The sequence below is a fragment of the Neomonachus schauinslandi genome, chromosome 2 (genome assembly GCF_002201575.2).
Source record: "Neomonachus schauinslandi chromosome 2, ASM220157v2, whole genome shotgun sequence".
Taxonomy (NCBI): domain Eukaryota; kingdom Metazoa; phylum Chordata; class Mammalia; order Carnivora; family Phocidae; genus Neomonachus; species Neomonachus schauinslandi.
This window is the reverse complement of record NC_058404.1, coordinates 54,151,031-54,223,119: the sequence shown is the minus strand read 5'-3', so window position 1 is coordinate 54,223,119 and position 72,089 is coordinate 54,151,031. Positions and strand designations below refer to the sequence as shown.

Sequence of the window (72,089 nt, the reverse complement as noted above, 5' to 3'; positions counted from 1 at the left end):
CCCTTCACACCCCACAGTCATATCACCCATGAATAGGTCTCAGGGAGTTGACAAATCTAAACTGCTATGCAGCATCTGGAAAACATGCAGTTTTCTAAGTAGAAAAGCAGAGATCATATCAGATTTTCAGAAAGGCTGTGATCAAAAATCACTGACAACAAATTCACAAAATAAAAATATATAATTTCAAAGGCCCTAATTGACTTAAATACCTATGATACTTAAATACTGTAGGGTTAAATGTGATATGTAATGAGGAAAGCCCTTTCCCAGTGCAACTTCTAGGTACTAATGGTTATAGAATTTCAAAACAAATAGCCCAAAGCCAATTTTCAGAGGGATGTGAATAAATATGAGAGGACAGTCCATGACATTATTACATCTCCAAGTGTCTGGAATTCTAGCACTTTTCAGTCTCTTCATTTGCTCTTATTTCAGGTTATGTGTCTACATTTCCTTTGTGAGAATGCCTGAGGAATTGTTGAGTCATCTGTTTTGCAGACATGTGGGTGCTCTAAGTTCTCACAATATGTTAATGTTTTAAATTAAAAAAAAAAAGTTCCTAAGAAGACAAATTTGGTTGAGATCCCAATATGTAAAGTTCATGTTTTTGGTGGCAAACTCAGTAATGTGCATCATGTTGAAATCACAAAATTATTCCAGAAGCTGTATATGGCTTTGGGGGAAAAATACTTTGGCAACAAATGAGGGAGTTTCCTCAAAATTTCTGAATGCTTATATTATTCTCAGTGGGAGATTGCTAACAGGGCACTTGGAACTTATCCTGTCTTTGGAAAACTAGGGAATTCTTACCATTATGCACATGGGAAAATATAGCGTTTTGTTATTTGGAGAATAAAGGGAAATAAATGGTAGTCCATCTGGTGGTCAGGGACAGCTTGAATGATTCCCAAGTTAATTTTTTTCTTTTCAGCCCTAGCATGTCTTACATGTACATTCCGGGGCAAATGTCTTCAAACCTCTCTTTCTAGGCAACAGCAACAATACCCATGATTGTACGAGTGCCAAGACTGAAGCCATTGCTCTAAGTCATGATATTCTTGGCTGTCAATGGCAACTCTGTCTCCTTTATTGTTATTCTTACTTTCTGCCCTGTCACTATGTTCAACTCATTCTTCGAGCAGATGTTTTCTGGATTTCTCTTTTTCTTTTCATTCCCACCATCTAGTCTTAATTCCATTTCATCTCTACTACAGTTACCTCTCTAAATGCCCTAACATTTCTTTCCACAATCCTTTCTCCTGGGACTTAAACTGAGTGGTAAGAATTCTCCTTCTCATCCATTCTTGATCTGAATATACATATTATCATTATAATATATAATATTTTATATGTATATTTATTTATTTATTTATTTCAGGATCCTTTGGTACTTATAAGTAAATACAAACAATCTATAAGAAAATCTTGTATTTATTTTTCTCACCCTATACATAATCCTCTTTTGCACAGTAAATTTGTCCATCATATATATTCCACAAAGTGCTTGACATTAAAAAGAGGAAGACGATAGAAAAGAGCCTTTGACATGAAGGGAATCACAACTTTGTAGATTAAGCAAATGTGTGGATAATCATACTTTTCTTCTTAGCACTTGCCAAAATGATATTTGATTTATTATTTAATTTTATCTCCCTCACCAGGGAATAGACTATGGCTGCCAGTTCAATGTTACTCCCAACACCTAATTCAATTCTTGGCACACAGTAGGGGCAGAGGACATATTTGTTGAATTATTACTGAATTATAGCTAAGACAATAATATTCTAATGGTGACACATCCAAGCTTCAGTGGAGGCAACCAGGATCTATTTACCTCTGCTTAGAAAGATCAGAGGTTTCACAAAAAAGACCATGTCTGAGCTGAGACTTTTAAGAATCAGTAGGAGTTGAGGAAAACAGGGTTAAGTTGGATAATGCTGTAGCAAAGGATGAATGTAAGAGGTATTAGGAGATAGAGCTGGAAAGAACTTTTTTCTGTAAGCCAGCATTTCCAAAAGTGTCTTCTGAGGACACTTGTCCTGCCTGTTGTTCAGAGAAAATCATTTTCCACAGGCAGTAGTGGGCTGGTAAATGTTTAAAAACTGGATTTCCTGAAAAAGTTAAAAAGTCCTGATTTGTAACACATATTGGGAAGAGATGAGGAGCAGCGTACCATTTTGCAGTATTTCTACTATACAGATACAACAGATGGAAATAACTTCAAGAACATAGATGAGAGTAGCATGTAGTAACTGTAGGGGAGGAGAAATAATTTTGCCCTCTACCTTCTGAGTAATAAAACAGAAATAATAGAATTTACTATTTTCTATCACTTTCCTTTATTCTGTATTCTTTTTTTTTTTTTTTAAGATTTTATTTGTTTGACAGAGAAAAGACACAGTGAGAGAGGGAATACAAGCAGGGGGAGTGGGAGAGGGAGAAGCAGGCTTCCTGTGGAGCAGAGAGCCGGATGCAGGGCTGGATCCCAGGACCCTGGGATCATGACCTGAGCCAAAGGCAGACGCTTAATGACTGAGCCACCCAGGCGCCCCATTCTGTATTACTTATATTTATTTATAAGAGAGAGAGAGAGTGTGTGTATGTGCACAAGTGGGGGTAGGGGCAGAAAGAGAGGTAGAGGTACACCCCCCAGTGAGCAGGGAGCCCAACATGGGGCTCTATCCCAGGACCCTGGGATTATGACCTAGGCCAAAGGCAGACACTTAACTGACTGAGCCACCCAGGTGCCCCTTCTTTATTCCTTATAAAAGTAACATATCCCCAGGGAAATGCCTACTCCAAATCATATTCTACCTTTTCAGATTTCTGCTTGAGCCATACCTTTTTCCAAGGAGTTTTTATGTTTATTTTCAGATAATTGTCAACTGGCTGTAGTTATGCCTATTACCCATTTTCTATTTCAGTCTTCCCTATTTCTTACCCTTCTAATTTCTAATTTATCTGTTTTTTCCCCTATCACACCATTTCCATTGAACTGTAGTTGTAAACACAATGTAGTTTAACATAGGTTTGTGTTCATGGTTTTCTCACCTCTGCTATAGATCACAATCTCATGAATAGACTCTGTGCCTTCCATATTTTCACAGTTCTAATAATGCCTGTACAGAATTCCATAAAGAGTGTTTGCCCATGAAAATACTCTATTTCTAGCCTAAGAAACTGATAATCATAGAGAAGAGGTACTAAAGGTACACTAAAGGTACCTTTGGAATGCTCAGGTGTCATTTCCAGCTTACACAAGCTTGTTAACCAGAACTAGAAGCCAATATAATGGAAGATTTCGACAATTGCTTGGAAATAATTCTGAATCTATATAAAGGTTAGCTAGAGCAAAGGTCTGGCTGTTACCTAATTTATCATCTGAACCTAGGACTCTCGGGAAGTGTGCCAAAAGAACAAATAAAAGAACTTTACCCTCTTATTTATTCTTTAATCTCCTCTTCCCCTCCCCCACCTTTTTTCCTCCTTCTCTTTTTTCTCTTCCTCCTCTCTTCCTCTCCTTCCCACCTCTACTCCCCTATCCCCCTCCTCCTTGTCTTCACCAATTTCAACGTTGAGCTAAATAATTTTGTAATTCTAATCATACTCCAGGAATTACAGAAATAGAACCATCAATTTTAGAAATGCAAAATGGAAAGGTTTACAAAATAAAACTGAATTATCATATTGTTTGCCATGGCCACTGATTTTCTTACCACTGGACTTCTTGATTTATTTCCTTAGAAATTTGAGAAACATGGGTGGTAGCTCTATAGCTCTTATTCTTACTTAAACTCTTAGAAGTGCTGGCAATCTATAATGCTACAGTGTTTAATAATAGAGAAATAGTTCAGCCTGTTCATGTTCATATGCTTCCATGTTGAATTATGTCTATTATATGTAGAATATCTTTAAGAAATTTTCCTCCCAATATTGTAGTATAAAATTAGAATATTTATTTTACTATTAAGTAAATTTATATATTAGCTCTAGAAGGAATTGGAGAAACCATGTTGTTTAACTGCACCTACAATATCACGAAGAAGAAGACCTTCAATGCACATAACTGGCTTGCTGAAGGTAAGAGGTAGAAAGCAGTTACATACTCTCCTGAGAGCTATGATATTTTTTGGTGACATAATTTAGTGCTTTTACAGAATATTCATTCTGTAGTCCCCAAGAGATTCCTGTGATTTCTTCGCTTGACTTTTGGAGCCCTATTTCTTCACTTCACCCTCTTTCCTTTAAAAAAAAAAAAATTTCCCCCAGGGGCACTTGAGTGGCTCATTTGTTAAGTGTCTGCCTTCGGCTCAGGTCATGATCCCAGGGTCCTGGGATCGAGCCCCACATCGGGCTCCCTGCTCCGCGGGAAGCCTGCTTCTCCCTCTCCCACTCCCCCTGCTTGTGTTTCCTCTCTCGCTGTGTCTCTGTCAAATAAATAATAAAATCTTTAAAATAAATAAATAAATACAAATTTCTCCCAAGGGAGATGAAAACCCTCTCTGGCCCTGCATGGCTTACTGCAAGATGAGAGGTTGAGGTGACCTCAGGAGTAGGTGGGGAAGGACAGAAAGATGGCATGTTCCACAGAGAGAAAAAATTCCTGAGGAAATCACTTTAGTGTGGGACATCTTCTCAGTCCTGCCCTCCCTTTTCTGTCTTCTTTTCCTTCATGCCTTGTGGTCTTAAGGCCATTTGGCAGACCTCCCTCATGAGGAAGGGTTAAGGAATGTATTACTACTCCTGGACAATTTGCCATTTTAGAGGGTAGGACCTTGACATCCCATTCCACCAGTGTCATGCCAAGAATGGAAGACTGGCCAAAAGTAGGCACTGAAATTGCCCATTGCTCTTTCAAAATTTCATTGCACACTTGATGGTTAAGAAAGAATGCTAACTGAGTCCCATTCAAAATTCTTTTTTTTTTTGGCCTCCATGAGGCCAGGCAAAGGACTATCAGGGAGCTGATACGTTTCTACAACTCATAGGGTTTCAAGTTCCAAATAGCTAGAGTAGAAAGACTTCATTAAGAAGGTCAATAGAGAGAAGGCACAAATTGCTAATATCAAGAATAAAAGAGAAGTTATCACTCTAAATCTTAACATTTTATTTATTTATTTATTTATTTATTCATTCATTCATTCATTTATTTGAGAGAGAGAGAGGTGAGCACACAGGGGTAGGAGCAGAGGGAGAGGGAGAGAGAGAATCTTAAGCAGGCTATAGGCCCAGTGTGGAGCCCAGTGTGGGGCTTGATCTCACAACCCTGAGATCATTATCTGAGCCAAAATCAAGATTCAGACACTCAACCAACTGGCCAGCCAGGCACCCCTACATTCCACGAACAGATACCAATACATCTGGTAACTTTAATAAAATGAACAAATTCTTTGAATAACACAAACTGCCATCAACCAAGAAAGGAGGTAAAATGGGAAAAGAACAAAGGTCTTTATTTGTGATCTCAGAATTATAATTCAGGGAGCACAAATCCTAGCAGAAACCAGAAAAATGTTCTGCCTACAGGGTGAAAGCAAGGGATTTTTATGAGAAAGAGGAAAGGGGGCAATTATATGACTTGGATAAAAAAGTAAAAAAAAATTGTCAGTTGGTACCAAGAGGCTGAACTGCTTTTGGTCACACATTAATTGACTATTCTATTGATGTTAACAAATAAAACTATTCCTGGTATGCATTAGTTAACTATTCTGTCTTCAGGAAGTCCATAACCAACAGTCTTATGATGAGGATGCCTGATGTCCTGTTGACTTTTACTGACAATTGCTTATAAAACAGTTGTCACTTCTGGCCCAGCCAAGGATTTTTTGCACAGTTCAAAAAAAAGCCATTTGCTTTAGAAAGGAAAGTGGAGCTTTTCTCAAAATAGAGTCTCTCAGGTCCACAAGTTTTATACAATTCCACATGACTAAAACTGACACAAGATGAAATAGAAAATCTGAATAGCTGTGAAGCTACCCTATCTTGAGATGGCACTTTAGGCTTTCTATTCTTCCTAGTTCAGGATGTTTTGACTAAGGTAGCAGGGTGGCTCTCCTTAACAAAGCTCAATGTGAAGACCATAGCAATTTATTCAGAAGTATATAAAACAGAGTGTCTAGACATGAAGACACCAAGGTAGAGAATGTGGAGAGATACTAATGCAAACAAAATCCCCTCAGAAATGCTTCAGTGAAGAGTCAAAATGATAAAGTAAAGCTTGCAGGGGAGACTGAGGAATAACATTCAGAGAGACTAAAACTGGGATAGTGTAGTATCTTGGAATCAAGCCATTGGGAAGAATTCACTTGAAATTCAGAAGATGTTTCATCAAATAAAGCTGGAGAAGAGTCAGGTGAAAATGAGAGTCTCAGGACAGGTAAAAGGGTTAGTTTTGAAAATAAGAGCAGCGTAATTCTTTGTGACAACAGTGAAGTGCATAGGAGGAAATAAGGTAAATTCTTCAGATAAGAAAAGAAGGAAGTCAATAAAATTTACTGTTAATGGCTTAAATCTTTTCAGTGAAATAGCCTCTGGGTTTGAGTGTAGGGTGTAGCATTCCACTTGAAGAACGTGGAAATTATTTAAACTAGCTTCTAGGGTAAATAGAAAAGGTTGCTAATTAGTTCAAACCTAGTTGGATTTACTTAGCATGCCCTTTGCGTATAATCAGCAATAAGGGTTATGAGAATAATGGAAACCATAGCATTAACCCAGGATAAGGCACTTCCCTTGCCTGTATCACAAAATGTTAGGGGAACAAAGGATTCTAAGTTGATCTATGGACATCACTGAAATGACTTACCATAAAGTCTAGGCTGGGACAATAAAAATGGCACTGAAACACAAAAGGACATAAGAGCTTAGAGAGTAAGTTCTCTGAGATGTAGTACCTTTTCTCTGTGAGGTAAGATAGTCTGGTTTATCTTCTTGTGCTCTCATTTAATGTATGTTTTGACCATGTAATCTTGTTGTTTTTAACTAAAAATTAACATTCTTTACTTTAGAATATTCTGTTGCCACACAAAAATATTTAATCATGCTTAATATCTTCAAGAAAGGTAGCCAGTTAAAATAAATAGAATCCCTTACTCTCAGAGAGATACTCCTTATTGTAAATGTAAATTGTAAAGGTACTTTATCTTAAAGGCTGAGCCTAAGTTTTTCTTTAATGTTCTCAATGGACAGTTTGTGTAGAAAAGACCAATATTTCTCCATCAATGCATGTAGGACTTAACTGTGATAGATACTAGAGAAACATGTAATATGATAAAAAGGCCTACCCATTGTTCAATCACTATTCAGCTTTCTCTTTACCAAGATTAATTATGTGGCTATAGCCACATTATGTTCTTAATACTCCCCTAACAATCTATTAAGTTAAATCATATGAAACTGCCATTTTTATAGGTCATAAATGGTTATGCATTCAGTTTCATCTGCTTCAATCTAGTATTTCAAATTTTATTTCTCTGACTTTGAAAATACTAGAAATTGATACAGTGTCTGGATATTAGTGAGTGAAGAATTACAGTTTGCATGTGCCATAAACTATTTTCAATATTAAATTTTAAAAAATATTTTATTTATTCATTTGAGACAGAGAGATACAGAGAGAGAACATGAGCAGGGGGAGAGGCAGAGGAGGAGGGAGAAGCAGACTCCCCACTGAGTTGGGAGCCGGACATGGGACTTGATCCCAGGACCCAGAGACCATGACTCGAGCTGAAGGCAGATGCTCAACCACCTGAGCCACCCAGGTGCCCCAATATTAAACTTTTAATAATAGTACAATACTAGCATTACTGACTTTATTTATTTATTTATTTATTTATTTATTTATTTATTTATTGACAGAGAGAGAGAGAGAGAGAGAGCCAGAGAGCACAAGCAGGAGGGGATGGCAGAAGGAGAAGGAGAAGGAGAAGCGGACTCCCACTGAGTAGGGAGCCTGATTCAGGGCTCCATCCGAGGACCCTGGGATCATGATCTGAGCCAAAGGCAGATGCTTAACTGACTGAGCCAACCAGGAGCCCCTGTGCATCAACTTTTAGATCAGCTTTTCAAATCCTTTGAAAAATAATTAGTATTTTCTTCCTTTTTTATCATATAACATGTTTCTCTAATATCTTTCACAGTAAGTCCGAGGTGCATTACAGAAGAAATATTCTTTTCTATACAAACTATCTCCTTTATTTTGACTTTGTACTTATAACTCATGCTTTCAGGCATCATTTATGCTGATGAAGTCAAAGACCATTTGGATTTCTTTTTGCTTATTTCCTATCTAATGTTGGCTTATGAATATGCAGGTATATTTCCCTATTTCTGTTGTTAATTTTTCTACTTGTTTTTTTTAGACCAAATTTTTTTCATGTCGAATAAAAATGCCAGGTTGAGCTCAGCTAAATTTTACTGATAACCTTCTGAGTGCTTAGTAACTTATACTACCCCTTTCTACAATAAAGATGTCAGTTGAAAACATCAATTATAAAATTAATAAGGTTTCCTAGTTTAACAACATTTTATATTGCTTGTTTTTTTAGATTGATAAAACAGAAAAGATGTTAATTTTCCACTTTTTTTTTTTTGTAGAAAAGGGGTGAGTCTCTAATTTTTAATTTAGAATGTCCAGTCATTAGATACCTTTAAGAATTTGGTTTGTACAACTGATATTTGTCACTTTGATTTGTCATGTATATAATTCAATCATCTGGATATTGTGCAAACATCTCCAAAACTTGGCAAGAAAGCACAACTTTCCATATCCAATATGTTAGCCAAGTCCCTGAATTAGTATTGTTTAGAAATATCTGTCTTCCCAAGACAACTCTGACTAAAATGAAACGTTTTCTGGTGAACAATTTTCCAAGCTTTAAGGTATCTGTGCACCCTGTTCGGTTCATCACAAACAGTAACTCCAAGGATTTGGCGTTAGGAAAATGATTGTAAAACATTTAAATCATGCACTAAAACTTTGGTTTTTTTTCGAAGCAGCCACAGAGATGGCAATATCTCTGCAAGTGAACGCTGAGTTTATCCCACCTGCCAAATATATAAATGTTTACCTCTTTGAAAATGGAAGAATGTGTAGGTTAAATAAATTTAAAAATATTCTTTGTCTTGTAAGATCACTCACACAGCCCTGGGGAGGGTCTTCTCTTCCAGGTGAAAGATGTTCTTAGGTTGTCTCTCACTATTTCCCTTGCTAAGTGACGAATCTCTCTCCGGTGTTTCCTGGATTTTCGTCCTTCTATGCCTCTACCTGGATGTTTATATCATGTCTCAGTCTTAGGGATGTGGGATGTATGTGTGTGTTGTGGGGTGGGGGTGGTAAAAATGTCAGCAGCAATCTTGTTTTGCGGATTGTATGCAATTATCAAGTGTGTTCGGCTAAATATCTCTGAAACGTATGACAAGTTACAGTTTCCTAAGAAACAAATTGATTTTATCCCACTAGTCTTCTTAGGGAGCAATTAAATCTCTATTGCTTGAGTTTTATTTTATCATTCCATGGAAAATCGGGCTTCTGTTTTCTGGTTGAAAAACAAATACTCCACTCCACTTAATTAAATCAGGTAATAATGGGAGAAGTGGAGATGTCCACACCCAGCAAGGAATGGGGTGGCCAGAAGTTGAGCAGATAGAGAGCTAAAATGACTTTTCCAGCTTTCTGACTCAGGCTCTATGGTCTACTTTTATTACTTTGCCTGAAATGCAAATTCTCAGAATGCCAGACACACCCATATTCCAATGAAAGTACAAAAACAAAATTAAAAGCCAACCACAGTTGAGTTTTCATTGTCTGTCACTTTGATTGGTCTTGTTCCTTCAGCCTTCCTTTCCATCCCAACCAACCTGAATAATCAAAAATTGTCTCTGTTTAATAGGAAAAACGCCTGTACTAAGAGGGTAATTCACACAAAGAACTTTCTTCTGTAAATAGATACTCAATTGACCATAAATAAGCCCCCTCCTCTTGCTGATGGCTCTGAACACTACCAGATATTATTGATGTGTTGTTTCTTGGTGGTACAACTGAACTTTACTGGGGAAAGTAATACAGAGAAGGACTTTCATATCCAGCCCCTATTGCTGTTGGGCCTGTTTTCTCTTCTCACACAAGATTAAGGGGTAGGCTTACTTGAGAGTCTATGTTCTGGCAAGCCTTTTTGCTGAACTTGGCAGGAGCATTAAAATATCTTTATTAGAAACCATGAATCAAGTTCCATCACAGAATTCATAGCCTTCCAGATCTGGCTGCCTTCTTTTGTCAAACCTCACTGAAAGGTGTGGCTTAAAATAAAGTTTATTTTAGGGTGCAAAGATCCAGTGATAATGGTAAATTTTCTTCTATAGCATATACAGGAAGTCTTCATTTAAAGTAAAACACATCAACCTGTGATTTAAAAATGTGCCACAGAGTTTCCAAATATAATCCAGAGAATTTTGCCAATAAAGAGCTCAGCTATAAAGAAACAATGATGGGTTTTTGAAAAGCACCAGTATTTTCTTTGAGCCTGATGAAAATCCATTGGCTTTGGTTCTCTAAAGATGCATATTGAAATCATTTATAATAGGAAATTCTGTTAGTGCTTTCTTAGAGCAAACGTATGAAAGAGCTCTCTTAAAATTGCTTCCAAGTTCTGGAAGTCCAGTTTGAAGGAGTCTAAACTGTCAGAAATCTACAAGACTGAACCTGCCAGTCAGGCATGGGTGCCATTATCAAGAAAAGCTATGCACAATGAGAAGAGTTTTAACATACTGGTGAGAGAAATGTGTATAGACTCTCATAAACGTGAGTCTTATTTTTCCAGCATGAACTGCGGGCTGGAGGTCCCTCACCAGTGACAGGTGACATTCAATAGACAAATCTGCAGAATGGGCCACAGAGAATCCCAAGCACGTCTTCAATCCTAAAAATGGTGGTGGGGGGAAGGGCAGAGAAGAAGCCAGTCTCTTTATCAAGGTGGGAAAAGTTAGAATATCAGTCTACAGAGATTAATAAATGTTAGATGGCATCTTCAAGAATTGTTTTGGTGTGCCTGAAACTAATAATACACTAAATGCTAACTAACTTAAATTTAAATTAAAAAAAAAGAATTGCTTTGTTGTGTACTATCATTCTGTACAAGTGACGGGGGATAGGCTAGAATAAAAATTCTTTTTTTCTTTAAAGATCTATTTATTTGAGAGAGAGAGAGAGAGAGAGACAGCACAAGTGGGAGGGGCAGAGGGAGAAGGGGAGAGAGTTTCAAGCAGACTCCCCGCTAAGCACAGAGCCCAATGCAGGGCTTGATCCCACGACCCCGAGATTGTGACCTGAGCTGAAACCAAGAGTTGGATGCTTAACTGACAGAGCCACCCAGGTGCCCCTAGAATAAAAATTCTGAGTCAACTGTGTGAATAATAGAATTGTCCAGATAGATAGGGCTTAATGGCAGTTTAGGACGACTAAGTAGCCAAATCATTGTTTATGTATGCTACGGGTGTGGATGTGAATGCTTTCTCGACCTAGTGCTTTGGATAAAGTAAAACCATTCTGTTTTATTATTTTTGAAAATGTTGGTGAGTTGGAGGCATTAGCTTTGTATCAAAAATGCTGTGTTTTTAATATCGTATGTGATGATTTCATAGAAAACAATTCTGTGTTAGAATAGAGAAGGAAAGGCACTTCCTACTGTAGCTCCTATTACTAATTCTTTGATACTTAGATAAGTGAGCTGTAGATTTAGTGGACTAAACGATTAATGTATATTATGTCCCTTTAAGTCTTAGATTACCCAAGAATGCATTCTTTTTTTCAGCTGTGTAATAACAGCTCACTAAAGCTGATTAGATCCTACTGTCTTCCAGTGTCTAGCCTACTGCTCTTAAGAGTTCAGAGGCACTATACCAGGGTGGAACTCGGTTATTTTGAGAGGTTAAATTAGGAAATGGAACACCTTAGCTCTGTGAGTGCACTTTACCTGCCCCCTGGCACATCTCACAGCCCTGTATGCTGTAAATACTCCTTGTTTATGAAGCCTTACAATACAAACTTGACTGAATGGCTGAGGAAAGAACACACCATTGTTTTCCCCCTCAGTTGCCATCTGTGAAGAACATTTTGGCTTGGAAGCTTATGCTTCACTTCCTATGTATATGGAGGCTCTGTCAAAAATTAAATGGAGTTTGAGCAAATTTTCAAAGATCTGGGAGGTGTTTGATGAAACTCTGGATGGTTTTGTTTGTTGGTTGGTTTGTTTTTTTAGATAATTGCTATGCCCTTCCTCCCTGGTACAGACTGCCCTTCACTGAAATCCTCATAAATTAAACTTCTTTCCATGAGGTGGAGAGATGAAGAAAGAACACCTCTGTTTTAGTTTCCTCCATAGAATAATGCATATTTGCTTTATATCATGAGAAGCTGACAGGTTTAGAATCTGCTTCCAGATGTCCAGATGGTTTAATAAAGAAAAGAATAATAATACATGACATATTTTCTTTTTCTGATCCAGGAAGAAACAGCTTTATGTCAAGTTAACTTGGAAGTTGTAAGATGAAGGAAGCTGTTATGTAAATAAAGAAGACTGATAAAACAGAAGAAAACAGGGCAAGTAAAGACACCCTGCCCAGGAAAAAAACCAAGAAGGCATATAATAAAAATTACTTTTTTTAAACAAAGACTGAAATGTTTATCTGATTTATCAGTCTGAATTATACGTAGCTCTAGCTCCTGAGGTAATCTCAAGTCCAATATATTTGCAAACAACCATGTCCTAGAGTCTTTGCTGTACAATACAATAAAACCATGTTTCAAGTTAAAGCTAAAATAAAAAAAGAAACTATGCATAAGCAAGTTAAGACTATGAAGGCTTACCTGAGGCAGACATTCATCAACATCCAGACACATGACTATTTGGAATAAACTTGATTTATATGTATAAATATAAAACTCCACAACCCTTAAAAATTAAAACTTTTCTTTCCTATATGAAGTTCAGTATTTTTAAAGCCTCTTGACTTTATCTTTTCACAGAAGTATGGATATGTAGTTCATAGACTTGTTTTCTTGTTTTACAGTATTTACTTTAAACAAGGTAGATTGAAAGAGTTCTTAATTAAAGATTTTGCAATTCCATCTTGGCTGTGTCAACAACTTAAAAATAACAAGCTAGTATTTTGAGAGAAAAAAATGGAATGGAAAAATAGTAGAGATATGGATTGTGGAATGAGGACTAAAAAGTTTAGTATCGTACACTGTACCTGTATGTGAAGCCATATTTAAAACTGGAATACTGAAAGGAAATCCATTTAACTCTTGGGAAAATGTCTCTTTCCTTATATGATCATCTGCATGCAGTAAGTTAAACACATTCATTATATATTATTACTTAACATTCTTAATACTTGACAATTTAATACATGAAGTTGTATTCCACATTTTTCATTGAATATATGTACATATATATTACATACACATATCATATACACATATATAATACATATATCCATACATATGAATATATACATATATACTCACGTAATTTTTCAACATCAGGAAATATTCTGAAAATTCGATTGAAAAATTCATAAATGAGTTTTGCAAAGTTTATGTATATTTAGATTAAGGAATGACCAGGCTATTCAAATATTTTCAGCTTTGAGTAAATGTGCTAAGATGATCAGAGTAATTCTGCCAAATTTTCCTAATCATTTTTTGGGAAGGATGGGATGGAGGTGGGACTAAAGCCCTATACAGGTTGGCCTAGGGACCTGACAGGTGCTCATGGCTGGTTGATGTTTCTGAACCTAACATCAGATCTGTTGGGCTAATCGCTAATAGAGTACAGATAAAAACAAAATGCTACAAACTGAAAAATAAGAACAGATTATTTACTAAACACATACATTTTTCTTTGTGCAATATGAATATAGTTACACGTAATATATTGTGTATAGAATATACATTATATGTAATATATTTTACACATGTATACGTTCTCTTTAAAACTCAGCAATCCTGTGCGATAGTTGCTATTTTATTGTCCCAATTTATTAATTTATTAATTTATCGCCCCAATTACTAAGTACATTACTTATTGTATATGGAAATCCATCTATTCACTGCTATCCAGATCTGGCTTCCTGACTGAGATTTTGATAAGGTTCTCTCATGTGGCAGGCTCAAAGGCCACGCAGGCAAAGGACTGGACCTAAATTTAAACTCAAAGGCAGCAGCTCAGACAGTTCCTTCCTTAGGTAATAATTGTGCTGGAAAAAGCAAGGAGCTGATTTTAAAAATCAAAATTAGCTCTATCACAAAGCAACAGAGCTCACATCCAAAGAAAAAGTAACCTAATTAGCATGACCTTCTGCTGTTATTCAGAGGCCTTTGGGTTCTGCTATTTAGGTGGGTACCTCATGAATTGGCTAATATATAACCTAGTGGGATGAACTTTAGACATATATGTGGGAGGCTTAGGTTCTAGTCTTAGCTCTACCAATGAGTCAAGTGGTTTTAAGTATGTCAAGGAACATTGGGTAATATATTAACAATAAAAACAAAAGCAATATGCTCAAATGCTTTAAAAGAAAGACATTTTAAATTCAAGATATTATTATTTTTACTACAATAAGAAAATAAAACCCACGGCTATATTCCTAAGATATTTCTTCTACAGCTTAATTTTTCTAATGTTCAGTGACTGTTTTGGTCTATTTCCCTGAAAATGTGTGGGAGAGGCAGAGGAAGAACAGAAAGAGGTAGGTCCATGGGTCATCAAAGAACTGCTCTGACGCAAAGCAGGAAAATGAAAGATCATGTGTCTACTTCATTTCTCTTATACCTTATATTCAAAACCTAAAGCTTGAGGTCATGCTACGTATGTTATTCATAAAAGTTATTTAATTTTAGAAGTTGTCTACTGGTGTCTGGGTAGCTGGAAAGATACAAATGAAAAACTACAATGGATCCTTTAATGTTGAAAATTTTGACATTAAAAATATAAATATATTCAGTATTTTTCCTGTATATAATCTTGTGGTTTCTGTTGTTTTGTTTGCTTTTTCCTCTTGGGAATATTGCAGGATACTGAAGGTAAGGAGTCATACTGAGGAATCTACTTTAAGATTTTAGGAAACATTGTATTCTAACACTGTCATTTAGATAACCACAGCTTCTCTCTTTGAGGTAGAGATTTTCAGGGGGAGATAAGAAATAAGATTCTTTCTGATACCTATCTCACATATTTTCTAGACATTGGATTCAGATTCTTTGGTTATAAGAATGAAGTATAATTATCAACTGGTCATGGAGGCCATTGTGGGAATCGTGTGTGAGTAAACTTTCTCAATTTTAGTTTTTTGGTGTCATACTCACAAATGTTTTCTTAGCGATTTATAAACAGATTTAAATCGATCCTTCTTCTGAGCCTAGGATTCTCGGCTATACTCTATGCGACTTAGTAACTCCCATGTTTCTTTCTGGATTGTATTACTAATTTCCAGGGTGGGACTGGGTGTGTGGGATGCAGAGTAATGAGAAAAATTAAGACTTTGTAGATCCTGTGGCTTGATAAACTTTGATATTCTACCAGGCTTGTCTACTTCTGCCAGAACCCCTATGGAGGAGGACACACTGTTGGCAAATGAGCTCATGTGAAACCCAGAAGCCTAAACAGTGTAATGTTAAATATTTCCTGATTAAACAAAATAAAAGGTCAGAATCTCAAAAATAGCAGGATTTGACATTAATCTACCGGTAAATCGGTACCAGTGTTCAAATGAGACTCGAATGGTGTTCTTTTTTTCCTGAAAGCAAACCATAAGCCAGACATATAGAGCAGGACTTTTTTCACTTCGAAAAAATTGTACACAGCTTTGGTTTTTCTTAATATTTTGATTTTACACACCAAAGAGTTTTCTTAATAATTTTTTTATAAAATATTAGCTCACTACCAAGTGGTCAAGTGGTAGTTTTACACTTTAGTACTCCCCCCCCCCCCTTCTCTCTCCCTCAGTTAGAAAAAACTCAAAACATATTTTTAAGGTCTTTTTTTCTGTAGGAAGAACAAAATTTTTTTTTCCAAAGTGTTTTTTTTGTTTTTACAAACTGTTTATTTTCCGTCAACCTTTTCCATTTCTATTTCCATTTTGTTTGCCTTTGTGGAAGAGCAGCTTAAGACCGCTCAGTGGTTGTTCCTACCCATTCAGTGGCCTGAGCAGTGGGAGCTGCAGACCAGTCTTCAGTGGCCGGCTGGGCGCTCCAGTGTTCAGTAGGGAACTGCTGAATAGGCACGGAGGCCACCTGCACGCCTTCAGACCAGTCTGCGACTTCAGGCTGAGTAGCAGTGACCTCAGGAGCTGGAGCCGTCCATTCACCCTGAAATTCCTCGTTGGTCACAGCCTTTTCAGCAGCAGCCTGCTCTTCCTTTTCAATCTCTTCAGGATCTCTGTAGAAGTAGAGATCAGGCATGACCTCCCATGGGTGTTGACGGGAAATGGTGCCACGCATGCGCAGAACTTCCCTGGCCAGCATCCATCACATCAGACCCACTGAGTGAGCTCCCTTGTTGTTGCAAGGGCTGCGATGTCCACATAACGCAGGGGAGAGTCTGTGTTACACAGAGCAATGGTAGGCAGGTTAACATAGGACGCCTCTGTAAGAGGCTGGTGGTCAGCCCCGGGATCAGGAACCACCAGAAGTCCCGGCTCCCGGCAGGCTGCCTGGATCTGGTTCCAGGAGTGAAGCAGCCAGCAATAGGAGTGGCTCTGGTAGCAGCAGCAAATTTCAGCACAGCTCGCTGGCCGTTATTCCTGGACGATATGACACTGACAGCTGGGTTTTCAATGTCAACAATGGCATGGGCTGCCAACAGAAGCTTCTCCCAGGTTCTCTTCAGATTTATGATGTAGATACCTAGGTGATAGCAGAAAGCTTTTTAACACCTGACCTAATTTGCAATGGATTTTCTTCTAAAAAACTGAATGTAGCAGAGAGTACTATCAAACTCCAGTCATAGAGGCAAGCTCTACTGGTGTTAGCGAAAATCCTGCTGTTTTTATAGCACACTTCCGACATTCAGAAGTTCATTGGCCACAGATGGCCTCAACCTTGAGCTTTAATAGTGTGCACCCAAAGTGGTTTTATAAAGACTTCCTTTCAAGCTGCTTCCATAAATATTTAGAAACCTCCCTCAAATCAAACAATCTTATATTTAATGTGTTAGGGGGAAAAATGGCATTAAAGAATGGAAAGAAGAAGGACTCCATTTCTTTTGGAAAAGCAGAGTGTGTGAACTAAGAGCTGAACCAGCTTCAGTTATGTGTGGATGCAGTTCTAGGAGTTAATCATTGCTTTTTTTCCAGTGAGACAAGTAGAAGTTTTTCACAAAATTGGTTCCTTTCCAGGTTGGATGGAAAGTGGAGCAAAGTCATGCAAATATCTTATAAGCACAGATTGCCAAGAAAGTCATTGATTGGCAGGATCAGGGAGAGTGAAGGGGGCTGGGGAAGGGAGTAGAAGGGCAAACTGTAAAATTTGAAGTGTAGCATCCATTCAGTTTGTTTATTGCAGGTTTCTGGCTTGAACCACTTCTAGTTCTAGGACATGTTCTTACAACTTTGCCAATTGTTGGTGTCAGGGTTCATACTCACATAAAGAAGTAGTCCAAACATTAAGATATAATTTATCAACATTCTCTGCATAGAATGGCTCTGGAAAAATTAAAGTGAGGTTAGTTTTTAGAACAATTTTTGTTATGTTACTACTCTTTCCTTACCCCCACCTGTCCTTCGTCTGTAGGCAGAACTCTCTTCTTTCATGCCTTTCTTCTGCCTAATAAAATGTGTATTCCATTTCCCAAAGGTTCTTATTTCTGCTGGAGCTAATCTGATAAACTAATGCCTGATGAGTTGTTTAATAAAAAAGGATTGCTCCTATCTTGCCCATCTAAGATTATGATTTTGAATATTAAGATCTTTCAAAGACTTCTTTTGTAAGAATGACCAATTTGGGGTATTTTCTATAATTGGTAGAGAAAATTTTTAGACCAAGGAAACTTCAAATGGCTCACTCCCCTTTTGGGGCATATTTTTCTAATAGGACTGAATCAACTACCACATATATATATTATATAATATATATATAATATATATATATGTAGTTCTGAGATGCCACATACAATTAATACATACATATATATATATACATACATATATATATATATATAATTAAAAGGGTGCTTGGTCCTGATTAACTTCCAATTTTTTCCATCTGATATTCTTGAATCCATGAAATGCCACAGTGAATGAGAATAAATAATGATGTATTTAACCTTCACTATATCCTAGTATTCATTTTCTAGATAAGTCCACCTCCCCCAGATGCTTTATATATTAGTTGAGATGTTTTTGGTTATGAGTAACAGAACTCCAACTCAAATTAGCATAAGTGATAAACCAGATTTATTGTCTCACATATCTGAAAAGTCCAGGCATGTTTTCATTAAGGCAGTCTCTCAGTTTTCTATGATTCTCTTGGCTGTGCCCTTCTCTGTATTCTGGCTCCATCCTCAGATTGGCTTCCATCGTAGCCACAAAATGGCTGCCAACAGCAGCCAGGGCAACATGTTATTTGACTCATATCCAAGGGGAGAGAGACTGTCACATTTTATAATCGTTTAACAAAAGTCTTGAGATTTACTCTGATTAAGCCAATCACTGGGCCCAGGAAGAAACCAAATGCTGGTTTATCTGGGCTTTGGTGACAGCCTCTGCTGAAACAATCTTTGTTTTATCTGGGGTAAAATAATATAGCTTGGAGCTGGGATGGAGTCAATCCATTCAGAGTTCATGGCTCTAGCACAATGAGGGAAGGACATTTCCAAAGTAAAATCTGAGTGCAGTTGGTAAAAGTGGAATAAATTCTAAGTATGTAACTAAATATCATCCCCCAAACCCCTTTAAGTGGAGTCTATTCTTTCAACCTTTGAAAAATGTACAGAAAAACAGAGAAATAGACTTCATTGCCAAACAGAAAAATTGTATGTGACTCATATCTAGCTTGGCAGTTTCTTATTACTCTAGAGTAACCAAAACTTTACTCATTTCTTAGAACTGGATAGACACACTTAGCCATGTGAGAGATTCTAAGTACTATATGATTAAATACCACTTTTAGCCCCCAGCCACATAGGGAAGTTCTGAGATGCCACATACAATTAATTTAAGAGGAAAAGGACCAAGATGATACCTAGCCAAGGTTATGAATTCCATGTGGTTTGGTGTAAGATTTACAGTGCTCACCCTGAGACTGAGGAGAAGGCATGTATGAATATCCAATTTTAAAAAATAGAATTCTGAGGAAAGAACCAATTCAGTGCTTGAAGAATTATCCAGGGTTTGGTTTCCTTTAGTTTCATCTCTAATCTTGGTTCTGTTGCTACTATGTCTTCCAATAATCAATAATTAAGAGTTTTAATCTGATGTTCTTGTATTGCTCCTGCTTCATTACAGTGGTTTTTTAAGGTGTTTTCCATTTTTTCACTTTCATATCATTACATTCAAATACTTAGAGACAATCCAAGTGGCAGAAAGCAGCAAATAACTAATTTTCTGCTTGGTATTGACATATGGGCCTATAGCAGCCATGCTCCAACCTCCAACTTTATTGCTATCAGAGTCTCTATATCCAAAAATATCTCTTTACCTTCCTCTGGTGCCTAGAATTCTTATCTATAGGATCATACCCTACTTGCATTTAGACATGGTCCCAGAAAGTTACTTTTTAGAATGCTTAAAATGGCTTACATAAAAGAACATGTTGCGAGTGTGCAAATAAAATCATTTGTGAAGTTTAGAATGTGAAATAGTTGGCCCTTTGCCTTTCTGGCTCTGGCTGTGTGTCTTTTTTTCACCTACGTACTGCAAAATTCCAGTTTTGAAAAAGGAGAAAGGATGTGAAGTTCTACCTGCTGCCTCCAAAGGGCCGGCCTGGGTGAGACATTGTGAAGATGGGGACGTGAGAGTAAAGGGTAGCTTTTGAGGAGAAGTCCAGCAAGTGAGGAATTGGGAAGAATGCTACTATGAAATCTTTCCTTTTTAGAGCTGAGCATGCAAATCTTTTTTGTTCATCAACTTAAAGCAGTATACATCTAACATCATAAGTCTTACTTCCTATGCACTAGAAATCGAGGGGATTGTCTGCCCAGCACCCCTCATTCTCATGGTGCTATAGGACCTTCTCTATAATCCCTCTCTCATAAGACTGTCCTGGTCTAGTGACCAACACTATATCCGAACTAGACCAACTGGAATCTTCATAGGAGTTTTAGGTATGGAAACCAAGAAATGGAAGTCAATATCTTTTAGTATGCCAGGTATAAAAGCAGAAGTATGGGAACAGTTAGTAGCCATGTTTTCTACTCTGTGGGTAGGAGAAGCCAGGGTGCACCCACTAGTGTGATATTTGAGTTAAACAAAGTTATGAAAAATATGCAAGTTCCAATAGATGTTATTTAAATCTAAAAGGAAATATATTAAAAAAAAAAAACAAAGTCTAATTAAGTGGTAAAAAAAAGTTAGCTAAAGTCTCAGGTGGCAGAATTCCATTTATTTAACTCAGGTGGAAATATTCAATAAAAGAATGTCTTGGACCATGTTGTCAGTGACAAGATTGATGTCAGTCTGTATGTCTACTGTTCCAGGTCTTTCATTCTAGCCCCAAATAACAGGTCAATAGCGATTTTAACACACTGCAATGGTGAGACCAATTATTCTTTGAAGAATAAAATTGTCTCCTTGAGGAGGTTTAAAATTAAATATAGAGGAATTTTCAGTAAATCAAATTAATATTTTAGTATTAGGATAGGAATGATATGTTCATATTTGGTGTTAAGTATTTATAATGTTTAATATATATATATTAATTATCTATTGATGCTATGATGATTGATCTGTGTGTCGACTTGGCTAGGCTATGGTGCCCAGTTGTTTGGTCAAATACCAGTCCAGTTGTTGCTGTAAAGGTAAGTTTTAGATGATTACTATTTACCGGTAGATTTTGAGTAAAGCAGATTACCTTCTATAAAGTGGGTGGCCCTCATCCAAGTAGTTGAAAGCCTAAAGAGAAAAGACTGAGGTTCCTCCAAGAGGAATGAGTTCTGCCACTCCTCCCCCTCACTCCACTCCCCAACCCCAAAGATTGCCTTCGGACTCAAGTTTGCAACATCGACTCTTGCTGGAATTGACAGCCTGTCAGCCTACTCAGCAGATTTTGGACTTGTCAGCTCCCACTCTCTCTCCTTCTGTATATACAACACCCACGTGCATTAGTTTGTTTTTCTGGAGAATACTGACTATACATATTTATGACAAGGACTCCAAAAATTGTTGACTTAAGGCAGCAAACATTCATCATCTCCCAGTCTCTGTAGATCAGGAATCAAGGTGCAGCTCTGCTAAATGCTTCTGCTTTAATGTCTCTTCAAGGCTGTAATCAAGGTGTTAGTTGGAGATGCGATCTCATCTGAAGGCCCAGGTCGGGGGTGGATCTGCTTCTACATTCACTCACTCTACATTCACTGTTGTTGACAGGATTCATTTCCTCCATGGCTTGCTGAACTGGGGCATTCAGTTACTGGCTGTTACTTGAAGGCCTCCCTCAGTTCCTTGCCACATGGGTCCTCCATAGGGAAGCTCACTACATGGAAGCTGGCTACATTAGAGCAAGCAACCAAGGGAGGAAGAGAGATCACCAAAGACAGAAGCCGGGTTTTTTGTAACCTAATCTTGGAAATGAGATAAGTGTCATTTCTCATGGAAATTCACTGGAAGTCAAAAAACACCAGCCCTCCAAGGGGGAGGTATTACATAACAGTGCGATCACCAGGGGCACCTGGGTGGCTCAGTTGGTTAAGCATCTGCCTTCCGCTCATGTCATGATCCCAGAGTCCTGGGATTGAGCCCTGGGTGGGGCTCCCTGTTCAGCAAAGAATCTGCTTCTCCCTCTCCCTTTGCCCACCCCCACACTCGTGCTCTCTTTCTCTCAAACAAAATCTTAAAAAAAATAAAAGTATAATTGAATGATTGATTTGAACTTGTAATTTAGTTTAAAGTCAGGAGAGAATTTTTCTAAGATTGTAAACACCGTTAAAATGCGTGAGAGAACTTCAAATTTATCACATTTATGAATTTAATTTATGAAGTTTACTAGAGCAATTTAAATAGCTGAGAAAGTACCTGAGAAAATTTCACTTGTCATGTCAGGTCAGATCAGGCAACAAATATGTTAATTATAAATGCAGTCTAAAATGTTAAAGGCAATTAAATTAACTAATGTGTAAGGAGCCTGATTGTTCAGTGAGTTCTGCAACCTGAGACAGCAATGGCCACTCTGAAAGTGATTGTTAAATTTTACTAATTTGTAAATAGAATTTACAGTTAATGTAAAGAAGCTTAAGGGAAACTAAATTCTAGAATTTTTTCACTTTAATAAATTAAATATTAATTTAAAAAAAATCCCAGTAGCTAAGATTTGTCCTCTCTATGCAAAAAAAAAAAAAAAACCTCAGAAAAAATAAAATCTTACATTGACAAAAGCCAGTCCGTGGAGAGAGAGGAAGAGGAAATTCAAATAGGTAAGAAGAAGAGGGCAGTGGTGATACTTTGGAGACCTTTCTAGCTGCTCCTGCCACTAGCTGCATCCCTGTCCTTCAGTTCTGTAAGATACCTTGGTGTGCTCAGAATCACTTTCACTTGAAACTAAGTGTCTGGGCGCCTGGGTGGCTCAGTCGTTAAGCGTCTGCCTTCGGCTCAGGTCATGATCCCAGGGTCCTGGGATCGAGTCCCACATCGGGCTCCCTGCTCGACGGGAAGCCTGCTTCTCACTCTCCCACTCCCCCTGCTTGTGTTCCTGCTCTCGCTATCTCTCTCTCTGTCAAATAAATAAATAAATAAATCTTAAAAAAAAAAAAAAAAGAAAAGAAACTAAGAGTCTGAACTCAAATATGTTTTTTCCTAGAACCTCTTCTGCAGAAATGTCCTTTGTGACATACAAACTGGACACAGTATCTTCTCCAGTAATAGTAACTTTCTGAGAGCCAGAAAAGCTCTCCAGCGGGGGAACCCTGAGACCCAGAGTTCACTCCTGAGCTGCCATTTCTTTCCAGGTCAATTTTCTGTTTATTAAAATAACGTGAATTTAGTGTTTGACCACTGCCTCATATGACTATCGAGAAAATAAATAATAAACTTCGACATGTGTTGAAAAAAATATTCAAGTTTACTGGTACTCCAGTTCCACGTCAGCGGTCTCCCCAAGGTAGTTTAAATTTCATGTATTTTGTAGTATTGGGATAATAATGGTATCTGTCTTATAAGATTGTTACAAGATTTGAATCAAAGAGCTTGACACGGTGTCTGGAACAGAGTAAGCCCTCAATAAATGTCACCGATGATGCTGCTTTTTTAAACTTTGCACATGGCGCACAGAAAATCTGTCAGTAGTCCCGGGGCTATCCCTCCTTCCCCAGGCAGTGCTACTGATTCTGATCTGCGACTGTGCTTCTGTCTGTGCTTACCTCTTCATCTCCATTATTATTACATTTATTAAGGCCTCTGTCATCTCTCCTATGGGATTTTGCAATATTTTCCCATTTAGTTATCTGGACATCCAGGACAGCTTTTGTCTATTCCATTCTGAACACATCCCAAGAATATCTTCTCAAACACAACCCTTTTCATGCTTTTCCTTATTAACGTCCCTGAAAGGTTCCCTATTGCCAACACAAAGCACAAACCTCTTAGAACGACACATGGGATGCTTTACACTAGCTTCCAATCCTAAATTTTATGCTAAACTCCTAGAGAGCTGATTATAGTTTGCTAGAATAATTATGCAGTACACCTCTCGCTAAAACATCTTCCACCCAAACTCTTAAAAATCTTTCAAGGCTGGGCTCAAAATTCTCCTTTTCTATGAAGCTTCCTCTTCCCTGACTCACTCAAGCAAAGTTTCCATTATAATTTTCCTATCAGCCCTCTACATAAAGCTATTACAGTTTTTATGTTTGTTTCCCAAACACAATTGAAGACAGGCATGTGACTGACTTACTCATCCTTGGCTCCTCGATCTCTTGGACTGTTCTTGAAGCAAGGTGGCTATTCAGTAAATGTATGTAAAATGGAAAGGTAGATCCATTGATATCCTTGGAGTGTGTAATATTAAATGTAATTTAAATTGAAAATTAAATTAAATTTAAAAAATTTGTAAATATCCTACTTAAGAGTTCTAAGAAAATTATTTTTAATTTTTATTTATTATTTTTTATTTAGTGATTCATCACTTAACGTATAACACCCAGTGCTCATCACAACAAGTACCCTCCTTAATGCCCATCACCCATCTAGCCCATCCCCCACCCACCTCCCTCCATCACCCCTCAGTTTGTTCTCTATAGTTAAGAGTCTCTTATGGTTTGCTTCTCTCTCTCTCTTTCTTTTTTCTTCCCATATGTTCATCTGTTTTGTTTCTTAAATTCCACATGAGTGAAATAAGAAAATTATTTAACTTTCCCTTCTGTTGGGGAAAGGACTGCTTTAGAGTATAATAGAGCACTAAATTAAAGTAAAGCAAGCTTGTGGGACGTCTGGGTGGCTCAGTTGGTTAAGCGTCTGCCTTTGGCTCAGGTCATGATCTCAGGGTCCTGAGATCAAGTCCCGCATTGGGCTCCTTGCTCGGCAGGGAATCTGCTTCTCCTTCTGCCTGCCGCTCCCCCTTCTTGTGCGCGCTCTCTCTCTCTGACAAATAAATAAATAAAATCTTTTTAAAAAGTAAAGTAAATCAAGTTCGTCTCTTTAGGTAGTGGGAGAGGGAAGAACAAAAAAGTGTTTCATTCCTTGTTTTGGCATGCAGGTTAAAACACAGTTAAAGTAAGATTTGTCGCAAACTGCAATATGACAGAGTTGATGGACTATATTGAAGTGAAACAAGAGGGAGTTTTAAGAAGGACTCACTATTTACTTACTTTTTCTTTCCATGTTAAGGGGGAGAACACCAAAACAGATGGATTCAGGGAAGCCTGTGGTTGAGAATTAGTATGGGTATTCTCAGCCTCTTCTCTCCACGCTAAAATGCTTAAGAAGCCAAGAAGAGGTAAATGAAAAAAGATGCTAGCATTTGTCTTAGAAACCTTTAAAAGTGAGTAGCCTTTTAGAAGAGAAAGTTTTATTGGAGATTGCCATTTCCATCCTTTCTGGCTTCCTACTCATCAAGTTGTGTAGTGTTTTTTTTGTGTGTGTTTTGTGTGTGTGTGTGTATGTGTAAAGAGATCTCCTGTTATTCTGCTGATTTATTTATTTATGTGTTTTTGAGTTTTGAATGTTTTATAGCAATGACAGAAAACAGGATTGTTTGGAGTTCAGCATTCCTCATTACTCACTCACCATAACTTGTAAGTTTAAAAAATTTACAAAAAAGATGAACAAAGATAACGGGAGGCAGAGATCAATCACTGCTCTGTTGTATTGTGTGTGAAGTGATACTGAGGACAGCGACCCAGCAACCCACTGACTTGTGATGTTTTAGAACACATGAACAAAGCATTGTCCAGGATCAAGTCCTATGATGGATGGGACAGTTTTGGATCCTGACTGATACCACCCCCACCACCCCCAACCACTAAACAGTTCAAGTCAACTAGCCAGCAACTAGCACTTAACTTGAACACCCAGTGGGGTTTGGGGAGCCATGAAAAGGTCTGCTTTTCTGTCTTAGGTGTTATGATTATAACATGAAAAGCTTATTCATTGTTCAATTGAATCTGAATCAACACTGATTACAAACATCTGTATGCAGACAATTAAATTCAGAAACCTATTCCTTATGCTTTTATACCCGGCTAAATCTGAACAACGTATTTCTCTAAAGTTTATCTAAATCTCTTTCTAGTACCTTTAGCCTAAAATTCCCTTCACCCTCATTACCCATCCCCTCAATTTTAATTCTCTTCCATTTGCAGGAATCCTATCCTAATCATCCCCCTTGTACATATTCCTATTCCCTCCCGTATGGGGCAGATTCAGAGATGAGGATAAAAGAGAAACAGAATAAGCGAAAGCCAGAGGTGGGGTGTGGGCAAGGCTGTAATTTGATAAGGATTAGCTCAGATAAGGCAGGATTGGCAAATTGTGGTCTGATTGTGAAAGGTCTGGAATGTCTGGCTGGAGCTCCGGACTTCATGCTTCTGGAAGTAGGAGGCAGGAAGTTTTGAGCTGGGGAGTGACCTGATTAGATTACACAAGCACAGTATTTAGGGTTAATTGACCAGGACAGACACGGGAGGCTTGAGAGTAATTATGAGACAAATAAAAGTATATTAGCACATGTAAGATGTTATGAGAATCTGATCTTAGGCAGCAGAAGTGGGTCAGAGGAAAAAAAAGGATAGTAAAAACAAAAAGACCCCAGGCTAGAAAGATTGAATTTTCTGTCTCAATTTTATAACAGGCAGCATGTTCACCATCATGAAACCCTAGGTGTCTGCTTGTGTAATCCATAAATACATAAAATCCCTTCACTGATAAGATATGGGAAGAAGATACAACAAAAAAAGATCAATTTTGTCATATCACTTTAACGACCATCAGATAAGGATGATAAAATTTAGTTAAGAAAACTGATGCTCAAAATATCCTCCTTGCCAAAGAAACCTCCCCACCCCCACCCCCACCCCATGGGCAGGAAGAATGGAGCAGACGGTTAATCAACTAACATTTTGTAAACCTTTTACAACAAAATCTCAATAAAATAAGCATTGGGTTTCTCCAAAATTAGGTGGCCACTGTGACTCATTTAAAAAGGTCCTTGCCAGAGCCTGGAGGTAGGCAACTAGGTGGCCATGTGATGAGGTGGCAACTCAGAAGAGCGAAGTAAGGCCACACAGTTCTGGAAAGCCTCCTACCAAAACACTTAGACATTAAATAGATATAAGAAGCCAGACATTAAGGAAAGTTAGAAAGGAAGCAGAAAAACACATGAATACCACAGTGATCCTTTATGATTAAGGAAAGTGTTACCATAAATGGTATTGACTTTGTATAAAGTTAACTGCAAAGACCATTATGTAGTACTATAGAATAGACACGAAGTTCAAAGAAATTTAAAGCTCTTTTGGCCAGCTTTCCACTTGTACAGAGATGCCATGTACAAGATCCCTAGCAGGGGCTTAGTATTAGCCTTCCCCATCTCAATGATCAACACATTTTCTGCTTTCAGGGCACATGTATTTCAGGGCACATGTATTTCTGCTTTCAGGGCAGTATCCTCCCTGAAGTATCCAAGGAGTATCCTCCCAGGCAGTATCCAAGGAGTATCCTCCTTCTGATGGTATCTTATACCACATCATTTGTACTTCGACTTATTCACAGCCCTGTTCCCTGGAGAAAACTTTGTCTATTCCTCCTTCCTTAAAACAACTCCAAGTATGTGAAGCTTTGCATATTTCTCCCATTGAACTTAAGATAAAAATCCAAACTCCAGATTGCTGAAGTCCTCTTAAAATGTGGTACTTAGACTCCAACAGAATATCCTAGAAATCATCTGATCAATACAAAGAAGAGTGGAATATTAACTTCTGGTGTTTGGGAAACATATTTTTAAAGACAGTCTAGAATGTTTTAGCCATTTAACAGACATTTCATTCATTAATTCAGTAATCTTTACTTGATGCACATCATGTTCCATGCACTGGGTTTTTTTGTTTTGCTTTGTTTTTTTGTTTTTTTTTAAATAAAATTTATTTATTTGGGAGAGAGAGAGAGGGATAGCACAAGCAGGGAGAGTGGCAGAGGGAGAGGGAGAAGCAGGCTTCCTGCTCAGCAGGGAGCCTGATGTGGGACTCAAACCCAGGACCCTGGGATCATGACCTGAGCTGAGGGCAGACGCCCAACAAACTGAGCCACCCAGGTGCCCCTGTTTTCTTTTCCTTTCCTTTTTTTTTTTTTTTAAGATTTTATTTATTTATTCAGAGAGAGAGAGAAGGCATGAGTGGGAGGGGCAAAAGGAGAGGGAGAGAGAGACTCCCAGAGTCCTCACTAAGCACAGAGCCCGATGTGGGGCTCCATCTCACAACCTCAAGATCATGACCTGAACCAAAGTCAAGAGTCAGATACTGAACCGACTGAGCCACCCAGGCACCCCCATGCACTCTTTTATATGCTGGGATTAGATGGAGAACAGAAATGGATAGAGTTCTTGTTTCTGTAGAAGTTGTCTTAGAGCAGAAAAACCATAATGAATTGAAAAAATAAATGACCAAGATAAATTCAGAGAAAATCAATGCTATGAAGGTAAAAACTAAAATAAGTGTGATGTGATGGCCTAAGGTAGGAGAGCTGAATGGTTCAATTAGAGTGGCAGCCATGGCGGGATGTACTGAGGAGGTAATATTACAGCCCAGCCAATCTTGGAAATACATGGGAAGAGGGTGCTCTAGGCTACAGAGTGAGTGCAAGGTTCTTGTGGGGAAAGTTTGATACATTCAAGGGTCAGAGAAGCCAGAAAACAGTCTATGGAGAAGTCAGAAACAAGGGAAGTGAGAACACGTAAGATCCAAGAAGGAGGATTTTAAAATTTAAAATTCTATTTACACCATCATGACATTTATGTTTCATATATTTTAAATTCTGGAAGTCATTATTTTTATTGCTTAGTAAAATATTTATTTTTATTTATCATGCTCCCCCCCACCCCCATTACCGTTACACTTCCAGCTCCTTGTATTTTTCTTCCTCCATCTGGAGATCCTTTCTGATGTTTGTTTGTTTGTTTGTTTGTTTGATTTATTTATTTATTTATTTAAAGATTTCATTTATTTATTTGCCAGAGAGAGACACAGTGAGAGAGAGAACACAAGCAGGGGGAGTGGGAGAGGGAGAAGCAGGCTTCCCACTGAGCAGGAAGCCTGAGGCAGGGCTTGATCCCAGGACCCTGGGACCATGACCTGAGCCTAAGGCAGATGCTTAACAACTGAGCCACCCTTGCTTATATTTCTTTGAGTGGGGATATATTGTGAAAAATTCTCTCAGTTTTTTTTTTTCTGGAAATATTTTTATTGCACCTTCAATTTTGAAAGATTTTTTATTTTTTATTTTTTATTTTTTTTGCTTGTTTTTGGACTTTGAAATATCATTTCATTGTTTTCAGACCTACATAGTTTCTGTTAAGAAGTCAGTTGCCAATCTTATTTTTGTCTGAAGATAATGTTTCTTTTTCACCCCACGGGCTGGTTTTAAGATTTTCTCTCGTCACTCGTTTTCAGTGGTTTGTACTATCACTTGACAAGTTGTGCTTTTCTTCTTGTCATTCATATTGTTTCTTGAATCAGCGGCTTGAATTACTTTAGGGAAATTCTTAAAAATGAGTTTCAAATATTGCTTCTGCCTCAATTTCTCTTTTCTTCTTTCCTGGGACTCTCATCACACCTCTGTTAGACGGTCTTAAGTCCACATTTCTTTTACCCCTTGGTCTGTATTTGCCATCCTCCCTTTCTCTTTTTGTTGCAGCCTAGAGATTCTCTGCTGGCCTATTTCTGATTCCCAGATCAGATTCACGAGTATCTTCAGCTATGTCTAATCTCTAATTTCATCTATTTTCTTGATTTCAGTAACTGTCTTTTCAGTATTAAAAGTCTTTATTGTTTCTAGTTCTTTGGCAAAATTCCCAATCTTGGTCATCTAATTTTTTAACATATAATTTGCAATTTTTTTATTTTTTATTTTTTTTAAATGACAATGATTTAAAAGTCCATTTCTGATAACTCCAATATTTATTTTTTCAAATAAAATATTTTCTTACTGTTCGTGTGTCTGTCACTTTTTTTTTTTTTGTCTGTTACTTTTTAATTGAATGCTAAAAATTGTGTATAAACAATTATAGAAGCTCTGGCTGATTATTTTTCTCCAGAGAAGGTTTTCATTATTTTATGGTAGACAAGTAGAATATTAGTGTATCAGCTAAATCTAATAAGGGATTAAGATGACTTGAATCTGGGTTTTAGTCCTTGTAGGTCCTGGTCTCTATTTCTGGTCTGTCCTTACTTGTAGAGTATGGCCCTTTGTTGTCCCCAAATGAGACTATTTTTTGTTACCTCCCCACCATAATTGGGGCTGACTCTTATTGTTTTCTTCCCCACATGTGATGCTGGTGAAAACAATGTTTAGTTTTCCAGTTTCTTAGTAGCCACTTTATATTAGCCTGTCTGCCTCTCAAACCAAGCTGCTTATGGGTTGTTGAATGGCTTGTGCTGAAGCTCACTCCCAGCTTTGGGCTTTCCTTTCTGTACTTCCTTTTTTTCTATAATCCTGCTCTCTCAGATCCTCACTACTTAGTTATCTTAAACTCCAATATTTTTCCTCCAGCCATGTACCATTTTCTAAAATACTCTTTTTTTAAAGATGTATTTATTTATTTTTAGAGAGTGTGAGAGAGGGAGTGGGAGGAGGAGCAGAGGGAGAGTGAGAGAGAGAATCTCAAACAGACTCCCCACTGAGCATGGAGTCTGACGTGGGGCTCAGTCTCATGACCCTGAGATCATGACCTGAGTTGAAATCACAAGTTGGACAGACACCCTTGCTTACCTAACTAAGCCACCCAGGCGCCTCCGTGTAACATTTTACTTCTGTTCTATTTTGCTTCTCTGCAACTTAGTAGCCATTAGCCATGATCTACTGTTTGTCAGCATTTCTAAGCATTTAAAAATTGTCCAGTGTCTCCAAGGAGAAGTAGTAAAAACACCACATTCATTTTGGTGAGTTTTTCTTCTCTCCAGCATCTTGGTCCCTTAAAATTCTGACTGCTGGGGAGCTTTCCTTTGTCATCAATCAGATGTGTATTATTATTACTCAGTCAAGCTTTTTTAGTTTTTTTTTTTTTTTAGATATTTTATTTATTTGAGAGAGAGAGAGTGAGAGAGAGAGAGAGAGCACAAGATAGGGGAGAGTCAGAGGAAGAAGCAGACTCCATGCTGAGCAGGGACCCTCCCCCCATGTGGGACTTGATCCTAGGACTCAGGGATCATGCCCTGAGTCAAAGGCAGACACTTAACTGACTGAGCCACCCAGGCACCCCATTAGTTTTCTTTTTCTTTATCTCCTCCTTTCTTTCTTCCTTCTCTTCTCCTCTCCCTCCTTCCCCCTTTTTTTCTTTCTCTTTCTTTGTCTCTCCCTTCCTCTCTTCCTTCCTTCCTTCCTTCCTTTCTTTCTTCCTTGAAGCCCATCAAGACCAGAGGCTACTTGGTAATTTTTGTTATTGAGCATACTGTATTTTAAATATTTTTTTCTCTGTTTTTAGATTTTCACATATTTTTCTATACCATCTTTGTTTTCAGAGCCGTCTTATACCAGTTAGCATTTGCCACATAACAAAGAGCCATTCATTAGGGGATTAAAACAACAATTTGTTTATCTCCCCATTCTGTGGGTTGGCAATTTGGGCTGGGCTCAGCTAAGTGGTTCTGCTGCATGAGTTAGGCTTGGCTAATCTTGAATGGGGCTCACTCATGCATCTGCTGCTGGCTACTGGAGTGGCTGGAAACTGGCCAATTAGCATGTGTTGTTGGTTCTCCTCCTTGTGGTCTCTCATCCATCCACAGGTTAACATCAGGCTTGTTCATGAGGAGGCAAGATTCCATGCACAAAAGTAGCAGCAAGCAAAAACCTCATCAGACTTCACATAATATTGATTCTCCTGTGCTGTTTTGACAAAGGAGATCACAAGGCCAGCCCATATTAGGGTGCAGAAACAGACTCCAGCTGTTGTTGAAACTACAAAGAATTGTGGCTTTTTTTTTTTTTTACAGTCTACATGCTTGATAAATCATTAATTCTAATAATTTAAGTTTCTTGGATTTTGTACATTGATGGTCATATCCCAGAAAATGATGATAGTTTTATTTTTTTCCTTTCCTTTCCTTTGCCTTTTCATTGCCTGACTGTACTGGATAGATCATTCAATTTCAAATGAAAGCTGAGATAGAGAACATTCCTGATTTGTTCCCAATTACAGAGGGAAAGACTTTTTAAAATATTTCCCTATTAATATGCTGTACTTTTTTGGTGGATACTTTTCATGAGACTAAGAAATCACTCTTCTATTACTAGTGTTTTATACATATTTGTTGTCATAATTAAGAATAGATGTTGAGTTTCATCAAATATTTTTTCTGCATATATTAAGATAATCATATGATTTTCTTTTCTATTTTTTAATATGATCATTTTCATGGAATATATTTTAAAGTTGGACCAAATTCAATTACAATAGTAACCCAACTTGTTTTCTATTATTTTTTGATTTGGAAGCATTTTTTTGTGTGTTAACTTTAAGGATTTTTATACTTATGTTCATTATGGGAAAAGTGTGACTGGTCTATTCTTTTTTTTTTTTTTTTAATAATGTCCTTGGCAGGTTTTGAAATCAAGGTTATAAGTTGGGCCTCTTTTTCTGTACTCCAGGAGAGTGGATATAAAGTTGAAATTGCTTCTTCCTCAAATATTTGGGAGAATTAACCAGTGAAGGCATCCAGGCAAAAAAACGTTCTTCTTGGTCTATTGTTCTCCATTGGCAGCGGTGGGTGGGGGGGTGGGAATTGATGGTACCAAATTGCCTGGAAAGTTGTGTCAATTTTACACATTCTGTCTTGTCAATCCAAGTTTCAAAACCCAAGGTTTATTTTAAGTCTTAAACACTTAAAGGCTTTTTCAATCTGGCATGTAATTTCTTTAGCTGAGCAATTCTTCAAAAAATTAGTAGATTTTGATCTATTTACTCTAGTCAATTTTGTTTGCCTGAAAAAATCTCAAATATATTTAATTGTCATAATAGTCATAATTCTCAAGCCTGATATATTTTTCTGCACCTCCTCCCCCCATTCTCTTCTTTCAACATAATGGCAGCTACATTGAGATAAGCAGGCTTGGATGGAACTCTACACTCGCAATTTGTGACAGACCTATACTTTTTTAAAGTTTTATCTTAATTCAAGTTAGTGTAATATTAGTAATATTAGTTTCAGGTGTACAATATAGTGATTCAACAGTTACACGCAATACCCGGCACTCAGCACAGCAAGTGTACTCCTTAATCTCCATCTCCTATTTCACCCATCTTCCACCCACCTCCGCACTGGTGACCATCAGTTTTTTCTCTATAGTTAAGAGTCTGTTTCTTGGTTTGCCTCTCTTTTTCTCTTTGCTCATTTTTTTGTTTCTTAAATTCCACATATGAGTGAAATCATATGTCTTTCTCTGACTGAGTAACTTTGCTTAGCATAATACTCTCTAGCTCCATCAATGTAGTTGCAAATGACAAGATTTCATTCTTTTTATGGTTGAGCAATATTCCATTGTGTATATATACCACATCTTTATCCACTCATCAGTTGATGGACACTTGGGCTGTTTCCACAATTTGGCTACTATAGAGAATGCTGCTATAAACATCGGGGACAGACCTATACTTTAATGCATCTTTAATGCATCTTTAATGCATCTTTAATGCAGAAAACATTTCTTAGTCTTACCCTTTTGTATTTGGAGTCTAAAGCCAGTTAAACTTTCCAACCCAAAAGACTCCAAATTTCTGAATTATTTCTTCTCCTTTTTTATCCGCCCCCCCCCCCCATTTTTATCACAAACTAGCCAATTCCAGCCTGAGCTCACCTCTGGTTTCTTTTTTCTTTTTTTTTTTTTTTAAAGATTTTATTTATTTATTCATGAGAGACAGAGAGAGAGAGAGAGGCAGAGGCAGAGGGAGAAGCAGGGTCCCTGCGGAGCCGGGAGCCTGATGCGGGACTCGATCCCAGGATACTGGGATCATGACCTGAGCCGAAGGCAGATGCTTAACCGACTGAGCCACCGAGGCATCCCCCACCTCTGGTTTCCATACGTTACTAAATGTAACCAGAAAATAACAAAACACACCGCTAGCATTCTGTCTTCCAACCTCTTCACCTAGAAATCAGCCTCAGTAGGCACAGAAGCAGTATCATTATCAAACGTTTTCCTTTTGCTTAACATGGTCCTCCATTTTTCTAGCCTCACCACCCCTACCCACCTACTAAGCCAATGCCACATACGTTGGATCTGGTTGTTTTTTGGCAGCATTCCACTTCAGTATCATTCCACTGCATTAACTAAGCTAATGTTCAGTGCTCTAGGAGAGAAATCCCATAATTGCAGGGGCTTAACCAAATAGAATTTATTCCTGTCAGACACAAGAATTCAACGTAGGTATAGAGTGGGCAGCATTCCAAGAGGGCAAGTTAAGGATTCAGGCTGCTTCCATCTTGCAACTCCACCATAATTTAGAGCTCCAGAGTCCATTTAGAGAGTGCACAAGGAAATTCCTCGCTTCCAGGAGAGAGACCTCACAATGCTTGCTTGTAGGATTGTTATCACTGCTATTTACCAGTGATCCTGGTCTCCCCTTTTCCAAGTGAGAGATTTTATTGTAGATTTTCTCCCTCTGGTCATCATTACACACGGTGTGTGTGCACAACTTAGGTAAATTGTCTTTTGAGTTCATAGGTCACTAGCTCATGAGAAGCCACATGTCCTAATGGAGAGGACTGTGTATCTACTGGAGATTTGGATTTGAGTTACATGTAGTAACTGCATGGGATTTTAGGATGTTTCCCTTGAGTGGGAGTATGTGTATTCAGTGTGAGGAATAAGGGGTTTATCGAGATGCCAGGTATGGCAAAAACACAAAAGATGCATTTGCTCATCAGAAATGCATGCTCCCTTTCTATTGTGTAGAGTTGTTTTTGGGAGGCTTGTGTCTACAGGTTCTACATTTGCCAGCATTGCTTGCATTTGGATAAGGTCATGGGACTAGTTCTCACCAATGGGTTATGAGTAAAAATAATTTATGTCACTTGCAGGCTGAAATGTTTAAGAAGCAGATATACCTTCTCTACTTTTCTTCCCCAGTCTACTGGCTGAAAATGAATGACCCCAAAGCCCTAGACAGTGGAGCTATAATGCAGAGATCCTGAACCACTTCTGGAAAGCTGTTCACTGAATACCAGCATTGGATTCCTGTGCAAGCCAAGAAAAAAAGTTTAATTATGATAAGCCATGAATTTCAAGGTTTACCTGAATCCTCTGCTACTCTTACTCAATGATTATAAAGTATACATAGTTCTAAAAATTCTTTTGTGATTACAGGAGCAAAACATTTGGAAGCCACAGATCTATTCTAGTTCTTCCATTCTATCTATCGTCTATCTATCTATCATCTATCTATCTATCTATCATCTATTTATCTATTTACCTATATCATCCATCTCTTTATGTATATGTAATTTATCTATACAGACAAAAACATATATGAATTTAAGGGCAGTTAAATAAAATTTATTTATTTAAATTTATACATTTAGATTTTAGATGATGGTGTCTGATTAGAATGCAATTGCTTTAGGGCAACCTAAATCTGGGAATTTACCACCTCACTCTCTTACAATTTAAACTAAACCAGTTGAGCCCAAACATCTGATAGGATTTAATACGATGATAAGCATGTTTTAGTATCATTGAATCCTTCTTTAGCTTCTATACTGTGATGGTGAGACAGTATTTCTTTTTTTTATATTTGCAACAGTATTTCTTAAGCACATAGCTAAAGTCACAGCATAAAACAAATAAGACAAATGATCTTAAGGATGAGTGATAGGAATTAGTAATAAATCCGTACATCTCTATGCAAAAGTGCATGGGCTGTTACTTATCTGCAAGATGTCTGCAGGGTCATTAGCTATTGTGCAACTAGACCCCAGACCACTGCCCATTTTATCTTATGGAGTTAGAGTGTTATCTTTACTCATGCCTCTCAAAAATAAGCTTTAGTGGGTGCTAAGTAGCAAGCTCAAATCTATGATTGCAGCAGGGTAAATATCAAATGTATGTTGTGTCTGTCACTTGTCTGGTTATTTTCAAATCCATTCCCTCCCACTATACTGCTTAGCCCTGTATCACAGGGGGCAGATCCTGCAAACTCCATTTTCCTGACTTGAGAACAGAATACTGAAGCGCAGGCCAATAGGAGATTTCCTATCATTTCCTCGCTCTCCCCTCTCTTAAGGTGGTGTGTCTGGCTATGGCTGCCTTCTCCAGGGTTCTAGCTCCCACCAGACAACTCCTGCCCTGTAGGCTTAGCTTTCCTTGGCAGCCTTCCCAGTGGCTTCTGGGTTCTGGTAATATCCTGAGTCCCACCACTTTGCAGGTGGTAGTGCCTTCCTGCTGGTTGCTTTATCATCCCATCCTTTTTCTTTGGCTCTTCAGTTCTTCCAGTACTTTTGAAACTCTGTCCCCATATTAGATTCCTTCAGACTTGAATGCTCTTTGCCAGACCAGACCTTAATCAATGCATGTCTGCACTAATATCTACATAAACACAATTTATTGAAACATGTACATATAAATGTATCAACAAAATAATGGTTCGGGAAATATTTGTTGAATGAGAGGATTTATGTGAGGAAGTGTTACTTGAAAACTGGGTGAAAAAAGATATTTTAATGGTTTAAAATTAAATGTAAAAATTTCTGTTAAAGGGGCGCCTGGGTGGCTCAGTTGGTTGAGCATCTGACTTTGGCTCAGATCCTGTTCTCAGGGGCCTGGGATCCAGCCCGCATCTGGCTTCATACTCAGCAGGGAGTCTGCTTCTCCCTCTCCCTCTGCCCCTCCCCCTGCTTGTGCTATCTTTGTGTGTCTCTAAAAAAAAAATCTGTTAAAATTTAGTGTAACTATATGTTGATGATGAAATTTTAGTAAGAAGAATTAGAAGTGGTGCTAAAACATTTGAATAGAACCATAGAATTAAAATGGTAGTATAGTCAGAAATTCAAAAATAAAGTCTAAGGGCAATGATTGTAGTCTATTTATTTATTTATTTATTTTTAAGATTTTATTTATTTGACAGAGACACACCGAGAGAGGGAACACAAGCAGGGAGAGTGGGAGGGGCAGAAGCAGGCTTCCCGCAGAGCAGGGAGCCCGATATGGGGCTCGATCCTAGGACCCTGGGATCATGACCTGAGCCGAAGGCAGACGCTTAACGACTGAGCCACCCAGGTGCCCCTGTAGTCAATTTATTAAAATAAGTAGCTTTTGAACCTTTTTGAACCTTATTGTGATTCACAATAGTAAAGATCTTAGATTGAGAATGAGTACAGTTATATATGCATGCGATAACTGCTGTATTTTCTACTCACTTTCTTCCCTTCTCTTTCATCACATCTTATCCAATGTGACACAGAGTTTTGAAACATGGTTTAGGTATGTTAGAGGAACCATAATAGTCTTCGCAAATTTATCCAAGAGATTAAGAGATTACTAATCCTCGCTCACTCTGTCTTCCACTATAGTGGCTATCTATTGCTTTTGTTAGCTCAGTATGTTCACCCATGTGCTGGTAATGGCAGCATAATTTTCCTCTTGGAATTATTCCTTTCCTTGTCTTAGTCCAGAGGGTTCAGGTCAACTTCCCGCCCACCTCTCCTGTCCCCCACCACTTTTTTCACTACCTCTGGGGGAGGCATGTCATCTGGTTCTGGTCAAGGAGAATGATCTCTGAACACAAGGACCATCTCGGTACTTAGTACATAACCTAAGCAAAGCCAATGAGCTCTGCTGTCAGCGCCTGGATGGCCCAGTCGTTTAAGCATCTGCCTTCGGCTCAGTTCTTGATCTCAGGGTCCTGGGATCAAGCCCCATGTGGGGATCCCTGTTCAGCGGGAACTCTATTTCTCCCTCTCCCTCTGCGCCTCACCCCCCCACCCCCTGGCACATGCTCTCTCTCTCTCTCTCTCAAATAAATAAATAAAATCTTTAAAAAAAAAAAGAAAAGAAAGAAACAAGTTCTTTTGCCAGACTGGAAGCTGGTGAAAATCAGCCTGTTGATCCCAAAGCCATCATATGGACAGAGCTGCCTAGGAAGGAAGCTAACAAAAGGAAAGAGATGGAAGACTTAGGCCAGAATTTGTGACCCTGAAGCCAGTCACCTTTTCCCGTGCACAAGTAATTTCACCTTTAGAAATTCAAATGTAAGAAAGAAGCTCCACTTCAAATGATAGTATGTGAAATGACTTGAATTTTATTAAAAATTTACATTATTCAGACCTCTTCAGTATCCCAAACTTATGAACAGATAGAACAAAAATAGAAATCATCACATAATCACTTACATTTTAAATGGCACAAGTGTCTAAAATTATTTGGATACAAAATTTAAGTTTGTTGGACATTTCAATGCCATTATCAAGTCTTAATCTTATTTCAGTGTCCACATATTTTTAGTTTTTTAGTTTGGCTGTTCTGGGAGCCCCCCCCCCCAATTATTAAGAAAAGAACATTTGAAAAAAAAAATTATTCACATTAGGATTTTCACTGAAAAAATGCAATTAAAAAAATTAAAGCTTCCTCTCCCCCAAATTTAATGTTTATTTTTTTCCCAACCAGTATACAGAGATATCGTATAACATTATAGATTTATTTAAAGCTATTTATAGCAGATACATTTTAATGTAAGATAAACTTTTACAATGTAGGTCACTTTTTTTCAGTTCTACTCAATATTTGATTTTAAATGTCTTCAGAGTTCACTGATTTGAAACAAATTCCACTCAAAGCACAAAGTATACTGAAGGCTGCCAGTTTACAAAAAATGATCCATAAATGAGAAGTTTTAGCTACAGCATTGAACATTACAGTAGGAAAATATGTAAGATAAGTGACATTTCCACATGCCTGTATTATTCCCCGACTAGTTACCGCTGCAATGTATGAACAAGTTGGTGCACGATTACAACTCTTCTCTATCAGACATTCACAGATGCTCATTTCTTGTTGTTTTTCAAATACGTTATGTGAAACTCTGGACAAGAATTATTCATATTAAAATTATTCCTTAAAAGTGAAGGCAATAGTTCTCTATGGCAGAATTAAAACAGAGCAAGATATAACACTCCAGTGTCTCTAGAAAGATCCTCATCAACCTCTCACATGGACGGCATTTGCTCCAAGCTGGGAGCTTTGGACTTAGCAGGCAGAGTGAATCACTTATACAATATTCTACGAAAAAATGATTGATTTGGAAATCTTGTGCTTTCACTATCAGTGGCATTAATTATTGCTTGCAAATAATGCTACCCAAAGCAGTTGCATTTACTGATCCTATCTTAAAACACTTGACAGGGAAAATAGCAAAACATCACAGGCTAACTTTACCTCTTGTTATTACGACTTTGCGCACACAGAAACATTTACAACTCAGGCTGTGACAAAACTAGTTTTTGTCCTCAATAGCTATACATAGAACACTAAATAAATTCTGGAGATTAGAAAAAGAAAAGTTTTATTAAAAACCAGGCACTATGGAAATTGGTACAAATGAAGTAACCTGAAAAATGTTGTATTTGTAATTTTTTCCTTAATGAGGTGATCTTAAATATAATATTTTAGGAACACTATCATTTTTGCTATAACTGTTAAATGTTTCATTCCTGAGATTTATGGAGAAAATTAAATTTCTTAAAGTAAGCAAAAAAGAAAGAAATGGCTTTCCTAGATGGGAGGCTGAACTATGGATCAATATCTCAGTCAGTTACTTTCTGTCATTTTCCCATACATCAGGTTTTTCATTTGGGATATAGTCACACTGTAGTTTATTCTTTTAACTACTGGCCCCAAAATATGCCACATCTTTAAAGAGCTGAAATGTTCAGCTGAAAGATGGCATATAAGTAAAAGTTATTGTTACTAAAAATTTGCCATTGTAGGTAGCTTCTCTTTTTTCAAGTGAGAACATAAAAACAAAATGAGATTTTTACATCTGGTTTGATTTAAATAACAATTCAAGTATCTCCTTTAAAATGATATTCTGAAAAACATTAATATTTATGTACCATAAATTTAAATACATTTTTCTGAAAGGCAGAATATTCCTTGAATATCCTTTGTTTTAATCATTACATAGACTATAAAGATCAAAAGTTAGCTTTGGTTCACATCCCTGTTTTTGATAGTTCCTGATCGTTTTTATCCAAATACCTAACTAATCATTTAGAGATAAAGTTAATATCAAATGCATGGAGGAAAGTTTCAGACAATAACACAATTACATTTGGTTTAAAAAGCTATATTCAAATGAAGATATGGTCTAATAGAAGTCATTTGTTCTTATTTTCAGTTATAGTTGACATATAAGATGTTCACTGAGTTTTTGCATGAAATGGAGTTGTTTCGTAGTCTTGAAAATGAATTCCCTTAGAAGTTGTGATCTTCATAATAGCGCCATTCAAAGCATCATCTTCAATGAGTGTTATTAATCCACTTGCAATCATTGATGGGCTAAAAATAAAGGAAACATTGGTTTTTTAAAACTAAATACGAGGCATAATTATCACTACACTTTGAATTGATTTTGAAAAATCTATTACCTTTACATGTTAGTAATAGGGAAATGGATATCATGAAGCTATGGCTACCTCCATATTTTAGTCAGTTAGATATCAACTAAATCATATGTCATTCTGACAGGAAGAATTTATGAATTTATATTTATTGTTCAGGAAATGATTATCTTCTCATCTTTATCTTATAGTAGATCTTAGACTTACCAGATAAAAACTGTATTAAAGTAGAAATGTGAGGAATTACAGATAAAGTTTACTGAACATCTATTATCTACTTGTTGCTGTTTTAAGAACCTTCCACGTAGCAATGTATTCATGGACTTTCCAAAAACCCTATTTTAGCATTATTTCTATTTTACAGGTGAGAAAATTGAGGTACCCAAAGGTTGACAGATAAGTTTATGGACAGGGGTAGAGGCAGGATTTGATCCCAAGTGGTCTGATTCCTTTGTCATGACGGTTATGTCTCTGGGCTGTGAGACCAACTGCTTGAACTCAAACACTGTTCACCAACCATGTGTGTTGATCAACTGTTTCTTATGAAAACGGTCGAAGCTACGGGGCCATATGAAATTTCACAAAAGGTAAATGTGAATATCGCTTGGAATTTAGTCAAATTAGGTATCATAGTTTCCACTAACTAAACACCACGTTTTTTTAAAAAAAAAAATCTGATGATGGTCAAAGGCATTATGATGCACTGCTTCTCGGAATTCATAATGTATAAACATTCTATCTGGAAACCCAGAAAAAAATATTTTTTTAGAGAGTTTGCCAAAATGTCCACAACAGCCAAACTATGGAAAGGGCCAAGATGTCCATCGACAGATGAATGGATAAAGAAGATGTGGTATATATATATACAATAGAATATTATGCAGCCATCAAAAGGAATGAAATCTTGCCATTTGCAAAAAGGTGGATGGAACTGGAGGGTATTATGCTGAGCGAAATAAGTCAGAGAAAGACATGTATCATATGACCTCACTGATATGAGGAATTCTTAATCTCAGGAAACAAACTGAGGGTTGCTGGAGTGGTGGGGGGTGGGAGGGATGGGGTGCCTGGGTGATAGACACTGGGGAGGGTATGTGCTACGGTGAGCACTGTGAATTGTGTAAGACTGCTGAATCACAGACCTCTACCTCTGAAACAAATAATACATTATATGTTAAAAAAAAAAAGAAGAAGAAAATAGCAGGAAGGGAAAAATGAAGGGGGGGAATCAGAGGGGGAGACAAACCATGAGAGACTATGGACTCTGAGAAACAAACTGAGGGTTCTAGAGGGGAGGGGGGTGGGAGGATGGGTTAGCCTGGTGATGGGTATTAAAGAAGGCACGTACTGAATGGAGTGTTATACGCAAACAACGAATCATGGAACACTACATCAAAAATTAATGATGTAATGTATGGTGATTAACATAACATAATAAAATTAAAAAAATGAGAAATAGAGAGTCTGCTAAACCAACACTTTGAAGCACCCTTAGTTTCTCAAATTTAAAGGGTTTTTTCCCTTTTTATGACTTATGTTTAGATAGTACTTTGCTCCATCATATAAAGGAAGATCAGTATAGTTTTACTTACTCCAAAATTCCATAGAACTTCATCATATCCTTAATATGATCCTTATATTCTATATATTGTCCCATGTTTTCTTCTTTCTCAATGGATTCGAGGATGGGTGTATTAACAAAGCCTGGGCAAATGGCATTCAGTCTAACACCACTGTTCATGAGATTAGCTGCCATCTGTGGATTAGAAGTAGAAGGTTGCAGGTTTCAGTTGCTTTGTAAATGTATACCATGGGACACACTGATAATTAAAACCATTTCAAAGACTCTGGTGTGAAAAATACTAGTCAGATATCCTTCTAGTGATCTAACAATGACAATGTTAAGGTTGACTGGTAGCAGAAAATGAAAGAATAGGGTGCCTGGGTGGCTCAGTCGTTAAGCATCTGCCTTCAGCTCAGGTCATGATCCCAGGGTCCTGGGATCAAGTCCCACATCAGGTTCCCTGCCCAGCAGGAAGGCTGTTTCTCCCTCTCCCACTCCCCCTGCTTGTGTTCCTGCTCTCGCTATCCCTCTCTCTGTCAAATAAATAAATAAAATCTTAAAAAAAAAAAAAAGAAAAAAGAAAATAAAAGAATACATACCTAAAGTATCAAATTAATTCTGGAAAGCCTCAGCTAATTAATTCTTTAAAAATCAATATTGCTGAGAAACTCCTGAAAATACTTGATTATCTAAGCTGCTCTTATCTACTGAACTCTGCAGGAAGCTAAACGTAAAAAGCCGAGGCTCAGAATTAATCTCTCTCAAGTTTGCTTTTAAAGATTAGGATTGTATATCAAGAGACTATTTCTTTAGAAAATACGTTAGTGGAACGTTTGGGACTCTGACTGATTATAAAGATACTCTTGATAATATGCACTATGTGGAAGGCAATTTACGTATTTTCAGACTAGCATTCTTTGGCTTAATTTCAATCTATTGATTTTATTTGAACTGTTTATAAAACAAAATGTAGTCAATTATTTTTGGATTCCATTAACTTACTGCTAAAGTTCATTTGTAACCCCCAAAATCAACAATCATGGATCTTTTGTGGTCATTTATGGACAAGCACAGAGCAAATGTTCCAACTAAGATCAAAAAGATGTTCTTGTTTCAGCTCTTATACTATAAACAAATGTCCTCTTTGTGATATATTTAGTCTATGTTTTTCCCATTTTTGTGCCTTTTGTTGGTGACTTTGCTATGTAAAACACCTCCCAAGCATAGTGGTGAAGTGCTGTTCAGTGTTCCTAAGTGAGGGAAGGCTGTGATGTACCTTACAGAGAAAATTCATATGTTAGATAAGCTTCATGCAGGCATGAGGTGTAAATGCTGTTGGTCATGTTAATACATATCAAATACAATACATATTAAATGGGCTGTCTTTACATAGAAATATACATAAGACTAGACTATGTATGGATTGGTTGCTCAAAATGCTGTAACCAGAGGCTCAAAGGAACTAAACCCCGTATTTCCCCGAGGAGCAACAGTTCAATATTCTCTACTGCAGTGTTGGCAAGTGATTTGATAGAGCTAACTACCACAAATAATGAGAATTGACTGTACAGATTTACATTCTTGTCATTGTAAATAGGAGATTTTTGGTATTTAAAAATTATTTATTTTTTAATTTAAATTCAATTAACCAACATATGGTAGATCATTAGTTTTTGGTGTAATGTTCAATGATTCATTAGTTGCATATAACACTCAGTGTTCATCAGAATTATTTTGTTTTGTAATAGCTTTATGTGTTCCTTAAAAGTTGAATTAAAGATTAAATCTCTGCAAATAAAAATTTCCAATCAACTTGAATTAAGAGCATGAGAGCTGCTTATCTTCCTTTTTGACTGAACATTTACCGTTCATGCATCTACTTTCTTTCTCCCCATCTCTTCTCTATCTTTTTCTGTCTGGTCCCTCTCTTTGTCTCACCTAGATTAATCACAGCAGAGATACCCCCAACTCTTTTATCCCCTTCTACACCTGTCCTCTCTAATACATTCTCTTAACAGCAGCCAGAATGGTCTTCTGAAAATGGAAACCTGATCTTGTCACTCCTTTGCATAAAAGACCCACTGATGCTTGCATTTCGAATCAAAGCTCATTTCTGGGGCCCATAAGCTGCTTTTTGTCTGGCTCCGGCTTCTGACTTTCCCCTTGCTCCTCAGGTTCCATTCAGAATGCCTCTTTTCGGTTAATAAAAAGGCAAGCATTCCTCTGTACACCTGTCACCCGAGGCCCCGTGGAGACGTCATCCTTGACTACTCTCTCTGGTAAATTCTGGTCCCATCCTTCTGTGCTCACCTTTTTATCATATCTCCAGTGATAAGTGATACCTAAAACACACTACATATTCTACTCAAGGAGGCCTAAAGTTAATAAATTTTTAAATTTGGAGTCAATTTTAAAAATAAAGAGTGTCTTACCCCCCTCTTTTTTTTTACCCTTAGGATATTTTTCCATAATGCATCTGTGTTTAGGACCAACTTCATTTTTATTTATTTTTATTTTTTAAGATTTTATTTATTTGACAGAGAGAGACACAGCGAGAGAGGGAACACAGGCAGGGGGATTTGGAGAGAGAGAAGCAGGCTTCCTGTGGACCAGGGAGCCCGATGCGGGGCTCGATCCCAGGACCCCGGGATCATGACCCGAGCCGAAGGCAGACGCTTAATGACTGAGCCACCTAGGTGCCCCTTCCAACTTCATTTTTAAAAGATCTCTTCTTCACTTGCTCCTTGATGTGATCTGAAAACCATCTTTTATAACAAAGATTAAAGGAAAAGTTACTTTTCTCTCTTTAACCCAGATGTACTGAATTCTGAATTTCTTCCCCTCTGCTTTATAGAACTCATGTTTCATATATGCACAGAAAGAAAACAAGAGATACTGTGGTTGTTAGGTCCTCACCGCTGCTGAGCGTGTGAATCCAATTATGCCGTGCTTTGAAGCACAATAAACAGGCTGTTGGGCCACAGGCATGAGCCCTGAAACAAACAAAAAATTTACACAATTTCACTAAAAAATAAGCAGATAAAAATCCAATAATTGCTATGCGATTGAGTAATTCATGCCTATTCCATTTGAAGCTTATTCTACAAAATACACTACAATAATTACCAGACATTTTTCCTTTCATGATCTCTACTATACTGGCCAGAATTGATGTTATGTGAGTTACAGCCCAGGAATGAAGCCGAGAGTGATATGTAAGTCCTTCTGTCTCCCTGACCCTCTGTCAAGAGAAGTAAATATTATCTGAAACATAAACAGAATCACCTTTAAACCCAGTAAGTTACCACCAATTTTCAGTTGTTAAGTCTTGATTTTAAAAAGTGTCTATTCTTCATTTTGTAAGACTTCCAAATGGCTTCCAAGTTTCTGAAGGGAGTCTTGGAGATGACTTGTCTTTGCTATAAATTAGTATGCGTTTCCCCATCGCCTATTGTACTGAATGGTGCCTCTAAAGTGTTTAAGAAAAGTCAAAGTAACTTCTTTTGATTTTGAGCTGTAGGAGATGCCTAGATCTTCCTGCCCATGACTTAGGTAAAGAAAGCCAGAAATTAAAAAAAGAAAAGAAAAGAAAACCAGAAATAAGAATGTATGATCCTATTTTATTTCATTTCATAATTATGTACTCTTACAGAATTCAAGCAATTTTAGAATTGGTTTAATTTTCCACATATACACAATAGTAACTGCTCGGATGTATGATTAAATTCATGGCTTGCAGAAACACTAGTATTGTAGCACACACAGCATCTTTTCTCCCCTACCTCCTGGCCCAACCCCCCAAAAGAAACGAAACAACAGGAAAAACCTTTTACTGAACTGTTACTATCAAGTTTATTTCTCATCATTATCAATTCTCTAATCAACAGTTACACTTTAAACCAGAGCCATGCGTATATTTCAGTTTTTAACAAATTTCCCCCATTAACTCATTTTAACATTTTTTAAATTTGTGATATCTGAGTCAAGCAACAGTGATCTCTGATTACTATAATGTTATTAATATCAAATGTCACGTTAATAATACTAAATTATTCTGCTGAGACACGTTCATCTCCACCCAGCTAACTAGTCCCAGAGCACCACCAATCAGTCGAGCGTGTTGTGCCAAAGTTCAGCAATAAATGCAGACCTTAACCACTCCCTGGGTGCCTGCCAGGTCTCAATTTATAAAGTATGTTTGCTCAAGAGCAGTTTAAATCCCTGAGGATGGTAGATCACACATAGTGCGTCCACCCGGTGATTTCAAAGTACTGTACCATGTGGCTTGTTGTTTCTTAGCTTAAGTAAAATGTGTAAGTTAATTAAGTTCATCGGTGTCAGTCAACAAGAATTTATGATGCCCCCACAGGGTACACAGGTGTGTTAGGGGTTGGGGACAAAGGGAATAAGTAGGTGCAGCCAGACATTGCTGCTGCTTGCTCTTCTAAGTTAGTCGTTGTTTTGCCTCTCCTTAAAGGTTTACGAGACAAAGGCAGTTGGTTGGAGGATGGTGTTCACGGACTGCAGGAAATGCAGAATGAACCTTAGTTAGAGATAAGCTGACGCAGCCTCAGAAACAAAAAAGCACAAGGACACCGTTCATAAATGTTGTCAAAGATGAATTCGGAATGAATTTCTGTTACTTGTGCGAAGGTACTGAACTTCTGAACCCAAGCTAGTTCAAAGTGTCACAGAAGTGAAATAAATCAAATAGTGTTAGGTTGGTTCCATCTAAGAAGCAAGCACAAAACACAGACGTTCCTCTAAAGACACAATTGTAAAGGCGACCAGAATGTGAAAAATTTGTTTGCATTTTTAAAGTGGCATTCGGTTTTATGAATCTTGTTAACATTATAATGACATTTTCACTGCTATCCTGCAAAATGTCTATTTATGCATTGCTTTCACTTTCTGATATTAGATCAAAGCCTGTATAAATCAATATCAGACATTCAGAAATCGTGTCCTTTTCTATTTTTTTACAGCTTTATTGAGGTATAACGGGCACACAATAAACCACATATATTTAAAGCGTACAGTTTGATAAGTTCTGACATATGTATACACCCATGAAACCACGACCACAATCAAGATAATGAACATATCCATCACCTAAAAGTCTCCTCATGCCCCTTTGTCATCTCTTCCTTCTGCTTTTCCCCTCCCTCTAGGCAAACACTGATCTGCTTTGTGTCACTGTAGTTTGCCTTTTCTAGAAGTTTATACAAATGTAATCATATATTGTAAACTCTTTTGGTCTGACTTCTTTCACTCGGGATAATTATTATGAGCTTTATCCATGCTGTAGTGTGTATCAATAGCTCATTTTTCCTTTCTTTTTTTTCTGAATAGTATTCCACCGTACGGCTATACCCATCAGTTACATATACATTCACCTGTTGATAGATATCTGGATTGTTTCCACTTTTAGGGTATTACAGATTAAGGGAATTCTTTTTTTTCAATTACTTAAGCAAGTCGTAGTTAACTTAGTTAAATAGAGATTTTTTTCTTTATCTTCCCATACATATAGATTTTCACTGCTGCTTCTTATGTTTCAAACAGGTAGGGTGGGTTACTGATCCGCAGTGCTTTCCCCCCAGCTTGCCAATGGACAGTCCAGGTGGAAATTTACTATCTGTACCTCAGCTTGCTATTGTGAAAAGAAGACTAAATGGGTAGAGAAAGGCTTTTTTTTTTTTTTAAGGTTTTTGTTTTTCTTTTTAACAATGATTTTGTTCTGAATATTTCAGAAATCCAACATTTTCTATTGGATCTCAAGAGCCACTTTTCTTTTACACACAATGCTATTGCTATTGTGGTCTAGCTTCAGTATTTTTAACCGTACTTCTGTTACTTACCTTAGCCCTAAAACACTAATATATGTTGTTTCTGTGTGCTTCAAATAAAAATGTATTCTGAGGCTGGGAATCAGGGTCAGAGGTAGAATTGTGCCGGGTGTGTATGTTATGACTCCGGAAACACCATTAACATGGTAGTGTAAATTTTGCCCTCCCCCGCCCCCAAATTCCTGCAGTTTACAACCTGCACAACCAGACATACAGCCGTCTCTGGTAGAGGAGGACGACCAAACAAAAGAGACTGCGAAGGAAGAACCAGTAGAGGTAGGAAGAAGACAAGCTAAGCACTGTGTCATAGAAATTAAAGATAGTATTCTAAGAAGCCTACAGTGGTCACTGTGATCAAGTGCAAAATCAAATGAGAATCATTCCTCTTGAGATATGAACATGTCTCAGTATCACTTATCTAAAAGTAATACCCTTGGTCTCACATTTTCCTCCAGCTACAATTCCATATCTCTTGACAACACAAAGTACTGAAAAGAGTTACTCTATTCACTGTCTCAACTCTCCTTGCTTCCCATTTGCTGAACAACTCACTCTACTTGGGCTTCCATCTCACTGCTCCAATCAAACATCTCATGAGCAACACTTTCTTATACTATTTAACCACTCAAAAATGTCCTTTTAATCAAAGTGGTCAAGAGGGATGATATACCATAGTAGTTTGGACTTTGGGTGCCATGATGGCTGAATTAAAAAAAAAATTTTTTTTTTCAGGGAGGACTTTTTTAAAATCTTTTTAAAAATTTATTTGAGAAACAGAATGCGTGCAAGCACAAGCAGGGGGGCGGCAGAGGGAGAGGAAGAGGCAGACTCCCTGCTGAGCAGGGAGCCTGATGCGGGGCTCGATCCCAGGACCCTGGGATCATGACTTGAGCTGAAGGCAGACCCTTAATTGACTGAGCCACCCAAGCGCCCCCTGAGTTCAAATTTTGAATCCACCACAATGAGCTATGTGACCTTTGAAGAAGTGCTGGCTACCAAGGTGTTTTTCTTCTGTGAACCAGAGCCATCATGGTAGCTGCTGAGTCTCCAATGAGCTAATTTACATAAAATACTTCAAGTAGCGCCTGGCACATAATAAACTCTACTATTTGCTATTATTTTATATAAATATTTTCCTTAAGAGGAAACATCCCCAAATCTTGTTTTATAGACTTATTTATCCACATTATGTCTTTTTGTGAGAATGTACATTTTGAACTAAAATGCCACAAATCTGGTCCAGTGTCCTAACTTTTTTTTTTTTAAAGATTTTATTTATTTGAGAGAGAGTGAGAGAGAGAAACAGCATGAGAGGGGATAGGGTCAGAGGGAGAAGCAGGCTCCCCGCTGAGCCAGGAGCCCGATGTGGGACTCGATCCCGGGACTCCAGGATCATGACCTGAGCCGAAGGCAGTCACTTAACCGACTGAGCCACCCAGGCGCCCCAGTGTCCTCACTTTCTTTGGTTTCTGAACCGTGGCAAACTGTGGGCTATTAATCCTAATTGAAGAGGATTTACAGAAGTACATTCATTTAAGATCTGTGTGTTTAGTACCTTTCAAGTACAAGGTATAGGGAAGTAGTCTTTAAAATATACTCTATTGAGGGGCACCTGGGCGGCTCAGTCGGTTAAGCGTCTGCCTTCGGCTCAGGTCATGATCCCAGCGTCCTGGGATCGAGCCCCGTGTCGGGCTCCCTGCTCAGCAGGGAGCCTGCTTCTCCCTCTGCCTCTGCCCCTGCTTGTGTTCACTCACTCTCCCTCTCAAATAAATAAAATAATATATACTCTATTGAAACGTGTCAGACTAATGGGAAGACCCCTGGTGCAGTGGGAGAGTAGAAATGCATTGGCTGAACTGCTAGATCAGTGCCCGTCATCCAACTTCAAGGGACTTTTGCCAGAATTAGGACTACAGGACCAGCTGCTGTACTTATGTTGGGTTTTTAACATCTTGCAAACTAATACCTATATGCACAGGGTCTTCATGTTAAAGAACAACAACAAAACAAAGGATTGTGGCAACGAGACGGCAGTCTCCAAAGAAATGACATTTTGTTTAATATTGTGAGACATTTCTTATTAGTGTTTAAAAATGCATACCTTATATTTAAAATTTAAGGTCAAGAATAGAGTTTTTATCTCTAACAGTCTCTATCTCTAAACCCTCTAAAACTTTTATCTCTAATACTCTAGACCCAGCATGGTGCAAAGTCCACTTACAGAATCCCAAAATGACTTTCTCTAAAATATAACATGTCTAGTTAGTTACAGGATTATGTTTATCATAACAATAGATTTAGAAAAAAAATCAATAGGAGAAATTCTAGCCACAAAATAGAGAAATCGTTTCTACAACTGCTCAGGATAATACCACCAAATAGCCACTGACTGATGAGATAATTACAAAGAAAAATTTAAATACCTGAAAATTACATATGCAATTACAGAACATACAAGGAAGTCATTTAGAAAAATATAATTTCCATTTCCACATTTGTTCTTCCATCTTTAATATTCTTTCTGGCCATATTTGCAACAGATAGCTTTAATCTCTACAGCTCGTAGGATGTAAAAAAACTCCAAAAGGATTTTGTGCAAAAAACTGAAATCTGTTTGGACAGGAATTGTACTGGATCCCCAAACCGATTTTCTTTTAAGTGGATAGAAGCCATATGAAATAGATTACAGAGAAGCACTAAAGAAATTCAACTTAGGAAAATAAATTGAGAATCTAAGGATACCAATCTTTGCATGATAAATTGTAGTTCAGCAGCTATGCCAAAAAGCAGGAATCTGAACCCCTCGCATTTTCTTTACAATCAAAAAGGAAACCATGTACCCACCTTTCTGTTTTTAACTATCACATCTCTAAGACAAAGGAAAAGGGAGAACTAGTGAGAATCTGTTTATCTATATTCGTGCAGAAAGCTGACCAAAGTAATGGAGGCACTTCCTCATTATGTGATGTTCCACATAACAGAACACCTTATCTGATGCTGCTTTTTTTCCCCTAGGTATCATGTTTACCATTAACAAATCATGTTTTATTTATTTACCTATTTTATTTATTTTAAAGATTTGTTTATTTATTTTAGAAAGAGAGAGAGAGCATGAGCAAGGAAGGGGAGGGGGAGAGGGGGAGAGGTGGAGGGAGAAGGAGGGGAAAGAATCCCAAGCAGACTCCCAGCTCAGCAGGGAGCCCTCCACGGGAGTCGACTTCACCAGTCGAAGATCATGACCTGAGCTGAAATCAAGATGCAGATGCTTAACCGACTGACACACCCAGGCACCCCCAAATCATGTTTTAAAGTGTGACATGACATAAAAAGTGGTCTAAGCCTTCCTAAAACCATGACATCTTCTATAATAAAAATCTTTCCAGAAAGGTAATTTTGTTTGTTAAGAATTAACTTTATTAATTCTTAGAAAGTGGCTTCTAAAGTTGCACCAAAATTCTCCTTCCTAAAAGTTCAGGCATTGCCTGTGCTGTGATCAAAAGAAACAGAGATGGGCTTCTGTAGCCACTGAATCTCCCTCTGCAAACTGGAAGCTAGCTGCTCAAAGTGTGGTCCAAGGACCAGCACCACAATTTCAGGACCCCTCCCAGACCTACTGAGTCAGAATTTACATCTAAACAAAATCCCTAGGTAATATCTATGCATATTAGATTCCAGAAGACTTATTCATTTCCTAATCTGGCTAGGAAGCCCTAAGTCTTTTTATCCATTCCTCAAAAGGCCAACTTATCAATATTTCATCTTTCTTATTGATCCCTCTAGTCTGTGCCTTCTTAATAATTTTAAGCCATAAGACAGCAAAATGGACACCATGAAGAACGTTGCCAGTACAAAACGAGAAATGTGGCTCGCATATTCCTAACAGCTGACATCTGACCAATAAAGATCCAGACACTGTAGGATCACCTAATCTATGACATACACTAATAACGGCAAAATAAAAGTTGCTGTTATTACTACTGCTAATTCTCACCACATTTTCCAAGTTATATATAGTTGTTCGACTATAAGTTGTAGGGACTTGGTAAAAGGTAAATGTGACATCATATAGCCAATAGTTTAGCACAATGCCTGTGACTTGGAAGTTGCTAAATATGTTAGGCCCCCTTCCTTGTATCAGGAATACTTGCAGAGGGTGGTACCACGTGATTCTTTTTACCTTCAGCCTAGAGATGAAAGAAGGTGATGAATATTTTAGCTCATCTGAAATTTCTGCTCTCTTGTGACATTCCAGTCCAACTACCGTTCTTCAGGCCATGGGAGACCCAGTGCCGTGAAATTCAGTATCATGTTTCTGTTTAAAAAGTCTATGTCACGCTAACCATTTGGTTCTGCCATGCTGATAAGAGATACTGATGTACAGCTCTTCAGGTAGAAATTTTGCCTAGTTACATCCATATCCCCCTTTTCCTTTCTGTACATGCTCAATGTATGCTTGATTAAGTTGAATCTGTTACTTAAAGCGGTATCTTTAGGACATCCACCTTAACACAAACTACGAGCTAATTATATCAGCTTAGATGAAACATATAGCTCAAGTAAGTATGATACTGGGTTGATATTTAAGACATGCTAAAAAAAAAATCTATGATTGTTTTCTTGAGACCCTACTGTTTTCAGAAAATAAGTTTTCTTATTTACGGTTTTTAATCTCAGTAAATAAGACCCTAATGGGATCTCTCACAAAATGCCCCTGAGTGCCTGTCTCGGAGGCACAGAGAATGCTCCCAGTGAACACCAGGACCTCAGCAGCTGGGTATGTAGGAAGGTAGAGACAGGATTAGCAGGCAGATTGCTTTTCCTGTGACAACTACTTCGTCCTTCTCACTGTTTGAAGCAACGAACTATATAAGAAGGACACTTGACTCTCACCGGATATCTTGTGCTCAGAGCACAGCTGTTGAATGACCCGCCTTAAACCAGACTTCATGCTGATCTGTTGTTGTTCCTCTCAACTATTTTTTTTAATAGTTAAGGATGAATATGTCAACACGAGCACAGCTTTATATACTGTGTTTATAGACAGAAACTCCTAGAGAAGAGTCTAGGTTGTTAACAGTGCTCAGAACATCTTCTGGAGCTCCCAGCTGGCGCACACCCTTCCCTCAATACGCGGAGGAATCACTCTGCTTGACGCCTGTTTGTTAAACTTATTAATTGCATTTGATACTTGGTCTGCATCAGTGGTCATTACTCATTAACTTCTCTGTCCAAACCAGTGTTTCAACTTAAGGTTTTACTGACAGTGAAGGACTCCAGTGAATCTATGTAAGAGATCGTGAGGGAAGACTGGTGGAGTTCAACAGCACCCACAGCTAGTCCTTTAATAGAGGGACCAGTAGGGGGGAGATAGGAACAAATCTGAGGAAAGGAAGTTCGGAAAACACCTCTGGAAAACACAGAGGAAGCAAGCGTTGGAAATATCTTTCCTAGATTTTGTCCTTTACACCTCAATAAAGCTGGAGGAAAAATACTTTGACTCTGGTAACTCCTCAAAGACTTTTTTGGTCATCTGGCCTCTCCCAACAGGCTATGACTTCAAGGGTTTGAAACTGTTGGTAACATTTCTGAGGAAAATGTGAAGCCAGAGAGGTTCTCACTGATCTTTTTCTACTATTACAAAATCCCAAGTGTTTATCAAACCAATCTTATTGTGGGAAGAAGAGACGCTCTTGGGGATTGGATAGAATACAAGGCAATGCATCTTCATCCTCTTCGTGAGATGAAAGGACATTAGTGCCAAAGCCCGGGGTGGGAAGAGAGGTGGCAGCGCCTGCCTGGGTTGGCCAGTGACAACAAAGAAACAGTACAAAGGCATCAGGTATAGAGGTCAGGCATTATGGAGGGAAGGTACGTCTCCACATAAGGATGAAGGCACCACATTAAACAGAATGGACAAAGATGAGCTACGTAACCATTATAAGTAGAGTTACCCTGCTGGTTGGGAGGAATGTCAAGTGGAGAAGCAGTCTGGAATGCTACGATATTCACTAAATCGTAAGAGTGCCAGAAAGGTAATTTGAAACCAAAATGATCTTATCACTGAATTTGTATTTATTCACTGTTTCATCTGCATGATTAGAGAAAGATCCACACACGGTTCCAAATGTTGACTCTGAAACAGGTAAGAAGAGAATGAATACCCAGGGGTGGGTAGTGTGATAAAGCAAGCTCTTAGCCAAGAAAGCAAAGTGGACGTCTAATTGTAATCCTTAAATTGCGCTTCTCAATGACGGGTTTTGACTTGTGACTTTGGTAACCTCCTCAGATGTTTTCAGGGCTTAGCTCTGTGTGTCAAATGGGGCAAAAGCTTAAGATATCACTGAGGTTTAGTTATGTGGTCTTGAGATTAAAGCGGTGCCCAGAAGGCCTGAAGATAACTAGCACATTTCACTGGTTTCATGGAGTTATAGGAAGTCAGTTTCTTTTACCTCACAGTTGGGCTAAACTAGTCACAGATGGAGAGCCAGATTAACAATCTCACGGACAGAAGAGTTAGATCACCTGGTGATTAAGACAGAAGAGGTCCTGTATCAGGTTGCTTGCATGGGAATTTCAGCCTTACTGCTGCCTTGCTGTGTAAGCTTATGCAAGATACTCAAATTCTCCTCCCTTGATTTCCTTCTCTGTGAAATGGAGATTACAGAATTTACTTCATGGGGTGGTTGTATTAAATGAGGTAATATACACACGAGGCTTAAAATAGTATTGTGTAAACAGTAAGTGCTCAATGAATGTTGAGTGTGATGACATCTTTAAATATTTTTATTGGCCAAAAGGCAGTAGTACATTGCATTTTTTAAGTATGCTCTGAGGCAAGTAAGCCCCCCCCCCCACCTTTTTTTAAGCCTCCTCTTATGGTACAGAATGTCTCAAACAGAGTCCAAAATTGATCTAGCCCTAAGGCTTCCAGACTTCCTGGGAATGAAAGAAATGCCTCCAGTGACAGAAGGGCAAGGGGCTCCCTGGACAGGGTTCATGCTTCTTCAATCCTTGTTAGCCCTTTAGCTTCAAGACACAACCCATGGGATTATCTCTTGATCACCACCCCACGTTTTTCTACATTTCTACTTTTATTAAGATATCAAATATTTCTTGTTAATTCTCCAATCATTTATGTATTTTTCCCTTACAATTTCATTTCAAAATGGTGCAGATAGAGCCTTGGCAATTTGCCTCTAGGGTTTCAGACTCCCAGAATCTAAAATGTGGCTCTCTCTTGGGCCAAATATCTAAGCCTTGCCCATGCTCTCACCTTTTACCACATCCTCAGAATTGAAATGTTATCACTTATAAGTAGACGTAACATTAGGAAAAATAACCAAGTTACCCTGAAAAACTTGTAGAATTGGTTCTATAATAACTTTAGGGATGTCATTTTGTCTTTAAGCAACCCAGAAACCAAAATGCTAGTCTGTTTTCTGAGAACCTCTCAAGAAGGAGATTTCTAAGCCTCCCTTGGTTTGAAGAGTTTAAAGAGGATCATCTGACAATGAAGCCCAGAGGAAGGAGAAAGAACAAAGCTGAGAATCAGAGCTCTGATGTGGTCACAGGTGCTTGCACACCTGACCCCTGAAATACAACTGGAACTGGGAGGTGGGGCACAGGGGAGAGGCGGGGAACACCTGTTCTGAACACCTGTTCTGAAATTACGACGTGACTGAAACCAGATAATGTAAGGAAGTCTCCCTACTTCGGGACATGCGGAGTTTAGACGACTCACTGTCAATACTGGTCAGACTTCTAAAACTTCATAATTTCATTTGAACTACTGAAGAAGCACTGGTGATTTTTTTTTCCCCTAGAATTTTAGAAGTCAAGTCATCTGGTTAAGTTGCTCCAAAAGTTTCTGCCAAAGATTTATAGCCACTATTGAGTAATATGGTACCGGGTGGTATTAAATCCTACTGCCCTGAATAAAACAGAGTTTGGATTACACGTTGTGGCAAAGACTGTTAGCCGTCTACTGGAATCCATTCTTTCCTTAGGCACAGAGCTAGATGACATTCTCAGACCCTCTTGTAGTTAGGTGAGCCATGAGGTCAAATTCTGTTCTGGAACCTGAACACAAGTGAGGCTGGGGGTAGAGGGGTTTAGAAAGGCAGCTTTGCCCCCCTACCCCGTGCTCTCTATTTCTGTTGCAGAGAAAGGAGTCCCCAACCCATCGTACCCCACCCCCACCAGCATAACTATGGAAGCTCCATGTCAAAGAGCTCAGCCAGCTAGTTTTCCCAATGACTGCATATAGAAGAGGTTCCTGGCAACAAGGATCTTGCCTGGGACTGATATATGAGTGAGAAATAAGCTTATACTATATTTAAGGCATTACATGTTTGGCTGTAAACTGTCAATGCAGGTTAGCACTGAAGGGTGGCAGAATAGGTCACCCCAAAATGTGTCATTTTGGCATAAGAATTATTTGGAGCTAAAGGCACTTGAAAAACAGCAGGTACAAGAAGGGCACTCCGACCTCTCCTTTTCCTCCTGAAAGCAGGTGATAAAACTCCCATGTAAAATATGTCCTTCCTATACCAGTAGGAAAGAAACATTCTTATCACCAGAGATGGGGAGTTGAGGCCAACGGAAATCTGTACAGACCTTGTTAAAATAACTCTCATCTTCCTTTAGGCCCCCTAAATATTTTAGTGGCTTTCCCACAATTACCTCTCTTTGTTCAACCTTGTTTATAAACGCTTAGGCCTAGCCGTTCTTGGGGCTTGGTTTTCCTATGGGGGCTCTCACATACACGTAAAAATCTATACCCTTTTTTCCTGTTCATCTGTCTTATGTCGATTTAATTCTCAGGCCCAGCCAGAGACCCTAAGAAACTATAGGTAAAGCCTGGCCTCCCCTACAACAGATCCCAACTACTATATATGCCATATTTTTAAATTATATACTCCTTCTAAAATCACATGGGAGTAGAGATACCATACTGTGTTTTAGCACTTTTTTACTTTGTCAAAGATGCTTTCATATGCATTACTGCTCAGTGCCACAGTAAGGGAGCTTAAAAAGTCACAATTTAAAGTAATAGAAGTAAACATATACTTCAAACTTCTGATATTATGCAATAGAAAATTCCATAGAGGCAGTAAAAACAAAACAAAACAAAGCAACTAAATGAATTTTCAATTCCCAACCTGAGTTGATAATAAATATACTCAGAAGATTCACCTTTGTGGTCCAAATTACCAATAGGAAATTGTTATGAATGTCATACTTGTCCTTACCTGCTAAAGAGGACATATTGATAATGATGCCGCCTTCACCTCCATTTTGCTTACTCATGTAGTCCAAGCCAAGGTAGGTCCCACTGATAACAGAAACCTAAGCCAGAGGCATAAACGGGAAAAACAACATAGCCGTTATACTTTATAATATATCCCAGAGTGAAGCTTTTATGGCGATTGCAGACACCCAGGGAGATTTCTGCAAATACTATCACCGAAAGGCTTTCAAGCGGCTGCCTGCTTTTTTTTAAAGCGAGTCACTGACTAGCTTCTCTTTTGTTTGCCTACAGTTGCAGAGCTTCTCACATCTCTGCAAAACTTCACTTAGTTGCCCAATCTGAGACTTTATGAAAAAAAGTTGTATTCCTACAGTGTTTGTCACTTGACCTCAAATCTCGGCATCTTCGAGAATTGTACATGCAGTATTCTTTTTCTTCTCTAAATATTGGGTAAAAACTTATTTACCCTTCTTAGCATATGGTTCTCAGATCCAGGTCTTTCACATTTTAATTCTCTTGGATCTTGGAATATATAATAGTGGAAACCCTTGATTTCCTACACGGTTTTCATGTCCTTTTTTTTTTTTTATTTCTAATAAAAAGTCTATTTGGCATTTGTATCTACTTCTTCCCCAAGTAACTCATGAGGAAGGTGATCTCCCCAGGTTTAGTGTGGACACTGATTGATTTCATTCAGTCACAGAAATCCCATTCTCTTTGCTAGTGACTGGTTTAGGAGCCCGCATGTGACCCATTTCCAGCCAGTGAGACCTGAGGAGCAGTCAGCTAGAGGGGGTCCGGGTCAGGGAAGGGCAGTGGAAGAGGATGTGGCTGAAAAGACTGTTGCTTTTAAGAAAACCAGAAAGAAATGATTACATTAGTCCTTTTCCATCCCTCTGTATGGGTGTGGTGGCTGGAATACACAGTTACACTGCTAGTACCCTTAAGATGAAAGCTCCGTGAAGGAAGGCAGACTGGAGAGATGAAAAGAAACTGGGTTCTGGGATCACTGCGTGGCAGTATCAAGCTCTCATGACCTCTGTGTTGTGTGAGATCACATAATTCTCTTACTCAGTTTCAGGACCCCGACTTTTCGGTCAGTTGGACACAGGGTCTTCTGTAATATCTGTCACTTAATCTTGTTCATCACTCTCGCACTGTCTTTTTGAGACTTTACTCTGATTGGTTACTCACCTCCCTGCGTAGGCAACTTTTTTGTTGTATTCTTTTTTTTTTTTTTAAAGATTTTATTTGTTTATTTGTCAGAGAGAGAGAGAGAGAGCACAAGCAGGGGGAGCGGCAGGCAGAGCGAGAAGCTGAGCAAGGAGCCTGATGCGAGGCTCGATCCCAGGACCCTGGGACCATGACCTGAGCCGAAGGCAGATGCTTAACCGACTGAGCCGCCCAGGCGTCCCTGTTGTATTCTAACATTGGAGAATTTGCCACTACCAAAAACAACCTGTGGTACAAAACTTCTACTTGAAGCCTTATTTTCCCTTTTAGATTTAAGAACTCCTCTCCCTTCCAACTCAGACTTTGAGAAGGTGAACATTTTCTTTTGAGATCTTAATTCCTACTTTTTGCATTCTTTACAATACTGCAAAGAAAATGACACAACAGTAATGAGTCTGAAACTGAGAGCATATAGTGGTGGTGACCTTCTTTTTATTTTAAAAAGTCCATTTGGAGTTTTCTTGACATACATTCAACGTTGCCACTCTACCTAATAGTAGTTCTAGAACAAAAAAGTAAATTGAAGATTCTATTCACTTAAGCCATGTGTCAGTTTGATATTAAGTAGGCTTAGGGAGAATGAGGAAAATCTCCACATGATTCCCTTTACAAAGAAAAAATACAAAACGTTAAATGGTTTATATAAGAAGGAAAAAATGTACATGGCTGAAATAACTGAAGTCAGTTAGATTCTGGTAGTTTCTGCCTAAGTCTCTAGCAAGTCTGGACAGAATTTCTGTTTACGCATATTGGCGCTATGCTTTTATTCTCAGGTATTTATAGCTTTGCTGACACCCTGCTTTTGTGTTTTCAACATCTACTAGATGCCGCCAGATAGAAAGTTTGGGAATATTTAAGCTTTAATTTTTTTAAAAAGGAAGATTTATTTCCAGGTCTTTGGTGGAGGAGGACAAAAGATTATTTTCCCATCCATTACCAAGTTAAGAACTGAGGAACTTTTCAAATGAAAGTGTTCTCAGAATAAATCTACAAAACAGGGTTTAATGCTTTGGCTGGGGTATATGTCGTCCTCTCCTACAACAATCTCTTCCTTATCCCAGGTAATAGATGCAAGGGAATGTTAAGAAACCACAGAATAAAATGTTTTTGTTAATATTCTATTTCTTGTCTCTTGGCAATATTTATGTATCACATAGAGTGGGTCACTAAAATATCAAGCATCTAGGGGAAGAAAATGAAAATTATAGACGTATTCTAGCTACAAACACAGAATAGCAGGGATCTATAGTATTATTTTAGTCTATCACAAAGGTACTCTCAATTTTGTATTTGACCTTCAAAAGATGGTGTACTCGACTCTCAAAAAAGAAAAAGAAAATCCCATGGCTAATTTCACATAGTGCAAGTAAAAATCCACTTACTGACAAAATGATCTAATTAACACATGCTTACTCAATAGTTTTGGTTATGAATAATATTTATATGTAATACCAAAATTATAACTGTGCTGTATTCCAAATCTTAAATTAGTTTTTTCCACAGATTAAAGTACCTTATAAGTTAAAAACCACTCAAATTCCCCTGTCCTGGGAATAATTCTTAAGTAGCAAAGATAAATAGATAAATGGTAATAGCATATTTGTTTAACTCTTATCAGGCATCATGTCTTCTTACTGTATATATGTAATATAATATATATTATTATATATAATATACAATATGTTATATATCATATATATTTCCATAACCTATATACAAAAAGCACACATGCATGTATTCCTTACTGAAATTTCCTAATCTATCATTTTCCTTATCTTATCTTCCTCCCCTCTGAGGTTCCTTTTAGTTTCTGGTTCTTGTGCTACACTCTAATTTTAAGAATCCTGTCATCTAAATTATGAAACGTTGCCTTTCAGGTTTCTTGTCTTTTCTCCAGCCCAATTCTCAAGGAGTACTAATATAGAGGACCACTTTTTTTTTCTGAAATCCTTTTCTATCTTTTGTTTCTCTGTGTTCAGTCTTTTTCCATTTTTGCTTGTTTATGTGATGAATATTATTGTATTCCCCCTTGCGAAGCTACTTAAAATTTGGCAAGTTCTGCCTAACATAACAGTTCAACTAGATCTTTAAATATTTATTATGGAGTAGGAGTAACAAAACAGAGAGAAGTTACTAATTTAATTTGTAATCAACATCCTTGGGAGCCAAGAAAAGGGTGTACATTTGACAACATTTCTACCCATCTCCATAACTCTTCCTTAGAGGCAGAGTAGGGCAGAAGAATCCACTTCATATAGAAATGAGATTGTGAGAATGAAAAAATGTAAGTTTTGACATTCTGGATGAGAAATGTAATTTATTGAGTGATACTATGTAGTAGCACTATGCTGGATACTTCATGGAAGTTAGGCTTTATTTAAGCTTAACCATTCTTTCAGGTAAGGAAATTATCTTCATCCTTTTACAACTGGGAAATTCAAGACCAGAGAAATGAAATAAAAGTTCATGAATTCTAAATTCAGGACTGTCATCTAGTTTTGACGGAATCTAAATGTATATCCTTACCAGTGCAAATCTTTAGTGAACCCTTGTATTTCTGAAAAAAATAATCAACCACAATAAGCCATCTATTTTTTTAGTTTTTATTTGAGTACACTAAGGGATTCAATATGTTATTTACATGTCCAAATTAGATTATAAATCCCACCTGAATGGGAATGAATTATTTAGGCTTATTAAAGATCAGGAAGTAAAAGAAGTATATTACAGAATGGCCTTATCAATATTCAAAGTTAAGTCTACCTCCACCCGCCCAGTTGCCAGAGGAACCTTTGACAGCTATTCAAAGATTCAGTCTTTCCTGAACATTCCTAATGAGCTCTGGGTAGCTATAAATAAAGCTATTGCAGTTGGTTTCAGACTAAGGAGGAAGCACAGAATAGCCTAATGGAAACAAAAGAATGGGAAGAGGTTTAATGTATCTCTTGTGTGGGAAGAATGGTGAGATCTGCTGAGTTAAGGATAAGGAAATGGTAAGTTTGGTAAGGAGTAAAAGTAGGACAGATGATACAGCTTGGCAACACTGATGTATTTGGAAATAATCCAAACATTGTATTAAAACACAAAAATGAATATCCATGTATGTAAAAGATCGTAGAATGGCAGTTTATGTATCCAATAAATATAAATTGGACATCTACTCTGTACACAAAACAAAAATTTTATTCCTTGGAAGAGCTTATAGCATACTGGCATAAATTGCACAGGTCTAAAAATAATTCTAATATAATTTTAAAATTTGTAAGCCCTATAAGAATGGTATCATTATGATATACAAGATTCCAGAAGAGGAAGAAATATGTGGTGAGATCCTTTAACTAGGTGGTTACTCTGATAGGGACAGGAACATAGAAGAACATGCATGGTATCATAAAAGGAGGCAAATTACATCCAGAGTATAAAAAATATATAAACCAAACACAAATATTTGCATTATACTAACAGAGATAATCAAGTCGGAAGGATAGTGATAGGTCAGACTCTAATCTACTCTTGAGCTGAACTGGGTGTTGCAGGGAGGAGGGGAAGTAAATGTTTTCAACTTATAAATAGGTAATAAAGTTATAGCTTGCTCTCTAGATGTACAATTAAATAAATGTCATTAGTTCCTGAGTTAAGCTAAGGAGTGGCCTACCTCAGCAGAGTCCAAAGAAAAATAAAGGCCAGATAATTTCAGTGAGGAAGGATCTAAGAGAGTGAGTTGTAACCAAAGGAGTCAAACAAAATTCTCCTGGTCTTCTAGAATTTTCTATTTGCAGTAAGAATTTCTAGCCTGCAGCAAGTGTTTACTCGCCCAGGCCATGTGAAAGCAAACATGCCCTCTCAGCCAGCCTGGCGAAAATTGATAATTCTAATCCTATTACCTTTGTGATAATCTCGTCATTATTTTTATGTTCTTTATATTAACTCTAATCATTGCACAGTTTTCTGAGAGCTGATTTCTGTCTTTTTTTTTTTAAAGATTTTATTTATTTATTTCAGAGGGAGAGAGAGAGCATGAGTGCAGAGAGGGGCAGTGGGAGGGGGGAGAAGCAGACTCCCCGCTGAGCAGGGAGCCCAATGCGGGGCTGGATCCCAGGACCCCGGGATCATGACCTGACCCGAAGGCAGACGCTTAACAGCTTAACCGACTGAGCCACATAGGTGTCCTGACAGCTGATTTCTTAGAGAAAAAACACAGTAGGTGTCCATTATGAATGCAATGAATATAAGAACTTTATAACCTAGTGATCTTTGTCTATAAAATATCTGTAGATATTACTGAGGAAACTATTAAAAATACCAGTAGTGAGAAAATTGCTGTGTGATTTGTGCTTTTTCACTAGCAGAGCTTGATGCAAAGAAATTCTCGTCACTTTATGTGGTTGTGGAAAGTGCCATTAAGTTTATAAAAATATATTCTTAAATATTCCTGAAGCTCTCAATTGGTTATACATTCATTTTTTTCCCATCTGGCAACCAAAGGATGCAATGAAATATGGTTCATAATAAGTCAGGGACAACCACCAAAGATTAATAAAATGTATAATTTTCAGGGCACTTGGGTGGCTCAGTCGGTTAAGCATCTGCCTTTGGCTCAGGTCATGATCCCAGAGTCCTGGGATCCAGCCCTGAGTCAGGCTCCCTGCTCAGTGGGGAGTCTGCTTCTTCCTCTCCCTCTCGCCCCACCAACTCCTGTGCATGATCTCAAATAAATAAAATCTTAAATAAATAAAATCTTAAAAAAATAAATAAATAAATTTATTTAATTTTTATTTATTTCTCTCTCTCAAATAGCATCTTAAAAAAATTAAATAAAATGTACAATTTTCTTAACAGCATAGAAGAATTAAAGGTATCCAGTGGAATTTAAGAAAGGAATGGAAAAAGGTCAAAAGCAAAAAAAAAAAAAAAAAAAGGGGTGCCTGGGTGGCTCAGATGGTTAAGCGTCTGCCTTCGGCTCAGGTCACGATCCTGGAGTCCCGGGATCGAGTCCCGCATCGGGCTCCCTGCTCGGCGGGGAGTCTGCTTCTCCTCCCTCTGACCCTCCTCCCTCTCCTGCTCTCTGTCTGTCATTCTCTCTCTCTCAAATAAATAAATAAAATCTTTAAAAAAAAAAAACTTAGTAAATTCAAAATATGAACTAAAGCCTGGGTGGCTCAGTCGGTTAAGCATTCGACTCATGATTTCAGCTCAGGTCATGATCTCACGGGTAATGAGATTAAGCCCTACATCGAGCTCTGCACTCAGCAGGGAGTTTTCTTCTCTTTCTCTCTCCCTCTGCTGCTGCCTCTCCCTCTACTCACTCTCTTTCTAAAATAAATCTTTAAAAAATTAATTAAAAAATAAAATATGAACAAAAATATAAGACATAAATCCCAATAAAGGGTAATGATAAATATAAGTGGCTTAAATTCACAAATATAAAATGCAGATATGCTCAGATGTGACTTAAAAAGCTCACGCTATACTGTCAGCAAGAGACAAATTTAACATAAATGTTGACAGGTCAGGTCTCTAAACACACACACATATCCCAGAAAAACTTTGGGGGAAACTTGACAAATAAATTTTAAAGTTATTTTGAAATCTGATGCTATCTAGGAACACTTGAGACAAATTTTATTATTTTATTATTTTTTAAGATTTTTATTTATTTGACAGAGAGAGTGAGTGAGAGAGAGAGAGAGCACAAGGAGGGGGAGAGGGAGAAGCAAACTCTCCACTGGGCAGGGAGCCCAACGTGGGGCTTGATTCCCAGGACACTGGAATCAGGACCTGAGCCAAAGGCAGATGTTTAATCGACTGAGCCACCCAGGTACCCCGAGACAAATTTTTAAAAGAACTGGAAGGAATACCTTTCATTCTCGATTAAAGGACTTCAGGCATCTGTCAAGTTTGGGGAGAATCTCTGTACCCTTATCAAAGTGATTCAACTCTTTCGTGGGTAGTGTAATTCTCATTACTCCCATAAAGTTATTACAGTTAAGAAATTATTCATGGGAATGTAGATTCAAGTCAAACATTTATTGACTAAGCACTATCTTCAAGATATTGTGTTGATTACTGAGAAAGAAAGAAATTTTCTTTCTCTCAAAACATAACACATCCTGTTTTTAAGGAGTTTATCATCTCCCGGGAGGATATCATGAAGTAGGGGGCCACTCCCTGTATGTTTATACACACAAGTGGTCCTTCTGTACTTGACACATATCTGCTCTGCAAGACTAGTAGAATGACCTTACCAAGCGCAGGGTGACCCCATGCAGAGCCTAGCTCTTACAGTTTCCTTTGGCTAAGGTTTAAGTTTTACAAAACCCCAAGATCTTATGTGAAGTGTGTTTATAAAATGGGATAACCAATAAACTTGTGATATGGAGGCTAAAAAAGAAATTTTATTTCCTAATTCTACAGTTTTGTAATTTAAGAGCTAAATGATCATCAAACATTGTAGAAATTATACATAAATACACACACACACACACACACACACACACACCCCCACCCCAACTCTCAGGATAAAAATCCTAATAATTACAAAGTCCAACAGTCACTTTAGCCTAGCTTTCTGTTACATTTCTGGAATTAAATTAAGACTTAGTTTTTAAATAAACAAGTTAAGCCAGGATTGACAAATATTTTTCTGTAAAGGGCCAGACGGTAAATAGCTCAGTCAGTGCACATCGTAGGGTGGTTGTCACGATTCAACTCTGCTGCTACAGCAAAAAGTAGCCACAGGTAATATGCAGATGAATGACTGGAGCTGTGCTCCAGTAAAACCCTAGACACTGAAATTTGAATTCCATATATTGATATATTTCATATTCTTTTTACATTTTTTCAACCATTAAAAAATGTAAGACCCGTTCTTAGCTTGTAAGTCACACAAAACAGGTGGCAGGCTAGTTTTACCTGTGGACCATAGTTTGCTCACTCCTAAGTTATGCAATGAACTATGAGTTTTTTTCATATTTCCTTTGAAGATTTTTAAGACAGAATTATTTGCATAATTAGAAGCCTCAAATGTCTTCCCATTTGTAAAAGGAAATGCTTTTTTCTAGCTTTCTGCAACGTCCCTTTTTCTAGGTTATAGGTCATTATATTGATTCCATGAATGTAAGAACCTTTTCTTCTTTAAAAGCATCAGTTTATTAAATAAGTTTAGACAATAAACATGGTGAAAATAGCTTACCAAATTAATTTGCACAGTTTTTTCCCAGTTTTTCTCATTATTCACGCCAGCATTGTTGACCAAAATGTCCAATCTTCCAAAGTGGTCTACAACTTTTCTAAAGGTATCTAAGTAAAAAAAAGAAGACATTATAGATACCGTCTTGTATTCCATGGGTACATTTCAATCCTACCCTGTGCCCCGAAATTAATTTTCATTTATCTACTTTTATAATGAAAATTATACTCTTCGACTGCGACTTAATGCCTTGCTTCTCAAAGCGTGGTTTGTGAGCCAACAGCATCAAGAGCATTACCTCGAAACTTGTTAGAAATGCATAATCTGGGGCGCCTGGGTGGCTCGGCTGGTTGAACATCTGACTCTTGGTTTGGGTGCAGGTCATGTGAGATTGAGCCCCACTGGGGGTTCTGCACTCAGAGGGGAGTCTGGTGGAAGATTCTCTCCCTCCGCCGCTCCCCCCACTCGTGCGCGCTCGCACACTCTAAAATTCTGTCCTTAAGAGATGACTGAAGTTCTGTGGCTTAGACTATGACAAACATCCTTTTTTAATAAGCCATATTATCTTCATAAAGTGTATATTAAACACAAGTCATCTTGTGTATTCAGATCCATTATGATCATTTCAGGGAGTCTCATACTCCAGCAAGTAAAAGTGTACTTTTCATTCAGTTGATCTGGATACTGCAACTTCAATATTTACTATTCATTCTTTTCTTTTTGTCACTATTATTGCTACTTTGTATTACTAGTTTGTGTAAAAACTATGTTCAACCAGGGTAAAGTCTGCATAGATCCTGAGGCCTGAAGTTCATTCATTACATTTTCCAACCACATACCCAGTCCAGCCCTTGCAAACCCTCCTTAGCCAGTTCATACTTGGTTTTACCACTTTTGTATCAGGAAACACATTATTTTTCAAAGCAGCCTTTGACAAGAGTTCTATAGATTTAAGCTGTTTCCTTGGGCCCTTTACTATTGGTTCTAGCTCTGTTACTTGAGACTATAGATAACATTCATGGCTGTTCTTCCAAATGACAGAAATGTATTCTCTGGTCTTAGGGCCAATATATGAGTTCCTTGAAAACAGTAAATCCACACAAACTTTATTTTGATTGAACAAAATCTAGAATTATTAACAACCACCATATTGAAGACAGCATGGATTCATCAGTTCCCAAATGGATAAATTACTATGCAAGTTAATTGCCAAAAATATTGCAAAAGCCATTATTTACAGTACTTTACCACACTGGAATAGAAAACAACAAAATAAAAACTGTTTACTTTTTCATGGAATTTTTAAACTGCTTAAAATCTCAAATTGATTCCAGAAAGGTCCTCTAGCAGAAAACATCTAAGGAATACTTTTTTTTTTTTTTTTTTTCATTCCACCTGAAACATGTTCTACTTTTCAAAACTCACACCCATCGTATAGGAAATTAGGTTGTTAAGTACATAAGTCTAATTGCTTTTTTAATTTTCTTTCCTCATTCTGGTCTCTGCTGCATTCCTTATACTCTGCCCTTATCAATATCTAATACATCATCTTCTCTCTGGCCTACACTGAATTTGGGGCTCAAATGGCTTACAATTAAGCTCTTGCTGACATTTAGAAGCTTGGGGAACTCTATGATTTACCCAAACTCTCCATGTTGTATTTTTTTCATTTGTAATATGAATTATGTCTAGATCATCTCTAAGAAACTTGTCACTTCCATATTTACGTGATTTCAAAGAAGTCTCTCTTGGCCACAGCCTAAACAATTTCAAAAGCTGTAGATGGCATTAAATCCTGAAATTGTTAGAGTCAAGGCCATGTCTTCCTTAAATGCAAATAAATGCTGATGTTCAGACAACATGTGGATTTCTCATGACCAACACGCCTTCTTCTGGTCACCCATTATGTGTCTGAGTTTCCTCCTCCACAATCACTTATCCTTAAGGAATGTGTTTACAGCCAAGATACTAATTTTAAATACTGGGAAGCAAAACAATTAAGGTTAAATGTCACATGTGAAACTACATAAATTCAGGCAGAAATAGCTTTCAAATGATCTATACTGTTTCCTATTTCATCAGCATGGATGTTGGGATTTGGCATGACTTTATCCTTGATCCAAAATACCATGCACGATCAACAGAACTTTGTCCTCTGGCAAAATATGTTCCGCTAGCACTGTGGTTCACAGATCTCTTCTAGTTGTGCTTGTAATTCATGTTATAGGTCTTTATTAGCATTTTCAGATTTAATTACATAATTTCCTTTAAAACAATTTCCTTTAGCTGTGGGGGAACACTCCCTTCTAAGGTACCACTCCATCTTTACCCTCTTACAGAATATCCCAACATTTCCAAGAAATTCACATGTTCAGTGTTCGTTTAAGAACAGGAGTACTAGGGTGCCTGGGTGGCTCAGTTGGTTAAGCGACTGCCTTCGGCTCAGGTCATGATCCCGGAGTCCTGGGATCGAGTCCCGCATCGGGCTCCCTGCTCAGCAGGGAGTCTGCTTCTCCCTCTGACCCTCCTCCCTCTCATGCTCTCTGTCTCTCATTCTCTCTCTCGCAAATAAATAAATAAAATCTTTAAAAAAAAAAAAAAAAAAAAAGAACAGGAGTACTAGAATGACTTTTATGGAAGATTTTTGGCTCCTTCATTAAAGATGTGCCTAACAATTTAGTCTTCCAATAAAACTTTGTGAAATACATGTATTTTATTTTTCTACTTTTTTCCAGAAAAAGGTGTTTTTTTTTTAATGCAAATCTATCAGGCCTCCATATGACCAAATCTGTTTATTGTACACACCAATATTGTCCTTGATATCTCACAAGTAGATTGTTCTATTTTAAGGGAGTAGACCGGAAACAGGAAAGCGTTGAGGAAAGTCTGACAGAAATTTTTCTTTTGCAATTCTAACACTGCAGTACAGCTATTATTATTTTTAAAGTACCATTTCAGAGGGGAAAAACCAGAGAGAACATTTGGTTGAAAGCAGCTAGCATGTCTGTGATGATGATCCTTGATCTTGCATTCTAGTATGTTTAAAAGGAAACATTGCCACATTTGGTCGTCATTGGACTCTGCATCTTCCAGCGTTCTGGGAGAAGTTGTTTGCCACAGTCCCTTAGCCTACTTCCAACTTTCCAAGTTCCATCTGCAACTTCAGTCATTTAATACTTACTGCAGCAGCACGGTCTTTGATTACACAAAGGAATTTTGATTACATTATGTGCTGCCAAATGACTAAAATAAAAGATTTCTCAAGCAGTCTCGGTTTTCCCCCCTTGGTCTTTATAGCTATCGGGATGTGGGTAGGAAACCTAACAGTCCAAGCTATCTACTGGAGCTTCTAAGTGGCTGCTCTCCAGGAGGCAGCCGATCTGCCTGCACCGAGGCTGGCTCTCTGGCCCGGGCTGCCTTCAGGTCGTTGCTTGTTCAAGGCATGTTCCGATGGATGGATCGGATTTGATGGATCAATTCCCCCTCTCTTACCTCTCAGTTGTTCCTGGTCCGCCACATCGCACTGGATGAAGAAAGTCTTCTGAGGTTCAAACTGTTCATCCAAGGCAGCTTTACACTTTACACCTGCTTCAAGATTCCAATCGACCAGCGCTACCTATAGACAAGAGGAGAGGCATCGAGGTCCTGAGCAGCTTGTGAAACAGACGAACAGTAAATAAACCCCAGGACGCTCCCCTCTTGGACCTCAGATTCTGCATTTAAAGTTGGGGGTCTCTCTCCAGCAGCTTCGGAGGTCTCCTCGAGACGGTCAGCCTCAGCAGCTTTTGAAAGCGGCAAGGTGGGCAGCCCGGGGTGCGGCGCCCTGGCTCCCCGGGGAGTCATGTGGCTGGGTAGGGGGACGAGGGTCGGGGTGGGAAGACAAGTTTCCGCGGCCGGGCGCCACGCTTACCTTGGCGCCCTTGTGCAGGAGCGCCTCGGCAAAGGCTCTGCCGATGCCCTGCGCCGCGCCGGTCACCAGCGCCACTTTGCCGTTCACGTGCATGGTGCGGCCGCTGCTCCGGGTCGGTGGGCGAACTCGGCGTCTCTGCGCGGCCGCAGCTTTTATGACCCCCTGCGCGCGCGCGTGCAGCCAGCCCTGCCGGGCGCTCTCCTGCGAGTGGGCGGGGATGAAACTGTCAAGCCCGCTCCGGGGAACCCACTGCTGTGTCACCTGGCCCTGAGCGCTCCGAGAAGCCAAGCTTCGCGATCTTTGCCTTCCTGACTCGCAGCCCGGGTCAGAGCCTCCTCTTGGCCTCTGACTGAGCGGCTGGCAGGGCTCTGACAGGAAAAACAAAACAAAACAAAAAAGATTACCTTCAGTGCGCTAGAGACCACCGGGATAAGAGGAGGGCAGAGGAGGGGCTCGGGAGCTTGGTTTCCTCCTCCTACCCGAACATCCTCCCCTCTCTCGCCCCCCCCCGCCCCCACAATAAGAAACAAAAACAAGCAAACAGAGCAAAATCTTAGGGGTGTTGTTCTTTGTCTCAATCTAAGTTTACGTCTGAATTCCCATGTCTTGGCGATCCGAGTGTCAATTGTGTGTCATCTTTACTTGCACAGGACTTCCAGAGTCGCTGTTAGCCTGGTGAACTGTTGGTTCAATGGAATGCTTACACATTGAATCATACTAGCTTTGGAGGCTCTGAGTTGCCAGTATGGGAAAGAGGTTCTCAGTCCTCCAGGAACTTGAGTATAAGCTGTGTATCCAAGATGCATTCAGCCAGGGCTGTTCTTCTGACCTAATCACTTTTTTTTTTCTTGTTATCACCTGCAGGCTTCAATTTTAGTTCTGTAAGCTTAATACCTGGTTGGCATGTATTATGAAACCTAAGCCTTTGGGGAGATGAAAGTCAGGCAAAAAGGCTTAACTAACAGCCGAATGAAGCCTTTGTGTACTTCCTTGCTGCTTATTGGAGATACGGGCGCAGGTGACTGGGTCAGCACTGAAGGCGTTTGGGCGGGCTGTGTGAAATATATGTTGTCGGTAAGCCGGAAGAAAGACTTCCAAGTTGATTTGAAATTGGGTCTTCAAAAAATGTTGAGAAATTAATGCGAATCTATCCGGGTCATGATAATTAAAAGTCATAATATGAAGAGTGCGTTGAGGGATCATAATGAAAGAGAACAGCAGAGGACAAAAAAAAAAAAAAAAGGAAATAAACAAAAACCCAATACCTCTAGCGGCATGCACAGAACAGAGAAGAAAAGGAATGAGCTCCTCAGCAGGAAGGAACTACTAACAGAGAAGGAACCACTAGAGGAACATCCGACCATGTTGGGAGTGCAAAGTGTTACAGCACATATGGGGGAAAATAGATTCAAGAAGAAAGGAGTGGTTAATTATACAGACTACTCTAAGCAGCACAAGGAAAAGACAGATGGAGGAATGCTTCGTATTTTTCAAGAAAAGAATTAGTGTGAATAAATTTACAAGGCACAGAAACCAAATGGCTGAAATTTAAGGAGAAAATGGGGAGAAATGGGTATCGCAGGAGTTCAAGATATTACATGGAAAGAAATGGATCAGACAGTAGTCAGAAAGATCAGAGGAAAAACCAGTTTTTCCTCTAAGGAAGGACAGGAGGACTGATTCAGCTTAAAAGTCCAGGAGTCTGTGAGAGTGAGAGGAACCGGAAGCAGTCTGTGGGTACAGAAGAGCGTTGGCTTCAGACTCACACAAAATGGGTTTGGATCTTACTTGACCAGCAGTCTGACCTTGGGCAAGTTTCTTCAACTCTCTGTGCCTCAGACTTCTTCTTAGTAGAGTAGCAGTTCCTATAAGAATTTGGTGAAAATTAAATTATGTAATACATATAAAGCACTCTTTCAGTGTCTGGCACAAAGTCCTGCAATAAATATCTGTTCTAACTAATTACTTCTGGATTATTCATAAATAATACATGTGAGATAGAAAAGAAAAGGTGAGAAACAGTTTTTTGTTTGTTTGGGTTATTTATTTATTTATGTATTTATGTATTTATAATACATAGGAAGAACTGGAATCTAGGGCAGTTAGTACCTTTTAATCCCTTTCCTCTCAGCTTCCACTGTCACCATCTTTGTTCAGACCCTTAACTTTCTCCTGTGATAGCAATTGAATTAACATCCTGAATTACTTTGCCCACAAATTTCCTAAATCCAATTCAGCTTCCACACTCCTCCCAGGAAAAGTTCTAACCTATTGATCTAGTCATGTTTGGACATTCTCACTTTCAAAATCCATAAAATACCCAAACTCTCGGGCACTTCATGGGAAGAGGGCATAGCCTTCCACGCCCCGTGTCTTTCTTGTAGCCTCTCTTTAGAGTCTAGGAAGTGGAATCAGTTAAAACCTACCCCACTCACCAAGCCTCGGGCCCTCACCATCTTCTGTCTTCTCACCTGAGGATGCTTCCCTTCCTAATTTCTTCTCTTGTCTTTCAACTCAGCTATGAAAATTCTACAGTGAAAACACTGATCGCATTATTCTAATGATCTGACTAACTCTGTGTGTCAGTTTTCCTTGAAGGGAGAACTGGGTCTTTTTTTCGGGGTATCTCCAGCATCC

General features: G+C 38.3%; 1 protein-coding gene, 1 non-coding gene and 1 pseudogene across 4 annotated transcripts; all 3 read right to left on the bottom strand.

The window, feature by feature from the left end:
• Positions 1-16,153: 16,153 nt before the first annotated feature.
• LOC110588418 lies at positions 16,154-17,634 on the bottom strand (annotated as a pseudogene).
• Positions 16,970-17,120, bottom strand: LOC123324217. The gene has a single exon (XR_006539697.1). It is a non-coding gene; the product is annotated as a small nucleolar RNA SNORA62/SNORA6 family (small nucleolar RNA).
• Positions 17,635-40,207: 22,573 nt separating the features above from the next.
• On the bottom strand, positions 40,208-69,588 carry HPGD (15-hydroxyprostaglandin dehydrogenase). Of its 3 annotated transcripts, XM_021698905.1 has the most exons (7): positions 69,453-69,588; positions 69,035-69,158; positions 65,546-65,652; positions 57,122-57,218; positions 44,938-45,014; positions 42,050-42,213; positions 40,208-40,395 (listed from the first exon to the last, which is right to left on the bottom strand). In XM_021698905.1, exons 1-7 carry the CDS (start codon positions 69,543-69,545, stop codon positions 40,257-40,259), a joined length of 801 nt encoding a protein of 266 aa, XP_021554580.1. In that variant the 5' UTR covers positions 69,546-69,588; the 3' UTR covers positions 40,208-40,256. The 3 variants fall into 3 exon arrangements, with proteins under 3 accessions (XP_021554580.1, XP_044768509.1, XP_044768510.1); XM_044912575.1 differs by lacking the exon at positions 42,050-42,213 and having other exon boundaries at positions 40,357-40,395; XM_044912574.1 differs by lacking the exons at positions 57,122-57,218; positions 65,546-65,652.
• Between the last annotated feature and the right edge of the window lie 2,501 nt (positions 69,589-72,089).

What these genes read in the sequence shown, in the direction of transcription:
- HPGD (XM_021698905.1), bottom strand. Translation starts at nt 69,545, where the DNA reads ATGCACGTGAACGGCAAAGTGGCGCTGGTGACCGGCGCGGCGCAGGGC. An exon ending in TCCTGCACAAGGGCGCCAAG is followed by an intron (nt 69,159 to 69,452) that starts GTAAGCGTGGCG and finishes TCTTGTCTATAG; the next exon opens with GTAGCGCTGGTCGATTGGAA. An exon ending in AAGTTCTATGGAATTTTGGA is followed by an intron (nt 40,396 to 42,049) that starts GTAAGTAAAACT and finishes CTTTATTTTTAG; the next exon opens with CCCATCAATGATTGCAAGTG.